This window comes from Lolium perenne, chromosome 3 (assembly GCF_019359855.2).
Source record: "Lolium perenne isolate Kyuss_39 chromosome 3, Kyuss_2.0, whole genome shotgun sequence".
In the NCBI taxonomy this organism is placed as follows: Eukaryota; Viridiplantae; Streptophyta; class Magnoliopsida; order Poales; family Poaceae; genus Lolium; species Lolium perenne.
This window is the reverse complement of record NC_067246.2, coordinates 261,697,086-261,769,174: the sequence shown is the minus strand read 5'-3', so window position 1 is coordinate 261,769,174 and position 72,089 is coordinate 261,697,086. Positions and strand designations below refer to the sequence as shown.

Below are 72,089 nucleotides of genomic sequence, written 5' to 3'. Positions count from 1 at the left end.
GCTTGATTACCAAGTGTAATCCTTGCAATTTGCAAGTTCCAGGGCACTGAGATGCTGTCCCTTGTGCTCAATATCATGTGTAAGCTTGATTGAGCATTACTGCTGGTTAACTGCATGATTCAGTGATGAGCACCAAGTGCTTTACTTATTTATCTTGATCTAGGGTTCATCCTGCCTTGGATGTGCTTCTGGATACAATTATTGAATTGTCTATTTGGTTGCCTGTGAAGCACTTGTTGATTATCTGTGGCCAATTAAATGCTTGGCTTATGCTCTGTTGCTTAGTGATGCTCTAGCATGCTCTAGCATGCTATGGTAGGCTCTGGTGTTCATGTGCTCATTAACTGTTGGTCAGTATATGATGTAATTGTTGTCTGTGCCATGCTGTTACTTGATTCTATGTATGTGTGTGGCACAGATTAGTGCAAGTGCTTGCTCAAGCATCTGCTGACACTTGTAGTGATCCATTGGATCATTAGCATGGTTCTGTTTTATGATTTACTTGTTAATCTCAATTATCTATGTTGCTTTAATTAATTCAGTGGATAATTGATGTGAACTATACAGTGATGATCATCACAGTTGGTTGGATTAGGCTAGATGGATGCCCACAGTGATTGGGAACCCTAGCCCTCATTTGAACCCAACCAGGGTGATGATATATGTATTTGGCTTGTTGGTGTGATTGATCTAGGGTTTGAGGTGACCCTGGCAGTAGGCTTGTGCTGCCCTAGGGTAGCTCCCCTATTTGTTGGCTGGCTGTGATTTGGTGGATCTCTCACTGGAAGTAACCATGTTGGTTTTCCAGTACCTTTACTGTTGACAACAAAAATAGACAGGATCTGTCTAATATCTGATGGCTTGCTTGGCTTTAGGTGCTGGATGATTTTGGAATGGCTAGTTAGGGCTTAATCCAGGTTGGATTTCTCTGGTATGTCATCTTGTTGACATGCCAATGTTCCCCTTGGAAATCTCCCACTGTCTGTTCTCTAGTTTGCTTGCACCAAAAGGCTTAGTAGCCAGATGATGATGCAAACAGGGTTTCATACCCACTTTGCTTTTGTGATGCAAGTGTATGCTTATTTATGAGCAAAACAGAGTTTTGCTCAGGTTGATCTTGTTTATACCTCACTCCATCTCCTAGATGATTTGTTGATGTAGAGGTTTTGCTTCTGTGATGAGCTTGTGGTTGGTTTACTTGCCCTGCTCCTCCTGGTGATCTTGATTTGGTTTCAGTGGTGAGGTTGAACAGATTGAACAGCACTGGCTGTTCTTCTTGTTCTAGCTGTTCTTGGTGTTCTTGGTGACTTACCACTGCTGCCTGTCGATGGATGAAGCAAATGGCTAGGGTTTGGCTCTGAAAAGGTTATATATGGTGCTCACTTGCTCTCCTTGGTCGACAGCTCTTGCTTGTCACTTTGGTGACTCACTGTGTGTGTGTGCTGCATGCACACAGCCCTGTGAGCAGGCTGTGTGTGTGTGTAGGCATGTGCTGTGCACCTGGGCCTGGAACTTGGCTGTGGCATGGATCAGCTCGGCCACTTTGGTCCTATCTGATCATTCCCTATTATCATTTGATTTCTAACCTGCCAAGTGGCTATGCCACTTGGCATAACTTCTTTTTGTTGTGATTTTGTGCAGGGAATCAAGAGTGTAATCAAGTGAAGATGAAGATCATCAGATTCAATCATCTTATGAAACTAGACTTGTAATTTAGGATAGGTCATTATTTGTAATCTTCTTTTTCTTATTTGAGCAATTCTTGTAATTTGTTGTATTATTCATTTCTTTTCTCTTATGAATAATGTAATGACAATGTAAATTGTGTGATGATCAATAAAGCTCAAGGTTTTTCTCTAATGAGCTTTACTTTACTTTAATTGCTCATATTATTTATTATTTATAATTTACTTAATGAATTTCCTCACAATTGAATTATTTAGGGTAATTATTTAATGTTTGAATTTGAAATTCAAATTCATCATGGGTTTGAATTCAACCATGTCACTTTAGTTAGAATTCAATCATGCAAACTCTCCCCTCTCTTCTCAAAACCCTAAACTAGTGAAGTGAGATACAAGTTTGTCGCACTCTCGAAACCCTAACCCTGTAAGGTGTCGAGAGAGAAACTTGTCCCCCTTCGATGCAGTTTTTGTTTAAAAGCGCGAAATTTCCCCAGAATTTACTATGCAATGCACATCCCTTTCTAAAATCTACCCCTCGATCGTCTCTAAACCTGGGACATTACAGCCTTTCCCCCTTAAAGAAAACTTCGTCCCGAAGTTGTGGTTGTAATACCTGAACAGCTCGGGGTATGTTTTCCTCAGGTCTTCCTCTTTTTCCCAGGTGGCTTCCCTCTCGGGATGATGCTTCCATTGTATCTTGCAATACTTGATCGCTTTATTTCTGAGTTGTTTCCAGCTCTCCTCGAGAATCTTGGCTGGCTTCTCGATGTATGTCAAGTCTGGTTGTAACTCGAGCTCATCATGTGATATTGGTTCATCTGGGGTCTTTAAGCATTTCCGAAGTTGTGACACATGGAAAACATTGTGAACTTGAGCTAACCTTCCCGGTAGATCCAATTCAAAGGCTAAACCTCGGTTCTAACTCAATATCTTGAAAGGTCCTATATATCTAGGACTGAGTTTTCCTTTTACTCCAAACCTCTGGAGTCCATTCATCGGGCTTACCTTAAGATAAACCATGTCTCCAACTCGTGGTTCCCATGTCCTTCTCTTCTGATCGGCATAACTCTTTTGCCGACTTTGAGCTATCTTGAGCCTGTCTCTGATAATGTCAATGATTTGTTGTTTTTCCTTGACATAATCAGGATTGAACTCCTTGCTTGCTCCGGCTTCATACCAACATATCGGTGATCTACACTTCCTTCCATACAGAGCTTCAAATGGTGCCATCTTGATGCTGCTTTGATAACTATTGTTATATGAAAACTCTGCTAGTGGTAAGTGTTCTTCCCATGATCCTCCGAAGTCTAGGGCACAAGCCCTAAGCATATCCTCTAGGATCTGGTTAGTTCTTTCGGTTTGTCCACCGGTCTGTGGATGGTAAGCAGTACTATAGTCCAACTTAGATCCTAAAGCTTCGTGAAGTTGCTTCCAGAATGCTGATGTGAACACGGATCCTCGATCCGACACTATCTTCTTAGGCACTCCATGCTTACTCACGATCTCTTTGATGTAAAGATCGATGAGTTTCTCCCCTTTATCCTGCTGGTTTACCGCTAAGAAGTGGGCGCTCTTCGTCAACCGGTCCACGATTACCCATATCATGTCCTTCTTTTTATTGGTCATGGGTAGTCCGGTGATGAAATCCATCCCTATTTCCTCCCATTTCCATTCTGGAATAGGTAAAGGTTGTAACTTCCCTGCCGGACTCTGGTGTTCAGCCTTCACTCGCTGGCAGGTATGGCATTCTGCCACATATTGTGCTATCTCTCTCTTCATATTATTCCACCAGAATAGTTCCTTTAGATCCATGTACATCTTTGTACTTCCCGGATGTATGGAATATGGTGTTTGATGAGCTTCCCGGAGCATTACTTCCTTAATTTCAGCAATATCCGGAACGCAAATTCTTTTCTGGAACCATAAAGATCCAGATTCTCCTCGGTGAAATTCTGATGGTCTTCCCTCATCTATTCTTCTCATCTCTTCTACAATGAATGGATCGTCCAACTGACCCATCATTATCTCATTCTTCAGGTTGACATTAAGCTCATCGGCTACTTGCAACGCCGATAATCCTTCATGGGCTTCTTTCTCCCAAAGTTGTATTTGGGCTTGGCTTATTTCCTTCCTCAACTCCGGTGATATTTCTTGTTCCACTCCTCCGGTACTCTTCCTACTCAGGGCATCTGCTACAACATTAGCCTTCCTTGGTGTGTAATTGATTGTCAGATCATAATCCTTGATCAATTCTAGCCATCTTTTCTGCCTCATGTTGAGTTCCTTCTGAGTGAAGAAGTATTTGAGGCTTTTATGGTCTGTATAGAGCTCACACTTCGCTCCATAGAGAAAATGTCTCCAAGTTTTGAGTGCAAAAACGACAGCTGCTAATTCCAAGTCATGTGTTGGATAATTCACTTCATGAGGTCTGAGTTGCCTCGATCCATAAGATATCACTTTCCGATCTTGCATGAGTACGCAACCCAATCCATGCTTGGATGCGTCACAGTACACGGTGTAGTCCTTGCCAACTTCAGGAACCGCTAACACCGGTGCCGTGGTGAGTTTCTCTTTTAGAGTTTGAAAGCTCTTCTCACACTCCTCGGACCACACGAATGGTGTGTTCTTCCTTAACAGCTTTGTCATTGGTCCTGCTATCTTAGAGAATCCTTCAATGAATCTCCGATAGTATCCTGCCATTCCTAGGAATCCTCGGATTTCCTTGACAGTCTTGGGTGCTTCCCATTCTAGAACTGCTGCTACCTTACTCGGGTTAACAGCTATTCCATCTTTACTAATAACATGACCAAGAAATTCTACTTGATCTAGCCAAAATTCACACTTACTAAGTTTGGCATAAAGTTGATGTTCTCTTAGTGTTTGCAACACTAACCTCAAATGTTCAGCATGTTCGGACTTGTTCTTGGAATATATCAAGATATCATCGATAAATACGATGACAAACTTGTCTAGATATGGCATGAATATCTTATTCATGAGATTCATGAATATTGCTGGGGCATTGGTCAATCCAAAAGGTACTACAAGGTATTCATGATGTCCATACCTTGAGACAAAGGCAGTTTTCGGAATGTCTTCCTTCTTGATCTTTATCTGGTGATAACCGGATCTTAGATCAATCTTGGAAAAGACTCCCGCGCCTCTCACTTGATCAAATAGATCTTGTATTCTTGGAAGTGGATACTTGTTCTTGATTGTGACGTTATTCAGATTCCTGTAGTCTCCGCACATCCTTCTTCCTCCATCTCTTTTATCCACGAAGATCACAGGTGATCCCCATGGTGAAACACTCTCCTGAATGAATCCCTTTTGTTCCAAGTCATCCAGTTGCTCCTTAAGTTCTTTCAACTCCTTGGGCCCCATCTTGTATGGTGCCTTAGCAATCGGAGCTGTTCCTGGGATTAGGTCGATAGTGAATTCTATCTCCCTATCTGGTGGCATACCAGGTAATTCCGCAGGAAACACATCCTGGAATTCATTTACTACAGGTATATCTTCTAACTTCACCTCCTTCATACTGTTAAGCTGTAGCTCAACTTCAATCTGTGTATGTTTGTTGCCTTGGTAGATCATTCTACTTCCATCGGGACTTTTCAATGATACTGTCTTGCTTACACAGTCGATCAATGCTCCATTAGCTTCTAACCAGTTCATACCAAGAATGACATCAATGTCCTTCATCGGTAAAATGAATAGGTCTGCGTCAAACGCGCACTTATTGATCATAATGACTTGTTTTTGTTTGGCATGGGTTACTACTATCGTTCCCCCCGCAGAAAGTATGGTTATGGGTGTATCTAACTTAGTGCAACTAATCCCATGTTTGATGATGAATTGTTGCGATATGAATGATGTAGTTGCACCAGTATCAAAAAGTACTTTGCCAGGATGAGTGAGTATCTGGAGCGTACCTATCACCGCCTGGTCAGAGTTGACCACCTCCTCCAGACTGGTACAGTTCAGCTTGCCGAAGGGCTTCTTATTCTTCCAGTTGCCTCCGGTGTTTCCTCCTCGACTTCCACCTCCTGACTGACCTCTTCCGGTATTTCTCTTGGGGCAGTCCTTCAGCATGTGCCCCTCCTGGCGACAACCAAAGCATATAATCTTTGGCTTCTTACAGTCTTTGGCCAAATGCCCTGTGAATCCACAGCTTCTGCAAATTATTTGATTTGCAGTCTGGAACGCTTGGTTCTTCCTACTACCGTAGTAGTTGCTGTTTTTGTTGTTGTTGTTGTTGTATCTGGGCTTGAAACTCAAGCTGGTATTAGGCTTGTTACTAACAAACCTCTTAGGCTCAAACTTGGCCTTTTTCCTCTTCTCCTCCTGTAATTGCTTGAAATCGTCTTCTAGAGTGATGGCTGCATCCACCAACTCTTGAAACTCCGTCGCTCTCATCATACGGAGCTGTACCTTGAACTGGGGACTTAACCCCCTCAGAAATCTCTTTTTCTTCTTGTCCTCGGTGTTGACTTCCTCAACAGCGTACCGGGACAGTTTAGAGAACTCCCTGACATAGGTCAGGATTGCCTTGTCCTTCTGCTCGAGACTCTCAAATTCTCGACGCTTCAGCTCCACAATACTTTCAGGGGCATTGGATTCCCTGAACTTCCTCGTGAATTCCTCCCAGGTAAATACCTTTCCAGCCGGGTAAACGGCTACAATATTATCCCACCATGATGCGGCAGGTCGACATAGCAGATGGGTAGCATAACGAACCTTCTCTTGGTCGTTACATCCAACGGTGTTGAGCTTGCGCTCTGTATCCATCAGCCAATCTTCCGCGTCCATTGGCTCGGGCGCGTATGCGAAAGATATCGGCTTGGTGTTTTGGAAGTCCGCTAATGTGACTCCCGGGTTCTCAGGTCTCTCCACCCTGTTTTGCTACAACAAATCCTGGAAGAATTTGTTCTGCTGTTCCAGTGTTACACGCTGTCGCTCCTCTACCAGCTGCATGTACTGGATAAAGTTTTGCTGCATCATGGGTGGTGGTGGTGGTGGAAACTGATCTCTGGCTGCACCCTCAGCCTCTTCCTTTTCTTTTGCTTCGCGCTCCATGCGCTGCGCTTCAGTCTCGTTTCCTAACGTTCCCGACATAATCCCCCTAGTTCTGCAACACAAGATGATACTCATAATTACTCCATGCGCAAGTTTTCTAAGCTCAACTTTGTGCACAGAACTAGTCACGCAATGGAAATCAAGAAGCAAATCCAAATCATACAAAACATATACCCAGTATATACATACTTAAGTGGTCTTATTACAATACTCAGGTCGATGTGAGTATGCAAACTCACTTATTAAAGTATATGTACAAATTTATACAAATATTACAAACTATAATACACGTGGTACTTGTGTATTATAGTCACGCCTCCCTTGGTGGACTCTAGTCGATCTTCACTCCCGGTACATCCCAGGCTTCCATCCGGTCGAACGTGTCGTCCTCCTGATAGACCCTGGAACATAAGGTCTCCCCGTTGGCTTGTAATCCGAATCAGATGATGATCCTAAGGAGAAATCAGTGTTCACAAACTGATCGTTGAGTGCATCATAGTCCACCCATCGGGTGTACTCCCCTGTAGCCCCACCATATGGGTTACCAAAACTCATACCCGACTCAACTTGTGTCGGATATCCTCCGTCCACTCCTTCGTTACTAGGATAGCTCTGGTTCTGGGTTGTTGCGTCATCATAATACACAGAAGTACTATGAGTTCCAGTATCATCTCCCCAACGCCAACCCCTGGAATTCTCGATAGGAGTCTCGGAACGCTGGTTGTTTCCGGATTCCTCTCCGCCTTCGTATCCCCCATAGGAACTACCCAGGTAGTACCCAGGTGTAGCAGGTGTGGGTTCACATGCAAGTGGATCATTACTGATGTAGTCACCAGCTGAATAAACTGGTGTATGCACCACATTCTCCATAGGTTCTTTTCCCCTACTCTCCTCCTTGGGTTCAGTAAATTCCTCAAGCATCGTATCAATTGCTCCTATCAGATGATGGTTTAACTGAAAGAGTAATGATATGAAGTTACGGCTATTATCCATATATTTTGCCGCTGCTATGGGTTTGCGTTTGGCATATTTGTAGTGGTTGAGCATGGGATCTTCTTCCTCCTGATTATGAGGAATATGGGAGAACTCGGAATCCATAAGCTCCTTCGTCTTATGTTCCCGTATGTCGGTTATGGCTCTCATAACAGCTATATGGTAAGCTGTATTGGTTGTCCTAGCTTCCCCAGCTGGCATGACTACGCTCATTCCCAAAGATTCGGGAAATCGCAGTCCTACCCTGCACTTGGCCAATACAGGACCATCATAGAACATGTACTTCTTTACTGGAATCTGGGGATCGCACCCAAATTCCAGTAACATGGCTCATAGGATATCAGCAAGTCCTCCTTGGTATTCGCTCAACGTGGAATCCATAACTTTCACGTTTCTTCCCGGTCATGAACTTGCCATGTTGGCTGTAGAAATAGAAAGATTATAAGATTAGTAATAATGCATCATAATAGAGATAATAAAGAATTATCGCACTAAAACATATGATTGTTGTATTCTCAATTGAATATACACCATATTTTTAGAGAATTCTTTATTAGTCCTATTTGACTCCTAACGTTTGGTCCCATTTACTAGGTTCCAACCTAAGGTCAAAGCTTTTGCTCTGATACCAACTGTGGTGACCCTGCATACCACTGCATGTTGTAGTATGCCAGTCGTTGATATAACATTCACGAAGTACCATTCCGCAAATGTTACATCCCTCAGAGTAGTACAACAGAACATAGCAGGTCCATAACTCATTCACATATTATTACAAGTAACATACACATATCGTCTCGGAGCTCCTCTTGGGTCCTAAGAGGATCACTCCTGGGTTCGAGGCGAACCCAACTTAAATTACAATACAAGAGTCTCATTAAACTAAACATTTATTTCATCGAGCAGCTAAATACTACGAGTTCGGGCTGCTCGGTTACTACTACTCATCAGATATCTCTAGGCTTGTTCTCCTCCGGAAGCCTCCCCGGATCCGTAGACTATGAGATAGTCTACGCCTTCAACTCCTCCTGAGAGGTCTGGTTCCTCGTAGCCGATGATCTCGGCTCCATCATTGCTGTCGTAGTTCTCCTCCAGACGATTCAGACAATCTAAGCATGGGATTTAAGAGTGGTATGAGTACGAGCATACTCAACAAGTTCATTATAGATAAGAGGTGTTTAATGCACTAACTACGATATTAGACCAGAAAGTCTAATACCAATGCAAGTTTTGTTAAACATTTCTTCAAGAGATTGCTTTTATTTCAAAGAGCTATGTCCGTCAGCCTTCACCGGTTTACTAGAACTTCATGGAGCTCCTTTCCGGCCGCGTTCGCAGTTCCTCAATCCCGGAACAGGGAGTGACAGGTCACGATTCTTTACACTCTGCAGAGGTGTGTTGCTTTACCCATAAGAGATCTTAACCTTGGTGCCAACCGGGCAGCTTTCCCGTCCACACTTCCTTAGGTGTGAGGCCCGGTATAAGGTCTAGCCAATCATGTTCCTCCGCTACCTCGAACACCCACCCTTTGTTGCATGCGCCGACCCTGGGTCCACGTCGGTCCCATTATTCCCGTAATTTCAGGGTGGACCCCGACCACGACAACAGTGCTGGGCTCTACCATACACTCCTACGCCGGTGGCTGCAACCCATCATAGATCGCAATACCGTGGGGACTTAAGGCTTCCCCAGCCTACCGCTTGTTCTTCGAACGACAAGTGTCTACGGACTGTGCCGTGGGGACTTAAGGCTTCCCCAGCCTACCGCTTGCCACCGACAGATACAAGTGTCTACGGTAAAGCGCATCCGTTGATGAACGAGAGGTGGAAACACTTTTGACTACTCCGTCCCACTCCGGATCTTATGGTTAACACGGGTATTACGGCACAAGAATCACTGGCGACATTTGTTGTTTAATCCTAGATGGATATAAACCCGTGCAATGGAACCTCCACCATATCAACACAATCCATGGTTCCATTGCCCACCACATAGTCATATTCATAGTTATGAAAGTAGTGGTTTTGATTTTTGTGCAATAGTGATAACCATAATACTTTGCAAGTAATTTGATAAAAATACTCAAATGACATGAGCAAGTGATGAACTTGCCTGAACACTGCAAAATTTTGCAGTTGGAAGGTGTGGACTGACCCTTGTCCTCTGTCTCTGAAAAATAGCATCATTGTCCGATAAGGGCAATGGTTAAAGAAGCAGTTATGCATGATTCCATTTTTAGGGTTTGTTCCCCCCTTCCGGTGTTGTTATTATTTCATGTAAGAGGTTAATACTAAGAATAATTTGAGGATACTTGATTTAAAGTAAAATATAACCTTGAAATGTTGTCAAGGTGTTTTTTTTAAAGTCCCAATACATTAATGGACTTATTTTCATTAAAAAGAATTAGGTGTGTGATTTAAATGATTATTTAAATCATCAAAATAGGACTTATTCTTAATTGTCTTCAAAAATTCTCTTTGATGTTTTATTGAAATAGAGAATTTTATGCTGATCTATTTTCATATTTTTAATTATTTTTTTAGAGCTTTTATCAATTTTCTATTGAATTTCCAAATTTCTGGTTTTTTAATGAAATTTGGAAAAGACTGATTTGCCCCTGGGCCCACCTGTCAGTGGAGCCCAGTGGGTTGGGCTAGACCAGCTCGGGTCCAACCGACCCGAGCGGTCGGTCGCTCACTCCCTCACCTCGCGCCGCTCGTCCTAACCCTAATCCCCTCCGCTCTCACTGGCGACCTGCGTCGCCCGCACCGTCGCCGGCCGATTCCGGCGGTCTCTGGCCGCCATGGCCTACGCCATGGGGCGCAATCGAACCGCCAGACGACGGTGATTCGTTCTCTCCGCGTCGATTTGGAGCTGACGCCGTCCCTCGCTCGCCATTGTCCCTCGCCGCCATGCCTAGGGTTCGAGATCCGCTTGATCCCGTGGTTCCCCAAGCCCCGGGCGAGATGGTGCTGTAGCCGCCACGATGGGGTGGTGCTGTGGCGCCGCCATGGCCTGGCTTGGCCTGGCGCCACCGCGCCCTGGCGTGTGCCGCCGTGGCCGCCATGGTGGTTGGCCTGCTCGACCCTGGTACGTCCTCCACCTCTTCTTCTCCCCTGTGTGCCTGTTCTTCTTCCTCTCTCAGTAGCTCTAGCCAATGCTTTCCTCCCAATGGAGGGCCTGCCGTCTTTATTCTTTGCTGCTCTGTTCTTTGACTTCTTGTGTGGCGTGTGCTGCTGCTGCTAGAGCTACTGCTATGAATCCTAGCTACGGTGCTGCTCTATTCTGCCTATTAGCTGGGCTTAATTCTTGTTATCTTGATTGTGCACAGTTCTGTGCATGTTCCCGAGTCATATGCTTGCTGAATCTTGCATATCTGGCTTGGAACCTTCCCTGTGCCTCTGTTCTATTTACTATTCTGGCTAGAAATTCATGTGTATTCAATTTGACTGCCCTGGCTTGATTACCAAGTGTAATCCTTGCAATTTGCAAGTTCCAGGGCACTGAGATGCTGTCCCTTGTGCTCAATATCATGTGTAAGCTTGATTGAGTATTACTGCTGGTTAACTGCATGATTCAGTGATGAGCACCAAGTGCTTTACTTATTTATCTTGATCTAGGGTTCATCCTGCCTTGGATGTGCTTCTGGATACAATTATTGAATTATCTATTTGGTTGCCTGTGAAGCACTTGTTGATTATCTGTGGCCAATTAAATGCTTGGCTTATGCTCTGTTGCTTAGTGATGCTCTAGCATGCTCTAGCATGCTATGGTAGGCTCTGGTGTTCATGTGCTCATTAACTGTTGGTCAGTATATGATGTAATTGTTGTCTGTGCCATGCTGTTACTTGATTCTATGTATGTGTGTGGCACAGATTAGTGCAAGTGCTTGCTCAAGCATCTGCTGACACTTGTAGTGATCCATTGGATCATTAGCATGGTTCTGTTTTATGATTTACTTGTTAATCTCAATTATCTATGTTGCTTTAATTAATTCAGTGGATAATTGATGTGAACTATACAGTGATGATCATCACAGTTGGTTGGATTAGGCTAGATGGATGCCCACAGTGATTGGGAACCCTAGACCTCATTTCAACCCAACCAGGGTGATGATATATGTATTTGGCTTGTTGGTGTGATTGATCTAGGGTTTGAGGTGACCCTGGCAGTAGGCTTGTGCTGCCCTAGGGTAGCTCCCCTATTTGTTGGCTGGCTGTGATTTGGTGGATCTCTCACTGGAAGTAACCATGTTGGTTTTCCAGTACCTTTACTGTTGACAACAAAAATAGACAGGATCTGTCTAATATCTGATGGCTTGCTTGGCTTTAGGTGCTGGATGATTTTGGAATGGCTAGTTAGGGGTTAATCCAGGTTGGATTTCTCTGGTATGTCATCTTGTTGACATGCCAATGTTCCCCTTGGAAATCTCCCACTGTCTGTTCTCTAGTTTGCTTGCACCAAAAGGCTTAGTAGCCAGATGATGATGCAAACAGGGTTTCATACCCACTTTGCTTTTGTGATGCAAGTGTATGCTTATTTATGAGCAAAACAGAGTTTTGCTCAGGTTGATCTTGTTTATACCTCACTCCAGCTCCTAGATGATTTGTTGATGTAGAGGTTTTGCTTCTGTGATGAGCTTGTGGTTGGTTTACTTGCCCTGCTCCTCCTGGTGATCTTGATTTGGTTTTTCAGTGGTGAGGTTGAACAGATTGAACAGCACTGGCTGTTCTTCTTGTTCTAGCTGTTCTTGGTGTTCTTGGTGACTTACCACTGCTGCCTGTCGATGGATGAAGCAAATGGCTAGGGTTTGGCTCTGAAAAGGTTATATATGGTGCTCACTTGCTCTCCTTGGTCGACAGCTCTTGCTTGTCACTTTGGTGACTCACTGTGTGTGTGTGCTGCATGCACACAGCCCTGTGAGCAGGCTGTGTGTGTGTGTGTAGGCATGTCTTTGTGCACTGGGCCTGGAACTTGGCTGTGGCATGGATCAGCTCGGCCACTTTGGTCCTATCTGATCATTCCCTATTATCATTTGATTTCTAACCTGCCAAGTGGCTATGGCACTTGGCATAACTTCTTTTTGTTGTGATTTTGTGCAGGGAATCAAGAGTGTAATCAAGTGAAGATGAAGATCATCAGATTCAATCATCTTATGAAACTAGACTTGTAATTTAGGATAGGTCATTATTTGTAATCTTCTTTTTCTTATTTGAGCAATTCTTGTAATTTGTTGTATTATTCATTTCTTTTCTCTTATGAATAATGTAATGACAATGTAAATTGTGTGATGATCAATAAAGCTCAAGGTTTTTCTCTAATGAGCTTTACTTTACTTTAATTGCTCATATTATTTATTATTTATAATTTACTTAATGAATTTCCTCACAATTGAATTATTTAGGGTAATTATTTAATGTTTGAATTTGAAATTCAAATTCATCATGGGTTTGAATTCAACCATGTCACTTTAGTTAGAATTCAATCATGCAAACTCTCCCCTCTCTTCTCAAAACCCTAAACTAGTGAAGTGAGATACAAGTTTGTCGCACTCTCGAAACCCTAACCCTGTATGGTGTCGAAAGAGAAACTTGTCCCCCTTCGATGCAGTTTTTGTTTAAAAGCGCGAAATTTCCCCAGAATTTACTATGCAATGCACATCCCTTTCTAAAATCTACCCCTCGATCGTCTCTAAACCTGGGACATTACAGGATATGAGGGCGGAGAGGAATCCGGAAACAATCAGCGTTCCGAGACTCCTATAGAAAATTCCACGGGTTGGCGTTGGGGATCTGATACTGGAACTCATAGTACTTCTGTGTATTATGATGGGGAGATGAATGATGACGCCACAACCCAGAACCAGAATTATCCCAGTAATGAAGGAGTTGATGGAGGGTATCCGACACAGGTTGGGTCGGGTACGAGTGTTGGAAACATTTATGGTGGAGATACAGGGGAGTACACCCGATGGGTGGACTATGATGCACTTAACGATCAGTTTGTGAACACTGATTTCTCCCTAGGATCATCATCTGATTCGGACTACCAGCCAACGGGGAGACCTTATGTTCCAGGGTCTATCAGGAGGACGACACGTTCGACCGGATGGAAGCCTGGGATGTACCGGGAGTGAAGATCGACTAGAGTCCACCAAGGGAGGCGAGGCTATAATACACAAGTATCACGTGTATTATAGTATGTAATATTTGTATAAATTTGTACATATACTTTAATAAGTGAGTTTGCATACTAACATCGACTTGAGTATTGTACTAAGACCACTTAAGTATGTATATACATGGTATATGTTTTGTATGATTTGGATTTGCTTCTTGATTTCCATTGCGTGACTAGTTCTGTGCACAAAGTTGAGCTCAGAAAACTTGCGCATGGAGTAATTATGAGTATCATCTTGTGTTGCAGAACTAGGGGGTTATGTCGGGAGCGTTAGGAGAGGAGACCGAAGCGCAGCGCATGGAGCGCGAAGCAAAACAAAAGGAAGAGGCTGAGGGAGCAGCCAGAGATCAGTTTCCACCACCACCACCACCCATGACGCAGTAGAATTTTTTACAGTACATGCAGCTGGTGGAGGAAAGACAACGTGTAATGTTGGAGCAGCAGAACAAATTCTTCCAAGAATTGCTGCAACAGAACAGGGTGGAGAGAACCGAGAATCCGGGAGTCACCTTAGCAGACTTCCAAAACACCAAGCCTATATCTTTCGCATACGCGCCCGAGCCAATGGACGCGGAAGATTGGGTTATGGATACTGAGCGAAAGCTCAATACCGTTGGATGTAACGACCAAGAGAAGGTTCGCTATGCTACCCATCTGCTGTGTGGACCTGCCGAATCATGGTGGGACAATATCGTAGCCGTTTATCCGGCTGGAAAGGTATTTACCTGGGAGGAGTTCGCAAGGAAGTTCAGGGAACCCAATGTCCCTGAAAGTATTGTGGAACTGAAGCGTCAAGAGTTTGAAAGTCTCGAGCAGAAAGACAAGGCCATCCTGACTTATGTCAGGGAATTTTCAAAGCTGTCCCGGTATGCGGTTGAAGAAGTCAACACCGAGGACAAGAACAAGAGGTTTCTGAGGGGGTTAAGTCCCCAGTTCAAAGTACAGCTCCGTATGATGAGGGCAACAGAGTTCCAAGAGTTGGTGGATGCAACCATCACTCTGGAGGATGATTTTAAGCAACTGCAGGAGGAAAAGAGGAAGAAGGCCAAGTTTGAGCCTAAAAGATTTTCCAATAACAAGCCCAACACCAGCTTGAATTTCAAGCCAAGATACAACAACAACAACAACAACAACAACAACAGCAACTACTACGGTAGCAGGAAGAACCAAGCGTTTCAAACTGCTAACCAAATAGTTTGTCGCATCTGCGGGTTTAAAGGACATGCTTCAAAGGATTGTCGTAAACCCAGAATCATTTGCTTCGGGTGTCGTCAGGAGGGACACATGATGAAGGATTGCCCCAATAAGAAGAATGGAGGAGGTCAGTCTGGAGGAGGAGGAAGCCGAGGAGGAAACAATGGAGGAAACTGGAAGAATAAGAAGCCCTTCGGCAAGCTGAACTGCACTAGTCTGGAGGAGGTGGTCAACTCCGATCAGGCGGTGATAGGTACGCTCCAGATACTCACTCATCCTGGCAAAGTACTTTTTGATACTGGTGCAACTACATCATTCATTTCTCAACAATTCATCACCAAACATGGGATTAGTTGCACTAAGTTAGATACACCCATAACCATACTTTCTGCGGGGGGAACGATAGTAGTAACCCATGCCAAACAAAAACAAGTCATCATGATCAATAAGTGCGTGTTTGACGCGGACCTGTTCATTTTACCGATGAAGGACATTGATGTCATTCTTGGTATGAACTGGTTGGAAGCTAATGGAGCATTGATCGACTGTGTGAACAAGACGGTATCTTTGAAAAGCCCCGATGGAAGTAGAATGATTTACCAAGGCGACAAACATACACAGATTGAAGTGGAGCTACAGCTGAACAGCATGAAGGAAGTGAAATTGGAAGATATACCTGTAGTGAATGAATTCCAGGATGTGTTTCCTGCGGAATTACCTGGTATGCCACCAGATAGGGAGATAGAATTCACTATCGACCTAATTCCAGGAACAGCTCCGATTGCTAAGGCACCATATAAGATGGGGCCCAAGGAGTTGAAAGAACTTAAGGAGCAACTGGATGACTTAGAACAAAAGGGATTCATACAAGAGAGTGTTTCACCATGGGGATCACCTGTGATCTTCGTGGATAAAAGAGATGGAGGAAGAAGGATGTTCGGAGACTACAGGAATCTGAACAACGTCACAATCAAGAACAAGTATCCACTTCCAAGAATACAAGATCTATTTGATCAAGTTAGAGGCGCGGGAGTCTTTTCCAAGATTGACCTAAGATCCGGTTATCACCAGATAAAGATCAAGAAGGAAGACGTTCCGAAAACTGCCTTTGTCTCAAGGTATGGACATCATGAATACCTTGTAGTGCCTTTTGGATTAACCAATGCCCCAGCAATATTCATGAATCTCATGAATAAGATTTTCATGCCATATCTAGACAAGTTTGTCATCGTATTCATCGATGATATCTTGATATATTCCAAGAACAAGGCCGAACATGCTGAACATTTGAGGTTAGTGTTGCAAACACTAAGGAACATCAACTCTATGCCAAATTTAGCAAGTGTGAATTTTGGCTAGATCAAGTGGAATTCCTTGGTCATGTTATTAGTAAAGAGGGAATAGCTGTTAACCCGAGTAAGGTAGCAGCAGTTCTAGAATGGGAAGCACCCAAGACTGTCAAGGAGATCCGAGGATTCCTAGGAATGGCAGGATATTATCGGAGATTCATTGAAGGATTCTCCAAGATAGCAGGACCCATGACGAAACTGTTAAGAAAGAACACACCTTTCGTGTGGTCAGAGGAGTGTGAGAAGAGTTTTCAAACTCTAAAAGAGAAACTCACCACGGCACCGGTGTTAGCAGTTCCGGAAGTTGGCAAGGATTACACCGTGTACTGTGACGCATCCAAGCATGGATTGGGTTGCGTACTCATGCAAGATCGGAAAGTGATATCTTATGGATCGAGGCAACTCAGACCTCATGAAGTAAACTATCCAACACATGACTTGGAATTAGCAGCAGTCGTATTTGCACTCAAAACTTGGAGACATTTTCTCTATGGAGCCAAGTGTGAGCTCTATACAGATCATAAGAGTCTCAAATATTTCTTCACTCAGAAGGAACTCAACATGAGGCAGAAGAGATGGCTAGAATTGATCAAGGATTATGATTTAACCATCAATTATACTCCAGGAAAGGCCAATGTTGTAGCAGATGCCTTGAGTAGGAAGAGCACCGGAGGAGTGGAACAAGAAATCTCACCGGAGTTGAGAAAGGAAATAAGTCAAGCCCAAATACAACTTTGGGAGAAGGAAGCCCATGAAGGATTATCGGCGTTGCAAGTAGCCGATGAGTTAAATGTTAACCTGAAGAATGAGATCATGATGGGTCAGCTGGACGATCCATTCATCGTGGAGGAGATGAGAAGAATAGATGAGGGAAGACCATCAGAATTTCACCGAGGAGAATCTGGATCATTATGGTTCCAGAAAAGAATTTGTGTTCCGGATATTGCTGAAATTAAGGAAGTAATACTCCGGGAAGCCCATCAAACACCATACTCCATTCATCCGGGTAGTATAAAGATGTACATGGACCTAAAGGAGTTATTCTGGTGGAATAATATGAAGATAGAGATAGCACAATATGTGGCGGAATGCCATACCTGTCAGAGAGTGAAGGCTGAACACCAGAGTCCGGCAGGAAAGTTACAACCTTTACCTATTCCAGAATGGAAATGGGAGGAAATAGGGATGGATTTCATCACCGGACTACCCATGACTAATAAAAAGAAGGACATGATATGGGTAATCGTGGACCGGTTGACGAAGAGTGCACACTTTTTAGCGGTAAATCAGCAGGACAAAGGAGAGAAACTCATCGATCTTTACATCAAAGAGATCGTGAGTAAGCATGGAGTGCCCAAGAAGATAGTGTCGGATCGAGGATCCGTGTTCACATCAGCATTCTGGAAGCAACTACACGAAGCTTTAGGATCCAAGTTGGACTATAGTACCACCTATCATCCCCAGACAGGTGGACAAACCGAGAGAACCAACCAGATCTTAGAGGATATGCTCAGGGCTTGTGCCCTAGATTTCGTAGGATCATGGGAGGAGCACTTGCCACTAGCAGAGTTTTCATACAATAATAGCTATCAAAGCAGCATCAAGATGGCACCGTTTGAAGCTTTGTATGGAAGGAAGTGTAGATCACCGATATGTTGGTATGAAGCCGGAGCAAGCAAAGAGTTCAACCCTGGTTATGTCAAGGAAAAGCAACAAATAATTGACATTATCAGAGATAGGTTGAAAATAGCCCAAAGTCGGCAAAAGAGTTACGCCGATCAGAAGAGGAGAACATGGGAGCCACGAGTTGGAGACATGGTATATCTTAAGGTAAGCCCGATGAAAGGACTCCAGAGGTTTGGAGTAAAAGGAAAGCTCAGTCCTAGATACATCGGACCTTTCAAGATTTTGAGTCAAAACCGAGGGTTAGCCTTCGAATTGGAACTACCGGGAAGGTTATCTCAGGTTCACAACGTATTTCATGTGTCGCAACTCAGAAAATGCTTGAAGACCCCAGATGAACCGATTATCACATGAAGAGCTTGAGTTACAACCAGATTTGACATACATCGAGAAGCCAGCAAAGATTCTCGAGGAAAACTGGAAACAACTCAGGAATCGAGCGATAAAGTACTGCAAGATACAATGGAAGCACCATCCCGAGAGGGAGGCCACCTGGGAAAAGGAGGAAGACCTCAGGAAAACATACCCCGAACTTTTCAGGTATTACAACCACAACTTCGGGACGAAGTTTTCTTTAAGGGGGAAAGGCTGTAATATCCCAGGTTTAGAGACGATTGAGGGGTAGATTTTAGAAAGGGATATGCATTGCATTGTAATTTACGGGGAAATTTCGCGCTTTTAAAACAAAACTGCATCGAAGGGGGACATGTTTCTCTCTCGACACCTTACAGGGTTAGGGTTTCGAGAGTGCGATGAACTTGTTCCTACTTATTTAGATTAGGGTTTTGAGAAGAGAGAAGTGATATTACATTGAAATATTAAGTTGCATGATTGAGTTATAGGTTAAGAAGTTTGAATGAATTCAAACCATATTTGAATTTGAATTTCAAATTCAAACATTAAATAATCATCACATAATTCAAATTCAAGATAATTTCACAAACAATTATCATTAAGCAAGCACATGAGTTATACATCAATTAAATTAAGCTCATTGAGAGAAACTTGAGCTTTATTGATCATCACACAATTTACATTGTCATTACAATATTCATAAAGAAAATAAATGAATAATACAACACATTACAAGAATTGCTTAAATAGAAAAAGAAAAAGAAAATTACAAGTAAGAAAAATATATCCTAAGCTACAAGTTAATCTTGAGCTTGAAGATCTTCATCTTGATCAATTTCATGATCCCTGCATACAAACCACACAAATAGAACATTGTGCCAAGTGGCAATGCCAATTGGCAGGTTAGCAAAAATATTGAATCAGGAGAGGATATAATCAAGACTGCCGATCTGATCCACTCTCACAGCCAAGTGCAGAGCATCAGCAGACACACACACACCCTGCTCACATGGCTGTGTGCATGCAGCACACACACACAGTGAGTCACCAAAGGGAAAGGTGGAGCTGTCGACCAGGGAAACAAAGGCCAACCATATAAAACCCTCTCCAATAGTAAACCTAGCTCAGTCATCGACCAAGCATCTTTACCGGGTAAGTCACCAGAAAGCAAAAGCACTAGAACAGGAAGAGCAGCACTACTGTTCTATCTGTCCAAATTCACCACAGAATCAAACCAAGATCACAAGCACAAGGAGGAGCAAGGCAAGCACCAATTCATTGCTGAAGCAATCCTCTACACCAACACACTATTTCTAGGAGCTGGAGTGAGGTATACATATGATCATGAACAGACCAAATGGTTCTGTTCATATATTGCACAGGCATGATCTCCAGCACACCAAAAGGGTAGATACCCTATGTTTGTGTCATCATATGGCTATCTAGTCATTTGGTTCAAGCAAACATAGAGAACAGCCAGTAGAGATCATCCAGGGAACATTGGTTGTGTCCACACAGGGACACAACCAGAGAAATCCAACATGGATTCAAAACCCTGGCTAGCTACTAGGTTCACTTGACAACCTAGAGCTAGTTAAGCCATCAGACATGATAGACTATCATGTGTCTATCTAGGTTTGTCAACATCAAAAGAATCTGGCAACCAAATATGGTCAGGCCAGTAAGCAACAATCCACCACAGCAAGTCCCTGAGAAGGGGGAGCTACCATGACAGCACCAAGTGGCTGTCAAGGCCACCTCAACCCACAGCCCACACTTCCAGCCAGCACATCATCACCCAAGGGGGGTTCAGTAAGAGCTAGGGTACCCAACAGATGTTGGCATCCCTCTAGCTCAATCAATTTAACTGTAAGATGATCACAACAGCCAGCAGTTCACATCATTTATCCTCTTGGTCAAGCAAAACAACACAGATAAATGAATATACAAGAAGTCAATACACCAGAGCTTGGCAAATGATCCAGAGGATCACTGCAAGCATCAGATGATGCTTGAGCCAGCAACAGCACACACAGGCTAAGCCTGTATGTAGCATAAACAGCACTGGATGAGCACCAGAGTGAACCACAGTGAGGCACATACAACATAGAGCAGTTTCTACAAGCAACTGGTGATCATATGACCACCAGAAGCATGCAAGAGCATGCTACAGTATGCTAAACATCAATTATAGCACCAACACATGTCAGACAAGTGAATTAGCCACAGAACAGGAACAATGGCAAAGCAGATAATCATAAAGATGACATATAATTATATGCAGAAGCACACCATCAAGGGATGGTGTTGTTTAGCCCACAGGCATGCTCAAGGGAGCATGTCTATGAATTGTAGCACACTGAATCGCACCAAAAGGCACTGGCTCTTGCAAACTTGCAAGGATTGCATACTGCAATCAAGTCAGGGCAATACATATGAATACACTTGAGTAATTGGCAAGAATAGCATCAAGAACAGAGGCACAGAGAAGCACAAGCACAAACACAAGTGTGGATACAGTAGCATCGAGGATAGCAGCGAGAAGCCTAGCAGCATGCGCACAGCAACAGCAAGCATCGCAACAGCAAGCACAGCAACAGCAGCTAGTAGAGCAATAGCAGCAGCACGAGATGGTCTCTCCATGAAGGGGAGTAGCCGCATCTCAAGCTAGGAGGAGAAGAAATAGAACACAAAGGAGAAGAAGGAGTGGCGAACTTACCGTGGTCGAGCAGATAGGCACGACCATGGCGGCCATGGCGGCACACGCCAGAGCGCGGCGGTGCCAAGCCAAGCCAGGCCATGGCGGCACCACGGCACCACCCGCACCACGGCGGCGAAGCCAGGGCGGAGTCCAAGCACCAGGAGCGCCAGGAACGGCGGGATCGAGCAGATCCCGTAACCCTAGCACCAGAAGGGGTCGAGGCCGAGAGCAGCAGGTCGCCCGCGTCAGATCGACGCGGATAGGATTGACCGCCGTCGTGGGGCGCGTCGATTGCGCACCATGGCGGGGGCCAGGTCCGGCGAATCTCGCCGGAATCGAGCGGCGACGGCGGAGGCGACGCGAGTCGCCAGAGCGGGCTAGGGTTAGGGTTCGGTCGCGCGTGAGAGGGAGAGAGAGAAGTGGGGCTGGTCGAGCCGGACCAGGCTGGTCGGTTCGACCTAACCCACTGGGTTGCACCGACAGGTGGGCCTAGGGGCATTTTTGCCATTTCACAATTCAATTAAATTACATAAACTTTGGTAAATCACAATAAATATTTAAATAACTCTAAAAAAATTAAAAATATGAAAATTGATCAGCATAAAATTCTCTACCTGAATAAAATATCAAAGGGAATTTTTGAAGACAACTAAGAATAAGTCTTAATTTGATGATTTAAATAATCATTTAAATCACTCATATTATTTTCAATAATGAAAATTAGTTCAATAATACCTTTGGACTATAAAAACACCTTGACAATATCTCAAGGTTGTATTTACCCTAAATCCAGTATCTCCAAGTTGTTCTTAGTATTAACCTCTCACATGAAATTACAACGACATCGGAAGGGGGGAACAAACCCTAAAAAATGGAATCATGCATAATTTCTTCTTTAACCATTGCCCTTATCGGACAATGATGCTATTTTTCAGAGAAAGAGAACAAGGGTCAGTCCACACCTTCAAACTGCAAAACTTTGCAGTGTTCAGGCAAGTTCATCACTTGCTCATGTCATTTGAGTATTTCTATCAAATTACTTGCAAAGTACTATGATTATCACTATTGCATAAAAACCAAAACCACTACTTTCATAACTATGAATATGACTATGTGGTGGGCAATGGAACCATGGATTGTGTTGATATGGTGGAGGTTCCATTGCAAGGGTTTATATTCGTGTTAACCATAAGATCTGAAATGGGACAGACTAGTCAATCGTATTTCCACCTCTTGTACATCAACGGATGCGCTTACCGTAGCAGTTGTATCTTGCGGAGAAACTTGTGGGTGGGGAACCCATTCTAAGTCCCCACGGTTATGTTGTGCATACCGTAGCGGTTGCGGCTTGCGGAACTACTTGAGGGTGTGGATCCCACTCTAATTCCCCACGGTAATGTGGTCTATGATGGGTTGCAGCTACCGGCGAAGGAGTTTGGTTCGATCCCAGACTGTTGTCGTGGTCGGGGTCCGTCCTTAAATGGTGTAAGTGGACCGACGAGGACGCAGGGTCGGGGTTTGCAACAAAGGGTGGGTGTGCGAGGTAGCGGAGGAATATGATTGGCTATGACCTTATACCGGGCCTCACACCGAAGGAAGTGTGGACGGGAAAGCTGCCCGGTTGGCACCAAGGATAAGATCTCTTATGGGTAAAGCAACACACCTCTGCAGAGTGTAAAGAACTGTGACCTGTCACTCCCTGTTCCGGGATATGGAACTGCGAACGCGGCCGGAAAGGAGCTCCATGAAGTTCTAGTAAACAGGTGAAGGCTGACGGACATAGCTCTTTGGAATAAAAGCAATCTCTTGAAGAAATGTTTATCAAAACTTGCATTGGTATTAGACTTTCTGGTCTAATATCGTAGCTAGAGCATTAAACACCTCTTATCTATAATGAACTTGTTGAGTACGCTCGTACTCATACCACTCTTAAATCCCATGCTTAGATTGTCTGAATCATCTGGAGGAGGACTACGGCAACAATGAAGGAGCCGAGATCATCGGCTATGAAGAACCAGACCTCTCGGGAGGTATCGAAGGCATAGACTATCTCATCGTCTACAGCTCCGGGGAGGCTTCCGGAGGAGATCAAGCCTAGAGACATCTAGTAGTAGTAGTAACCGAGCAGCCCGAACCCTTAGTATTTAGCTGCTCGAGGAAATAAATGTATAACTTAATGAGACTCTTATATTGTAAGCTAAGTTGGGTTCGCCTCGAACCCAGGAGTATTCCTCTTAGGACCCAAGAGGAGCTCCGAGACGACTTGTGTATGATGTTTGTAATAATAAATGAATGAGTTATGGACCTGCTATGTTCTGTTGTACTACTCTGCGGGATGTAATATTTGCGGAATGGTACTTCGTGAATGTTATATCAACGACTGGCATACTACAACATGCAGTGGTATGCAGGGTCACCACAACTATGAACTTGTGTTTGTTCGTTGATCGATAGATCAACTATTCGTGTAATAAGGATCATGTGATTCCAAATTTGTAAGACTTATGGTTTGTAATGAATGATGACTGTGATACTTAACTATTATGCCTCGCAACAACAATATTCCTGGGATTGCGATGTATGATATAATAGGCATCCGGACTTAAAAATCCGGGTGTTGACACCGACCATTGCCGGACGACGCGCGCCCAGGGTGACCAGCGGATGCCGATGACGTCGCAGCAGTGCACACGCGGATGCCACTGACCACGCGCTGCCTCGCCAGCTCGAGCACGCCCCAGACCCCGCTCCTGCACGTTGAGCATCGCCACCATCCCTGCAACCCGCCAGGCATGCTCCGTGGCTCGCGCAAGCCTGGCCGCCGTCGACATCGTCGACATCGTCGCCCGTGCCGCCAGGACTCGCCATTGCCAGCGCACGCCAGGCCGTCCCCCACCTAGCTAGCAAGCACGCTAGCACCGCCTTGAGGTCGCCAACCTCGCCCTGCCGTCGCCTACCCCTATCCCTCGCCGGAATCGCCGCGCCGCTGTCGCCCTCGCCGCAGACTCACGGCCACCTCGCACCCTATAAATAGAGCCTCTCCCGCGCCTCCTTCTTCACATCAAACTCGCTCCCCTCCTCTCTCTGAACCTCCTCCGCTCCTCTCCACTACGCATTGCCGCCGCTAGCCATCCAATTTCTCGCCGGAGACCCGCAAGCAGCCGCAGATCAATCCATCGCTATAGGCCACCTCAAGCTCCGCCGTCGGTACCAGTGCACTCGCCGTCGATGACAACCTCGCCCTGCCTCGTCGCCGACCCTCGCCAGAGCCCCAGCTCACCGCCGACCCCCTACCTCCGCCGTGCCAGCCCCTCCCTCTCATCGACGACGACGATGAAGCTCCACCTCTCGATCATCTTCTAATCGCACGGCTCAGAGTAAAAGGTACCTTTTCGGTAAGCCTCAGTCGCTGACGCGCGGGCCCCTCTGTCAGCTGGCCCACAGCGTTAGTTGGGCTGGCCCCTGGCTTTTTAAATCTTTCGGCCCATCTATTTCCCGCTGATGACCCACAAGTATAGGGGATCGCAGTAGTCTTCGAGGGAAGTAAAATCCAAATTTATTGATTCGACACAAGGGGAGGTAAAGAATACTTATAAGCCTTAACAACTGAGTTGTCAATTCAGCTGCACCTGGAAAAGCACTAGTAACAGGGGTGATGTGAAAGCAACAGTAATATGAGAGCAATAGTAATAGTAACACAGCAGCGGTAATAGTAACACAGAGGCAATGGCACCAGAAAATAGTTGATACTACTTCCAATGACATGTAGAACGAGTATATAATGATGAGAGATGGACCGGGGTTCCCAGCGATCTACACTAGTGGCAACTCTCCAATAACAAGTAACAAGTGTTGGGTGAACAAATTACAGTTGGGCAATTCACAGGATTGATAAAGCATTAAGAAAGAACATCAATTCATTAATTATGTAGGCATGTTTTCCAATTATAGTCGTACGTGCTCGCAATGAGAAACTTGCACAACATCTTTTGTCCTACCAGCCGGTGGCAGCCGGGCCTCAAGGGAATCTACTGGATATTAAGGTACTCCTTTTAATAGAGCACCGGAGCAAAGCATTAACACTCCGTGAAAACATGTGTCCCTCACATCACCGCCATCCCCTCCGGTTGTCCCGATTCTTGTCACTTCGGGGCCATTGGTTCCGGACAGCGACATGTGCATACAACTTGTAGATACAATCTAAGCAATAAGTATAGAGCTTAAATCTAAGATCATGCCACTCGGGCCCTAGTGATAAGCATTAAGCATAACAAGATTGCAGCAACAATAACTTCACAAACTTTATAGATAGACTAATCATAATCTATCATCCATCGGATCCCAACAAACACAACACCGATTACATCAGATGGATCTCAATCATGTAAGGCAGCTCATGAGATCATTGTATTGAAGTACATAGGGGAGAGTATACCAACTAGCTACTGCTAGAACCCGTAGTCCATGGGGGAACTACTCACGGAGCATGATGGAGGCGGTGGCGTCGATGGAGATGGCTTCCGGGGGCACTTCCCCGTCCCAGCAGGGTGCCGGAACAGAGAGTTCTGTCCCCCGAATTGGAGTTTCGCGATGGCGGCGGCGCCCTTGGAGTCTTTCTGGAGTTTCGTCAATTGGTACTGTGTTTTTAGGTCGAAAGGGGTTATATAGGTGAAGAGGCGGCGCAGGAGGGTCGACAGGGTGGCCTCCCCATAGGGGGGCGCGGCCAGGGTCTAGCCCGCGTGGCCCACCCTTCTGGTGGCCCCCTGGCTCTCCTCCGACTCTCCTTCGGTGTTTTGGAGCCTTCCGGGAAAAATAAGATCTTTGGCGTTGATTTCGTCCAATTCCGAGAATATTGCCCGAACAGCCTTTCTGGAACCAAAAACAGCAGAAAACAGGAACTGGCACTGTGGCATCTTGTCAATAGGTTAGTTCCGGAAAATGCATAAAAACATTATAAAGTGCAAGCAAAACATGTAAGTATTGTCATAAAACAAGCATGGAACGACAGAAATTATGGATACGTTGGAGACGTATCAGCATCCCCAAGCTTAGTTCCTGCTCGTCCCGAGCAGGTAAATGATAAAAAGAATAATTTCTGTAGTGACATGCTACTTACATAACCTTGATCATACTATTACAAAGCATATGAAATGAATGAAGTGACTCAAGGCAATGATCTATAGTTGCTAACAAATAGATAACATATAGCAAAACTTTTCATGAAGAGTACTTTCAAGACAAGCATCAAAAGTCTTGCATAAGAGTTAACTCATAAAGCAATAGATTCAAAGTAAAAGCATCGAAGCAACACAAAGGAAGATATAAGTTTCAGCGGTTGCTTTCAACTTTCAACATGCATATCTCATGGATAATTGTCAACATAAAGTAATATGATGAATGCAAATATGCAAGTATGTAAGAATCAATGCACAGTTAACACAAGTGTTTGCTTCTAAGATGGAAGGAAGTAGGTAAACTGACTCAACATAAAGTAAAAGAAAGGCCCTTCGCAGAGGGAAGCATTGATTGCTATATTTGTGCTAGAGTTTTGGTTTTGAAAACATAAAGAGAACATAAAAGTAAAATTTTGAGAGGTGTTTGTTGTTGTCAACGAATGGTAGTGGGCACTCTAACCCCCTCGCTAGACAAACCTTCAAAGAGCGGCTCCCATGAATTATTTTTATTTTTGGGTGGCACTCCTTCCAACCTTTCTTTCACAAACCATGGCTAACCGAATCTTCGGGTGCCTGCCAACAATCTCATACCATGAAGGAGTGCCTTTTTTTAGTTTTATTATGATGACACTCCTCCCCACCTTTGCTTTCTCAAGCCATGGCTAACCGAATCCTTCGAGTGCCGTCCAACAATCACATACCATGGAGGAGTGTCTATTTAGATTAATTAATTTGGGACTGGGAATCCCATTGCCAGCTCTTTTTGCAAAATTATTGGATAAGCGGATGAAGCCACTAGTCCATTGGTGAAAGTTGCCCAACAAGATTGAAATATAAAACACCACATACTTCCTCATGAGCTATAAAACATTGACACAAATTGAGAAGCATTTTGAATTGTTTAAAGGTAGCACTCAAGCAATTTACTTTGGAATGGCAGGAAATACCACATAGTAGGTAGGTATGGTGGACACAAATGGCATAGGTTTTGGCTCAAGGTTTTGGATGCACGAGAAGCATTTCCTCTCAGTACAAGGCTTTGGGCTAGCAAGGTTATTTGAAGCAAACACAAGTATGAACCGGTATAGCAAAACTTACATAAGAACATATTGCAAGCATTATAATACTCTACACTGTCTTCCTTGTTGCTCAAACACTTTTACCAGAAAATATCTAGACCTTAAGAGAGACCAATCATGCAAACCAATTTAAACAAGCTCTACGGTAGTTCTCCACTAATAGGTTTAAACTACATGAAAAAACTTAATCATGATCTACTTGAGAGCTCAAAACAATTGCCAAGTGTCAAATTATCCAAGACATTATGAGGCATTTTCTGTTTCCAACCAAATAACCATAAGTGTTGTAGCTTCCAACTTTTATCATTGAACATTAAAAGTAAAACGAAGAACAATTGTTCATATGAAAAAGCGGAGCGTGTCTCTCTCCCACACAAGGATTGCTAGGATCCGATCTTATTCAAACAAAAACAAAAATAAAAGCACACAAACGCTCCAAGTAAAGCACATATGATGTGACCGAATAAAAATATAGTTTCAATAGAAGAAACCTGATAAGTTGATGAAGAAGGGGATGCCTTGGGCATCCCCAAGCTTAGACGCTTGAGTCTTCTTGAAATATGCAGGGATGAACCACGTGGGCATCCCCAAGCTTAGACTTTTCACTCTTCTTGATCATATATCATCCTCCTCTCTTGACCCTTGAAAACTTCCTTCACACCAAACTTCTCATAAACTTCATTAGAGGGGTTAGTACTCAAAAAACTTGAATCCACCTTGGTCCTGTAGTGACACATTGCAAGTACTCAATAAAACATTAGCTACAGCTCTCCACGTCTAGAAAGCCTTGCTTAAAGTCCACAAGAGACAATGCAAAAAACAGAGACAGAATCTGCCAAAACAGAACAGCCAGTAAAGACGAATTTTAAAGAAATACTTCCGTTGCTCAAATCAGAAAACTCAAAACTAATGAAAGTTGCGTACATATCTGAGGAACACGCACGTAAACTGGAATATTTTTCTGAGTTATCTACAGAGAAAACAGACCAGATTCGTGACAGATAGAAATCTGTTTCTGCGCAGAAATCCAAATCTAGTATCAACCTTCGATTAGAGGCTTCACTTGGCACGACAAAACACAAAACTAAGATAAGGAGAGGTTGCTACAGTAGTAAACAACTTCCAAGACACAAATATAAAACAAAGTACTGTAGCAAAATAAACACATGGGTTATCTCCCAAGAAGTGCTTTCTTCATAGCCATTAAGATGGGCTCAGCAGTTTTAATGATGTTCGCATAAGAAATAAGAATTGAGGCAAAAGAGAGCATCAAAAAGCAAATTCAAAACACATTTAAGTCTCACCCACTTCCTATGCATAGGAATCTTGTGCACAAATAAATTCATGAAGAACAAAGTGACAAGCATAAGAAGATAAAACAAGAGTAACTTCAAAATTTTAAGCACATAGAGAGGTGTTTTAGTACCATGCAAATTTCTACAACCATATTTTCCTCTCTCATAATAATTTTCAGTAGCTTCATGAATAAACTCAACAATATAACTATCACATAAAGCATGCTTCTCATGATCCATAAGCACATAATTTTTATCAATATCAAAAATAATGGGATCAAAACTTTCAAACCCGCTTTTATCAATAATATAACATGATGATTGATCAATCTCAAGAGATATGGGACTCATAGATAAAGTCAATAACTCTCCAATCCCATTTTCATTAGTAGTACAATTAATATTATCAAGTAACATAGGACCATCATCTAGAGCCTTATCATAAATATTTGCTACGCAAAACTCTTTAGTACCATGCATTTCGACATCAGGCACAAACAAAGCATTATCATAAGATTTATCAAAGTAGCATGGATTATCATAGATAACAGTAGCATAATTATTTTCACAAGTTTTACTCATAGGGACTATTTCAAGAGAATCCACAGGAACATAACATTCAACCTCTTTCGGTAAGCATGGAGGACAATCAAATAGTGTAAGAGATAAAGAGTTATTCTCATTAGAAGGTTGGCATGGGTAGCTAATCCATTCTTCCTCCTTTTGTTCATCACTCTCCTCTTCTTTTTCATCCAATGAGCTTTCAGGTTCATCGGTTTCTTCTTCCACAGGTTCCTGCAAATTGTGAGTGCATTCTTGTGCATTAATGAGTCTCTCTTTATAATCAATGATATAAGGATTACCACTGTAGCGTTCTATGCAAGAATTAAGGATACAAGAGACATAATCTTTAAGGTCCTTACAAGCAACACAAGTTTCATAATTCTCAACCATGAAGGATTCTATCTCGGAGGCTCCCATAAATAAGACAAATTGTTCTACCTCTTCGAACCCATAATGAATATAGCAATTCCAATTATAGTTCTTAATTAAAAATTCCTCACTAAAGCCACATTGAAATTTAAGATGTTTAGTATCCTGTTGAGAGCAACAGTTTATATCATGGCGTTTAAGCAAGATTTTAGCCATTGTATTCAATTTTTCTATCATAGCACTCATTACTTTACCAGTTCTTGATTCTCTATAATTATTATAACATTCTATAAGCTCCAAGTAGGTTGTTGGTTCTCCCATAACAGCAGTTTTTAATTTTTAGGTTTTTCAAATTTTTATGGGTTTTTGGGTATAAAATAAAACAAGACAAAAAGAGTCCCTGTATCTTACGCTTTTAGGAGATGACCAGCAGGACGCCTACGACAACTAAGCGTCTTCCAACGTCAAGCGTTGGACTGTGGACTAGAGAGTCCTTGTATCTTACGCTTCCGCTATGATGAACTATGAACTTGTGTTTGTTCGTTGATCGATAGATCAACTATTCGTGTAATATGGATCATGTGATTCCAAATTTGTAAGACTTATGGTTTGTAATGAATGATGACTGTGATACTTAACTATTATGCCTCGCAACAACAATATTCCTGGGATTGCGATGTATGACATAATAGGCATCCGGACTTAAAAATCCGGGTGTTGACACCGACCATTGCCGGACGACCGCCCCAGGGTGACCAGCGGATGCCGATGACGTCACAGCAGTGCACGCGCGGACGCCACTGACCACGCGCTGCCTCGCCAGCTCGAGCACGCCCCAGACCCCGCTCCTGCACGTTGAGCATGGCCACCATCCCTGCAACCCACCAGGCACGCTCCGTGGCTCGCGCAAGCCTGGCCGCCGTCGACATCGTCGCCATTTCCTCCGCGCCCGTGCCGCCAGGACTCGCCATCGCCAGCGCACGCCAGGCCGTCCCCCACCTAGCTAGCAAGCACGCTAGCACCACCTTGAGGTCGCCAACCTCGCCCTGCCGTCGCCTACCCCTATCCCTCGCCGGAATCGCCGCGCCGCTGTCGCCCTCGCCGCAGACTCACGGCCACCTCGCACCCTATAAATAGAGCCTCTCCCGCGCCTCCTTCTTCACATCAAACTCGCTCCCCTCCTCTCTCTGAACCTCCTCCGCTCCTCTCCACTACGCATTGCTGCCGCTAGCCATCCAATTTCTCGCCGGAGACCCGCAAGCTGCCGCAGATCAATCCATCGCTATAGGCCACCTCAAGCTCCGCCGTCGGTACCAGTGCACTCGCCGTCGATGACAACCTCGCCCTGCCTCGTCGCCGACCCTCGCCGGAGCCCCAGCTCACCGCCGACCCCCTACCTCCGCCGTGCCAGCCCCTCCCTCTCGTCGACGACGACGACGAAGCTCCACCTCTCGATCATCTTCTAATCGCACGGCTCAGAGTAAAAGGTACCGTTTCGGTAAGCCTCAGTCGCTGACGCGCGGGCCCCTCTGTCAGCTGGCCCACAGCGTTAGTTGGGCTGGCCCCCTGGCTTTTTAAATCTTTCGGCCCATCTATTTCCCACTGATGACCCACAAGTATAGGGGATCGCAGCAGTCTTCGAGGGAAGTAAAACCCAAATTTATTGATTCGACACAAGGGGAGGTAAATAATACTTATAAGCCTTAACAACTGAGTTGTCAATTCAGCTGCACCTGGAAAAGCACTAGTAACAGGGGTGATGTGAAAGCAACAGTAATATGAGAGCAATAGTAATAGTAACACAGCAGCGGTAATAGTAACACAGAGGCAATGGCACCAGAAAATAGTTGATACTACTTCCAATGACATGTAGAACGAGTATATAATGATGAGAGATGGACCGGGGTTCCCAGCGATCTACACTAGTGGCAACTCTCCAATAACAAGTAACAAGTGTTGGGTGAACAAATTACAGTTGGGCAATTCACAGGATTGATAAAGCATTAAGAAAGAACATCAATTCATTAATTATGTAGGCATGTTTTCCAATTATAGTCGTACGTGCTCGCAATGAGAAACTTGCACAACATCTTTTGTCCTACCAGCCGGTGGCAGCCGGGCCTCAAGGGAATCTACTGGATATTAAGGTACTCCTTTTAATAGAGCACCGGAGCAAAGCATTAACACTCCGTGAAAACATGTGTCCCTCACATCACCGCCATCCCCTCCGGTTGTCCCGATTCTTGTCACTTCGGGGCCATTGGTTCCGGACAGCGACATGTGCATACAACTTGTAGATATAATCTAAGCAATAAGTATAGAGCTTAAATCTAAGATCATGCCACTCGGGCCCTCGTGAAAAGCATTAAGCATAACAAGATTGCAGCAACAATAACTTCACAAACTTTATAGATAGACTAATCATAATGTATCATCCATCGGATCCCAACAAACACAACACCGATTACATCAGATGGATCTCAATCATGTAAGGCAGCTCATGAGATCATTGTATTGAAGTACATAGGGGAGAGTATACCAACTAGCTACTGCTAGAACCCGTAGTCCATGGGGGAACTACTCACGGAGCATGATGGAGGCGGTGGCGTCGATGGAGATGGCTTCCGGGGGCACTTCCCCGTCCCGGCAGGGTGCGGAACAGAGAGTTCTGTCCCCCGAATTGGAGTTTCGCGATGGCGGCGGCGCCCCTGGAGTCTTTCTGGAGTTTCGTCAATTGGTACTGTGTTTTTAGGTCGAAAGGGGTTATATAGGCGAAGAGGCGACGCAGGAGGGTCGACAGGGTGGCCTCCCCATAGGGGGGCGCGGCCAGGGTCTGGCCCGCGCGGCCCACCCTTCTGGTGGCCCCCTGGCTCTCCTCCGACTCTCCTTCGGTGTTCTGGAGCCTTCCGGGAAAAATAAGATCTTTGGCGTTGATTTCGTCCAATTCCGAGAATATTGCCCGAACAGCCTTTCTGGAACCAAAAACAGCAGAACACAGGAACTGGCACTGGCATCTTGTCAATAGGTTAGTTCTGGAAAACGCATAAAAACATTATAAAGTGCAAGCAAAAATGTAAGTATTGTCATAAAACAAGCATGGAACGACAGAAATTATGGATACGTTGGAGACGTATCACCCGCCTAGCCCATTTAGCAAATTTCAAATTAAATTGTTTCAGAGAATTCAAATACTGGTCCTGTGCTAGAATTTAAATAGTTTCAAATCTACCTAACCAAATTTGATGAATTTTACATTGTTGGAAAGCTTATGAAATGCTTGATCCAACACCACTGGTCCCACTTTGAAATCTTTGGTAGAATTAATGTGACAAAAAGAACAAGTCAGAGACTTTACAACTTCAAATAATTCTTAAAAATCAACCAAAATTGATATTAAGTTGATTTAAACTCTCATAGCTCACATTTCACTTACACTAATTGTTTATGCAAAAATATGGCAGGGTTACTTTAAGTGATCATGGCCCAAATTAAATAGAGGACTATATGGCTATTTTAGTTAGTTGATATTGTCCAAAACTATTATGCAAATCATATGAAGTGTTTCACTTCATTTAAATCTTGTCCCAAGTACTTTCATATGAAATTTGAACCCCTGGTCAAACACTCTCACATGAAATACTTGGTGATTTTAAATCATAATAAGCATTGTTAAATAGTATGAGGTATTCTACCTCATTTAAATCATTTTCTCAAATGATGAGGATGAATGGTTGACTTAGGTCAACATGATTTCATGTATGATTGTTTGAGAAGTTAAATCTTAAGAAGATTCAATGAGAGGAAATTATTCCTCAAGAACTAAATGGAAACTATCATTTACATATGTAATGAGAGGAAATTATTTCTCTAACACTAAGTAAGAAAACCCTAGAATAATTTTAAGTAGCAATGCTAAGTGATGATGCTAGATCATTTGGAGTGAGCCATTAAGGCTAATTAAGGTTACTTAAGTATTGTTTGGTGATTGTATCCTCGTATTCGTGTATAGACGCTAGTACCGGAGAATACCAGGAAGAGGAAGGATTCTACCCAGAAGAAGAGAACTTTGGCCACCTCAAAAACCAAGGCAATCTAACACCTTTGCAAGCTCTATGGTTGCAAGCTAATATTCTTGCAAAGTGCAAAGCCCTTTGGGGCAAGGCACCATTAGTCTTACCTTACATACCACAATCCTATCCCAAGTTTTTACCTTCCAAGTTTTTACTTGTTTATTTAAAGAGTTACTTTTATAGTTAACTTTGGTCTAAGTCAAGAAGATTACTAGAGTAGCAAAGTTAGTCTCAAGCTAGCCAATCAAGATAGCACCCCTCATGATTAGTGCTAGTGCTAAATACTAAAACTTGACTACTCTAGATGGGAACATGTGACTTGAAATGAATTTGAAACCTTGGAATGATGAGTCATTCCATTGAATGATTTTTGAAGGTGAATATGACTTGGAGAAGATGGTGATTTTTGATTAAAACTGATATTGGTTTGAATGCGATACCTTTCCAATTTTGAGTACCCCCACAATACCTGATTATGGGTAGGGCTTAACTGGAAATTTATGCATCTTAGTATGGGTTCCCTCTGAACACACATCATAGGGGTTATGTCGAGGCTGCCTCCGTTGTTGAGAAATGATGTGAATTGAGGTGAATTGCACGGCCAAGCCCTGTGCAGTTCCCAGATTGACAGTTGGTCTTCACTGGGAGGCCAAGCTCATGGGGAGAGGTGCTCATACTAGGGTTTGTAAGTGAAAGGTTATGGTTGATGATCCGCGTAGTGTGTTACGATGATTCGGGGTTATCCCGATGGATGAAATCAAATGTTGTGGCACAAGTGTGCAACCTCTGCAGAGTGTAAACCTATTCGAATAGCCGTGTCCACGATTACGGACGGTTGGAAAGGCCATACAGTTTCCGGTATCAAATTCTTGAAAATGTTGGTGAAATGAATGGTAAACTGGTGACCTGTTTTGAATTACAACAAATGTTGTGGGAATGACACTAATGTTCCCACTTGAGTTAGTTAGCACTTGAATAAGTCTTTTCTCAAATACTTGTGAACTAAAATTCGCTTTATGCAAATTAAACTAGAGCTTAGTACCCCCTTACTAGAACTGTTAGTGCTTACATTAGTATTAGTTTGCGAGTACTTTAAAGTACTCACGGCTGTGTCCCTAGCTATTCAAATGGACAGACTATGAAGAGGAGCAGAACTATCAAGATGACGGCAACCAAGAAGTCTACGACAACTAGGGAATCTTCTGACGTCAGACGTTGGCCTGTGGACTAGAGAGTACCTTCTATTTACGCTTCTGCTATGAACTTTGTGTCCGTTGATCAATAGATCAACTATTTATGTAATATTGGATCATGTGATCTCTATTTGTAAGACGACTATGGTATGTAATGAATGATGACTTATGATATTCAACTGTTATGTCTCGCAACAACAATATTCCTGGGATTGCGATGTATGACATGACAGGCATCTGGACTTAAAAATCCGGGTGTTGACACTGCTAGAGCTCGCGCTACGCATCCCGGCGACTGGAGTTGATGACGGCGACTGGAGGAGGCGCGACGCCGGAGAGCGACCTAGGGTTCTTGCCAGCGTGGGGAATTGGGGGCAGTGTGGGAAATTTGCAAAGAGTTACTCATTTGCAAATAAGCCACTGCTTAAATCCTTTGTGAACAAATGCCGCCACAACGAGGAGTGACCGACCTGCTCCATTCGACAAGTTCGTGGACCGAACAACTCTGCCACGTGGGCCCACGACTGCCAGCTCAGCTCGTACACACGCTCTACATGCAGGAGTGACCGTAGAAAACATTTTTTTGCGTATCCAATTATCGCCACAGCGTATTTCCGATGTACAGTGACTAATCTGGTCCGACGTGACAAGTTAATGTACTAATGATGTATATAACTCTTTTCAAACACTAGTGGAAAACGGGGCTATAGGCCCGGTTCATTTGGGTCTTTAGTCCCGGTTTCCAAACCGGGACCAATTAGGCGGGACTAAAGGTCCCCCCCTTTAGTCCCGGTTGTAAAACAAACCGGGACTAAAGGTCCCGCCACGTGGGCTGCTGGCGCGCGTCGAGGAAAAAACCCTTTAGTCCCGGTTTGTAACACGAACCGGGACTAAAGGTTATTTCGTTATTTTTTTTATCTATTTGGTTCCCAATTATTTTTCGCTCCTCTTTTTTTTCCTATTTTTTCAGAATTTCTAGTATTTCAGTTATTTAACTAGTTTAGTTTCTAACTCCACTTAATCTCTAACTACCCTTAATCTCTAGTCAAATTACTTACTCGTGGTCCAACTTCCCGCTCGGTCACCCATCCTTCCACTACTCCAGCACTAGCACGCTTAACTTCCAAGTTCCTTTCCCATCCCGCTTCCAAGTGCTTCGCGCGCATGTTGTGATACTAGTATCATATCAATCCTATTAACATGTTGGTCGATGTCACACTTACTTATTATTCGAATTCCAAATAATTATTTTAATAAACAAAACTAATAACGTACATGTTGTGGTAATGGTATTATAATTATAATTTTTAAATTTGTATTATAATTGTTTTTTTAATTTATTATTTTTTAATATTTTTTTGCCAAACTTGAAAATTTGAAAATCTAAAAAATTGGCTAACTTTATGGTTAAGTAATAGTAATCTTTATGCATGATGTAATTATTATTTTTAAAAAATTTAAAAAATAAAATTCCGAATTTATGGCAAAAACTAAAATCTTCCTGCTTTCATATTTTCATTTGGAATTTTGAGAATCTAAAAATTGGCTAACCGGGTAAACCCTGGTGAATTCGGATGTAACTTTTTCTCAGGATTTTTTTGATATATTATACGTTTTTTTCCGACGTCGTATGCAAAAGTTATTGCGGTTTTACCATTTTTTTACCTTTTTTGCAAAAAAAGTGAAAATTCGAATTTCTTAATTTCTCCGAATAGTAGGTTGCATAACATACAAGAATCTGAAAAGATTTTATTTTTTGAATTTTGTATCATTTTCTTTTCTATTTTACAGTGCTAAAAAAGGCGATCCACGGGGGGGGGGGGGGGGGGGGGGGGAGGTGCAAGGGGAGGCAAAAAACCCTTTAGTCCCCCTTCGTGTTACGAACCGGGACTAAAGGGTAGACCTTTAGTCCCGGTTGGTAATACGAAGGGGGACTAAAGGGTTTTGCCCCATAGACCACCCTTTAGTCCCGGTTCGTAATACGAAGGGGGACTAAAGGGTCCAAACGAACCGGGACTAAAGGGTTTTCATGATGAACCGGGACCAATACCCCCTATTGGTCCCGGTTTGGTTCGAAACGGGGACTAAAGGGTGGGACGAAAGGCCTCTTTTCCACTAGTGAAAGAGAGAAGATAGGTACCCTGTAGCAAACAAGCGGGCGGAGCTACACATGGGAAAAATCGTGCATGGCCTGTCGAGGGTTTGTGGAAAGGCCTATGTATTAGTAGTCCAGCTTGCTATGAATACTGGGCTAGGATCACTTCTTTCAGCCCGGCCTGCCCATGTAATTCTGTGTAGCTCCGCTAAATGGACATCAATTGGGCCGAGGTGTTGGAGAATTGGTAGAACAAGCAAATGCGTCGTGATTTCTGCACCACTAGAGCAAAATAAGCTTGTGTGAGTTGTCTCCACGAGCATCTTAGCACTAGATTTCAAGTTTATATGCTTGTGATCAACTAAGAGTCCAAGACTTCTGACGTTACTATTTGTACTCCATCCTTTTCAAAATAGATATATCGGATTTATCTAAATTTAAACATATCTACATTCTTTTTGAGATAAAGGGAGTAGTATGTTTGGACGTTCTATGTTTGATCACTCCGCAATGCCTGATCTTCCTGACTAGTTACCTTGGATGGTGAAAAGCCAAATACAATATCCAAATTGACATTGTCTTATATAATGATCATAATGACATCATGGCTCTAAGCTGATCACCAACCAGTACTATTAAATTATCCTTTTTGCTAGTTCTAGGTCAACGAAGAATTAAGTTAGTTATAGATGGACTATAGAACCGTTAGATTTGCACCATGATGCGTGTATATGAGAATTGCACATGGATGTGCAATTGTATATGGATGTGTAATTAAGCATCATTTTACCTACATGCACATAAATTACACAAAAAATTAGGTTATGTTATCTGACCGAGAATTAAGTTAGCTCTATGTCAATGGAGAACTAGTTGTGTCTTTTAATAATTACTAGCAAAAGTGCCCGTGCGTTGCACCGGGTGAAACAAATAATCAAGCGCTGAAAAAAGATTATCAATGTTCACTTCTTCTCTTTGTCACCATTGACGCTGGTCACGTTTTCTCCTGCACTGACTTGTAATACCACAAACTGGTTATATTGGTGTGCCCCATTCAGAAATTTATTAAGATATGAATTCAAGCGAATTTATAATTAGTACACACATAATATTTTGCTAATGGCTCCAAAATTTAGTAAAAAAACATCTATACAACTCAAAATTTACATGAATGTATGCCTTGTGTGTAGCTCCGGGTTAGCTGATATGGGACACAATGATAAAGTGTTAATTTATCGTACATTTACTTTGTTGGTCTTTTTTTGTACAATTATTTTTAAGTATATCGCTATAACAATTCGGTTAATACCCTAATTAGATTTGGTTGCGATTGTATTTTTACATCATTATGAAGTCATCCCATCATTGCATTGCATGTTTTTTACATGCTTTTCCAATTCCTAATAAAATTTTCAATCCTATTTTGTTATACTGGGTTTTATAAACCCCCCTTCCCTTTTTCTTATCTTAAATAAAACTAAAATAATAATATTGTTTTGGATATTTGAAACACTTTTAAAATCTGTCACAAAATTTTGCAGAAACCGAAAATATATGTTCTTTTCTTTTTCCTCAAACCCATTTTGCTTTCCTCCTTTTGTTTTTCTATAAATCAGTGGAAAAAAGAAAGAAAAAACTCAAAGAAAAGGGGACTGCTGTACACCGACCTGGTCGGTGTGTACGGGCCACCGCACACCCCACCGACCAGGCCGGTTGGTTGGGCCGCGGCCCATTAGTAGTAGGTACGTTTTTTTTTGCTGTTTCTTTTTTGTTAATATTTTTCTTTTTTAATATCTAACTTTTAAAAAATATATTTCGGAGGAATTTTTTTCAAAATCTGTTCAGATTCAAAATTTTGGAAATTTTAAAAATGTTCAGATTTTGATTTAAATTTTTTTCGAAATTTGAATATTTTTCGAATTTGAACATTTTTCCAAATTTGAACGCTTTATATATTTGAACGCTTTTATAATTTTAATATTTTTGTATTTGAACATTTTTTAAATTTGAACGGATTTCAAATTTGAACAATTTTTGTATTTGAACATTTTTCAAATTTGAACGGATTTAGATTTGAACATTTTTTGTATTTAAACGGTTTTAAAATTTGAACGTTTTTAAAATTTGAACATTTTTTAAATTTTGAACAGTTTTCAATTTTGAAATTTTTCTGAATTTGAAATATTTTCAAATTTGAACAAAAATAAATATAAACAAAAAAGGAACAAAACAAAAAAAGAAACAAAAAGGAACAGAAAATAAAAAAGAAAAGGAAAAGAAAAAAAAGAAAGAGAAACAGAAAACAGAAAAAAGAGGCGAACTGGGCCGACCAGGCCGGCCCATACCGCGCGCGGGGGGTGTGCGGCGCGCGGTAGGGACCGACCTGGTCGGTGTATAGGATTTGCCTCAAGAAAACGCCCCAGCTACTACTCCAAACCAGTCCGGCCCAAGGGTCAAGGCCCAAGTCGGCATTTGTCTCTGCCCAACCCTAGCTTTAGGAATGGAACCGCATGTAAGAATGTGAGATCCCCTTGTCGCTATATTCCCTTTCTCAGCGCCGCCACTCTCACTCACGAGCGTCTCTCCTCCCACTAATCCTCTGCTCCTCACAAACGCGGCGACCTGCTGGCGGTCGTGCTCCACTTCGACGTCTTGGCCGGCACTCGGCCTCGCCGCCAAGCAAGCTGCTTTTCTTGTGGGTGTTCTGCTACTGCGCCCCTGGCTTTGCTTGGCCATTGTACAGAGACACGCCTGACCACATAGTGACATAGGCAAACCGCTCGCGCCCTCGCGCACCTCTTCCTCATGAGATGCACGCCGCCAGCTTCTCCTCTGCGTGCGCGTCGCCAAGCCTGTCTCCTCCATATTAGAGGAAGGCCCGGATCAGACACCTATCCGGTCGAACTCGCCTTCCTCGACCGTAGGCGCCGAGATTTCCAGTAATTCGTCTGATCCTTCCCTTTCGCTCTTCTGAGCCTCTCTCTCTTTTCCCAAATTGGTCTGATGCTTCCTTCCGCTCTCTCATGCCATTTAGAGGGCAAGTTCAATCTTTAATCCACCTCTGTACGCTAACAGCGTGCAATTTCTGTGCTCCCATATTTGATTTGATGCTGCTGTTCCGAATCAGCTTGTTACAACTTAGAAAACGTACGCATATAAACCGATGGAAGTCGGTATATGCTAGCGAGGTGGTACTATTGACAGGAAGAGAATACATGTGCCTGATCCAGCGTTGCGATATGATGCGGCCCAGCGGTGGCGGCCCTGTTCCGAGCGACAAAGATTGCGGAGCCCATACGATGTAGCTTCTTTATTATTCTGGAAGCAACAAAGGATGCGGCGACCGTGAACATGATTAAAATTAGCGAACCGGTACCATGGCAAAGCTGCATTATGTATTTTGGTGGGAGGGCAAAACGGTCCAATAAAAAGCGTTGACGAAACTTTTTGGCAGAAACCTTAGCTCCTTTATTATTAGGTATAGATAAGACCTGTTGGTTGATTTAGCCGACTGGTGTACATGGTATACCATTACACACCGTTTTCCTTTCTAAGATCACACTCTTAATTTAGAAACCTACTTAATTAGCCATAGATAGCAAAGCGGAGAGGAAATGAATCAGTCCTCTCCGGATGATATTTCCTTTTGTTCCATTGTCAGCCCATTCCCACCAAGGGCGCAAGTTTATTCCATTGGAAAAGAAGAAAAGAAACAAGGAAAAGGGAGTCTCCTCTTCCTTCGTCGTCGCAGCCTCGTTCGGCCAGTGCTATCAGAGGGGAACCTTAGGAAAGCACTTGCCATTGTTGTGGAGGTGGAGGCTACGGCAGCAGCAGCAAGAACAGTGCCACTTTCCACTGTTTTGTGATGCTGATGCATGCATCCTAAAGAAAAAGAAGCACTGAAAAGCATCAGCTCCGGCCATTTTCCATTCTCCTTTTTTGGACGAGGTCCTGTGTTGTGTTTCCTCCCATGAGAGCGACGCTGACGCATGCGCTTGTTTGGCTCCTTGTAGGAAGCGACTAGCTTAGCTATATATTAGTCAGCTCACTCAGGATATGTTCACTTGGAGATTCTATATGCGGGGGCACCTCCAGCGGCGCGACGCATTTTAGTGTCCGCCACCGTCCGTTTGCCTCGCGCTGCGAACGCTAAAATGACCGTTTTTGTCCGCGCGTCCGTTTGCGTCTGGGGTCTACTCCAGCGGGGCGACGCATTATTTTTTTTCTTTTTTCCCTCTTCTCAAGTAAACATAGTTTCAAATATTACATTTAGCAGCGGGGCGAGGCATCGTCGCCATTAACGTGGCGCAGAGTGCCGAAACGACGCAGCGGTGCAGTCGCTGGCGCGTTTGAGAAGACGCATCGACGCAGGGTCGCTGCCAGGCGGGCCCGACGAAACATCCGTCAGACGGGAGCGGACGTTTCCGGACATCCGCAGAGACGCATATTTGGGCCAGGTTTGCGTCTCCGCGGACGGCCCGGTCACTTTGCGTCGCCCCGCTGGAAGTGGTGCTAGACGCATTTCCGGTCACGGCAGACGAAAACGATCGCTGAGCGTCCGTTTACGTCGCGCCGCTGGAGATGCCCTGAGGCAGATAGAAAGATACGGAATGTGAGAATAAAGTTGTTGTTCTGTGGACTGTGGCCAACAAATTGAAGGTCATCTCAGTTCTCTTGAACTCCGTAGTGAGTGTTATATGTGGAGAAACGTTGGTGCACGACAACGTATATTACCATGCATGCAGGCTCGAATCAGGAAGCTATTTCTGGTCAATATTCAATGCTACTCACTCTCCGTGTAAAACGTTTTGGCAAGTTCGAGAGCAAAGGAGTAGGTAATTAATTTTTTCGACAAAGAAAATATAATAATATTGCATAAATACCAATTACACTTAGTCTCTGCAACAACAAAATGTAGCAAAAGACAATGAGAATGCACACGGCCTAAAAAAACAAAAAAAAGGGAAAAACAAAAACCCCGCTTGAGTGATCAACTTCCTCTCAACAGCAGCCCACAAACCATCACCAAAGACAACACTAGGAATACAAAACGAGATCCAAAAGCGACGACTCCAAGAAGAAACACTGCAAAAGAGTTGTCTTCGCCCTTTATAACATCTTAGGTTTTCACCATGGAAAAATGTGAGCTCTCAAAGCAGTATATTCAGCAAGACCATTGGCAGGAACAATCAATGAAGGTCAGACCGTAGGCTCCCACTTGCCACCGTTGTTCCTAAAAATTATCAAATACCATACTCACAGGTACCGTGTCTAGAGTGGGCGAGAAAGCCCCACAAGCCAAACCTGAGCACCACCCTGTGAAGCAAAGTCTCCGTCGCCTCCAAGCTCCATCCGCCATTACTGGTCATCCAATCTTAGCCAACAAGACCTTCTCCACCGATGTCTACCGACATGACCCATAGTTTTAACAAACTGCGGTGCTCCGCGATGCGCCCTCATGAATCCACGTAGGCTGATATGGATGCGCACGGCCGGGTTGTATCCGATCCATATATCCGGGACGTTGTGCCAATCCGTGAAGACCTCCGACAGTAGATCCGGAAAATGGCGGCAGCTAGATCGAGGAGGACCGACCAGACAGATCGTTGTTGTGATGCAAGAAAGGAACTAGGACCGCCGCCTTTATTAGGAAGATCGGTAGGGCCCCACGTCGGTGCCCGTCGGTGCCTAATGACAGGCCAGAGATCTCAGCGGCATCACCACCATGCAACATGCTGAGATGATGAGCTGAGCCGCACTGATCCCCTCAATCCAGCGGTCGTGCCACCCTCACGGCAACAACGACCGTGAAGTTGCCTAGGAAGTCCGGGGCCGCCGCTCGAGCCGCCGCGAAGCTCCGTTCGGAGATAGTGCCGTCCTTTGGTGGCGGCGATTGGTTGGGGGGGGGGGGGGGCAAGAGGGCAAGGGACTATATCAACTAAGGGTGTTTCCAGCTTGTCTGTTTGGGCATCGTTTTTCTAGTTTGTTATGGATTTTGTCATGGCCTCCTTCCCCGGAGTCCTTGCCGTCAGGAATGGAGCTAGAGCAGAACAAATCCGGGTGCAATGCTTCCAGAGCTGCAAGCGGCGCACCGGCTATCAGGCAGATTGGAGTCTGACTAGTACAAACTATGTAAATGAAGAATGATGACATCTAGGCATCTAGCTAGTATAATTTGTACTAGTCGTTAAGATTTGTGGGATAAGTGGGATCCCGCCTTTTCAACCCTAACTGCTCCGGCCTAACCTGGATATGTATACAAATTTAAGCCACATAGATGGAGTAATCAGTGTCTAGAGGGCTGCACACATTTATTTCTTTTCTTCCCGAATGTATGTGCACCCTGCTAGCTTCAAGTAGCTCGCCCCCTGCTTGTCATTGCCAACTACCAGCAGCCAAGCATGCAAAACCGGGGGAGGCCAGACCAAACTGTCAACTGGTTAATGAACTAGTAGGTTTCTGCTTTACATGGAACTGATTCAGCTTATGATACACTTCGTTGGGCAATAATGTGGAGATTGATCAACTAGCTTAGTGCTTATAAAGATGAAGTCGACATGAACTTTGCCATCATGCAATGGGTGTAGTTTTTTTCGAAAAAGGGATATGACCCCAGCCTCTGCATCGTGATGATGCACACGACTTTTATTAATAAATTTAACACAAAGTAGTATTTAATATAAAATTCACAGATCACTCATAGTTGAAACAAAAATCAACCAGTGAAACATCAACGCTTGAGAACTAGGCCAACTAAGCATGACTAGTGTGACACCAACCAGCCTAGAACAAGATATCCTGAGCGACCATCCGGAGATGGTTGCATCCAGTATCTATAAACACTCGCTAGTCCTGAGGAAGAAGTAACACCAGTCAATGGGTGTAGTACCAGCAATTTGTTTGTATCAGGCTGTAAAATTCAGTAACCGACCTATCACACTTTATAAGATGATACTACCTCCATGCCAAGGCTTAAGGCCTATATTTTTTTTCATAAAGTCAAACTATGTCAAGTTTGACCAAGTTTTTATCAAAAATCATTAAAATGTGAAATAGAAAATTAATATTATTAGATAGATAATGAAATATATTTTCATGTGCTATCTTCGAAATATCATATTTGTTCATAGATTATTCTGAAAATTTGGTCAAACTTTACTTGCTTTGACTTTTCCAGAAAAGTATAAGCCTTAAGCCTTGGGATGTAGGTAGTATTAACAAGTGAATTGCATCGAAAAGTGCCCCCATCACTTCTGAAAGTAAATGTATTAGGCATATGTTATCTGGCCAAGTTCAAGAGTTGGTTAAAGTTGACAAAGAAACTGTTACACACATTAGAGAAACTCGGAAAAATAATGCACAAACAAAGTTTGCCTTGGGGTGTCTAGCTTCCAATGAAGTTGATAGCATGGTCCCATTAAGCATGGAGGTTGATTATGATAATCCAGCATCTTCAACTAGGTCTTCTTTCCCTAGACTTTGGCCTATTTTCCTGGCTTATAACCACATATTAGAAAATAATCCCAACATAACATAATCTAGCAACCGCAAACTGAGGCTAAGAATATTTATGATTGTTTAACTAGATCAGAGTTAAGCTAAAGTTCGTTCATGTCCTCAAACCGTTGGATCTGCGTCGACGTGATTCATAAAGTTTGTTCATGTCCTCAAACCGTTGGATCTGCGTTCACTAGTGGAAAATGGGGCATCCATCTAAGCCATTGGTACCGGTTCCCTTACGAACCGGTGCCAATGGGGCAATCTGCACCGGTTCGGGGGCTCAGGCGGGCGAGGAGCAATGGCACCGGTTCGTGAGGGGCTTTCGTACCGGTTCGTGTTAGGAACCGGTACGAAAGGTCTTCGGCCATTTGTCAGACGCGTGGTGGGGCTCGGGTAGGACCTTTGGTACCGGTTTTTAACACGAACCGGTACCAAAGGGTGCCCCCTATATTATCATCAAGTCTCGAGCCCGTCCCCTGGCCGGCTCTTCTCTTCATCTCATTTTTCTCTTCTTCCTCTCACACACAAAATTTTTGCACCTCTCACACTCCAATAAATCTCTATTTTTTCTCCACCATTTTAACAAGATTAACGGCATGCATCTATCCAAGGGTTAGCAATATCATCCTTTCTTCCGGCGTTCCTAATTTAGCTCATTTCTTTGGTAGTTTAACTCGTACTATTTTTCTAGTGCTAGCAAGGTGTTTGATGAAATGCCTAAGTTAGGGATTTTACTTTTTTTATAATCAATTTGAGCTGAAATTATGGTATATTTTGTAGGTTTTAATTAGTATCATCCCCGTCCTCACCGCCGTCGATCGCTAGCGTCGTCCCCTAGCCGGCACCGTACAACCTCGGTGAGCCTCTTCTTTTTTATAAAAAAAACTTAGTTTTATGTGATGAACTTGAATATTAATTAAGTTGGTCACTCATATATCCATGATGTTGTGTACTTAATGATTTTTGATATACATATAAAATGCAGATGAGTCGACAATGGATGTACGGTGACCGGGTCCATCCCGAGTTCATTACTGGCATGCATTATTTTCTCAACGTGGCTGAGGCAAACAGGCAGTCGAATGGTTTCATGTATTGTCCATGTAGTTCCTGTAAGAATATGAAGGATTACTCTACCTCGAAGACCCTTCACGTCCACCTGCTTTGGAGAATGGTTTCATGCCCAGCTATAATTGTTGGACCAAGCACGGAGAAAGAGGGGTTATATTGGAAGACAACGAAGAAGAAGAGGATAGTGACAACTATCCCTTATTCAACGAAGACGGTGGTAGTAGAATAGGGGAAGACGAAGGCTGAAGAAGAGCCCATTTTCGATGAGCCGATTTTTGATGACCCGGATGACGATTTGGGTCGGGCCATTCTTGATGCGAAGATGAACTGCGGAAATGAAAAGGAGAGGTTGAAGTTGGAGAAAATGTTAGAGGATCACAACAAACTGTTGTACCCAAATTGCGAAAATGGTCGAGAAAAAGCTGGGTACCACGCTGGAATTGTTGCGATGGAAGGCGAGAGAATGGTACTTGACAAGGGATTTGAAAAGTTGCTGAAAATAATAAAGAAGATGCTTCCAGGGGAGAACGTGTTGCCCTCTAGCACGTACGAAGCAAAGAAGGTTGTCTGCCCTCTAGGATTAGAGGTGCGAAGATACATGCATGCATCAATGACCGCATCCTCTACCGCGGGAGTACGAGAATTTGAATGCATGCCCGGTATGTAGTGCATTGAGGTATAAGATCAGGCGAGATGACCCTGGCGATGTTGAGGGTGAGTCCACCCCCGGGAAGAGGGTTCTGCGAAGGTGATGTGGTATGCTCCTATAATACCACGGTTGAAACGTTTGTTCCGGAGAACAAAGAGCATGCCAAGTTGTTGCGATGGCACAAAGAGGACCGTAAGAAAGATGTGATGCTTGAGACACCCCGTGACGGGTCGCGAGTGGAGAAAAATCGACAGAGAGTTCAAGTCATTTTCAGATGACGCAAGGAACTTAAGATTTGGTCTAAGTACGAGATGGCTTTAATCCTTTCGGGAGCGAGCTCCGATCCATAGCACCTGGCCGGTGACTCTATGTATCTATAACCTTCCTCCTTGGGTGTGCATGAAGCGGAAGTTCATTATGATGCCATTGATCATCCAGGGCCCGAAGCAACCCGGCAACGACATTGATGTGTACACTGAGGCCAATGGTTGAAGAACTTTTAGAGTTGTGGCGTGACGAAGGTGTACCTGTGTGGGATGAGCACGAACAAAAGGAATTTAACCTACGAGCGTTGTTATTTGTAACCATCAATGATTGGCCTGCTCTTGGTAACATTTCAGGGCAATCAAACAAGGGATACAATGCATGCACACACTGTTTAGGTGAGACTGATAGTATTTATTTGGGAAACAAGAATGTGTACCAGGGCATCGTCGATTTCTTCCAAAACAACATCACGTAAGAAAGAGAGGAAAGCATTTCGGAGGTGAGGCGGATAACCGAACCAAGCCTACCCGCCCTAATGGGGAAGTTATATATGATATGGTCAAGGATTTAGAAGTGATCTTTGGAAAGGGTCCGGCGGACAATCTGTTCGCATGATGTTGACGGACACGTACCCATGTGGAAGAAGAAGTCGATATTTTGGGAGCTACCCTCTTGGAAATTCTTAGAGGTTCACTCTGCAATCGACGTGATGCACGTGACGAAAAATCTTTGCGTGAACCTGCTAAACTTCTTGGGCGTGTATGGGAAGACAAAAGATACACCGGATGCACGGCAGGACCAGCAAAGTATCCACGAAGGAAACAACCTGAATCCAGAGAAGTATCAAGGTCCTGCCAGCTATGCTCTTACCAAAGAGGAGAAGGAGATCTTTTTTGAAGTCCTGAGTAGCATCAAGGTCCCGTCTGGCTTCTCGTCGAATATAAAGGGAATAATAAACATGTCGGAGAAAAGTTTCAAAACCTAAAGTCTCATGACTGCCACGTGATTATGACACAATTACTTCCGGTTGCATTGAGGGGGCTTCCTGTCGGAAAATGTTCGAGTACCCATTGTGAAGCTATGTGCGTTCCTCAATGCAATTTCTCGTAAGGTGATCAATCCACTTACTCTACAAAATTTCTGAAGGATGTTGTCCTATGTTTAGTCAGGTTCGAGTTGGTGTTCACACGATGCTTCTTCAATATTATTTCACATCTCTTTGTTTTCCTGGTCGATGAGATTGGAGTTCTCGGTCTGTATTTCTACACAACATGTTCCCCTTTGAGAGATTCATGGGAGTCTTAAAGAAGTACGTTCATAACCGTGCTAGGCCAGAAGGAAGCATCTCCAAGGGCTATGGAACAGAGGAGGTCATTGAGTTTTGTGTTGACTTTATTCCTGACCTTAAGCCGATCGGTGTTCCTGAATCGCGCTATGAGGGGAGACTGCGTGGAAAAGGCACGCTAGGAAAGAAATCAGCAACGTGTATGGACGGACATTCTTTCACTCAAGCACACTACACAGTTCTACTTAATTCCATCTTGGTGGCTCCGTACAAAGAGGAACACAAGGAGATCTTACGCTCTAAATACCGGAGCAACGTGAAGATTGGATTGATGGAGAACACATGAAGACTTTCGGCGGTTGGTTGCAAACACGTCTCATGAATGTCACCGATGACGAGCAGCTGTACTTGTTGGCCAAGCAACCATCTTCTACTATATCGACTTTTCAAGGGTACGAGATTAATGGGAACACATTTTACACTTTGGCCCAAGACAAAAAGAGCACCAACCAAAACAGTGGTGTCCGCTTTGATGCAGAAGATGGCAATGGGAACAAGGTCACATATTATGGGTACATAGAGGAGATATGGGAACTTGACTATGGACCTAATTTCAAGGTCCCTTTGTTCCGGTGTAAATGGTTCAACTTTGAAAGACGGGGTACAGGTAGACCCGCGATGCGGAATGACTACGGTGGATTTCAAGAATCTTGGGTACGACACCGAACCATTCGTCCTAGCCGGTGAAGTGGCTCAGGTTTTATGTGAAGGATATGTCTAGCAAACCGAAAAAAAGAAAAGAAAGGCAAGAGGACACATCATACGATGAGCCAAAGCGGCACATAGTTCTTTCAGGAAAAAGAAACATCGTGGGAGTAGAGGACAAGACAGACATGTCAGAAGATTATAATAAGTTTGACGATATTCCACCCTTCAAGGTAAAAATTGACCCAAGCATCATCTTAAACAATGAAGATTGTCCATGGTTGCGTCGCGATAAGAAGAAAGGGAAACGAGCGAAGAAAACTCGGAAGACTAGCTAGCTACATATAGGGATCATAACTTGTGTATCTCAATATGGAAATCACTTTTGTGTAATGATGGTACTGTATGTAAGATATTAACAATGGAGATGGTTGGCTTGTTTTACTAGTTAAGTCACGGGCTTGTATGTAAGATATTAATATAGGGCATGTGCACCAAGGGCATATTCGAGAAGTTCCGCCACGGGAGATTTCCCACCGACAGGGCGTCGTGCGCTACATACTTTATCTCATCGAGCAGAGCGTTCTTATCCTGCCGACAGCTTTAGTACCGGTTGCACCCACCAACCGGTACTAAAGGTTACCCACGCGTCCTTATCCCACCGACAGAGCGTCGTGCGCTACATACTTTATCTCATCGAGCAGGGCGTCCTTATCCTGCCGACAGCTTTAGTACCGGTTGCACCCACCAACCGGTACTAAAGGTTTGCCTCGATCTGTCTTCCCGCCTATTTTCTTCCCGCGCTTTCCACCGGTTCCCGCCTCTGTCTTCCCGCCATTTTTTCACTATATATATGTAGGCTTGGCCACCATTTACATATCACATCTAGACTCATATCTGCAAACCTCATCATTCTCTCCCATGGCTTCCATCGCATCTCTAACCCCCCGGGAGGCGGAGGCGCTTTGCGCCTCGAACTACCCCTGCCCGCCGGGCTACCGCGTCCCGACCGGCTGGTTGCTAAGCGTCGGAGGCGTACCGGTCCCTCCAGTCCCTCTAGGTGTGGCGCGCGAGATGGCCATCACGAACCACTACTACTTCGAGCTCACGCCGGGCAGCGGAGGAATCCCCGGTGGCATCCCGACTACAGCCCGACTTGGGAAAGCTTCTTCATCAATCGGCGTGAGAGGGCGCTGCCGAGCACGAGGAGGGCGGCCCGCCTCCTCCGAACTTCAACGAGGCCGGCCGTCGGCTGTGGTGGCGCGGCCGGACTCTCCGAGGCGTCATGGCCTACCGTGGCCCCCGCCTGCGCTACCCTCGGTCCCAGCCCACGCGTGCTCACCCGCCGACGTTCGAGTACCGCGACCCCGATGCCGGCGACGATGATGACGGCGACTACGACGACTACGGTGGCGAGTACTACGAGGTCTAGGCAGGAGTATGACTGAATGACTCCCCAGTAGAATTTGGTCATGTATCTTTAATTTTCAGTTAAGCTATGTACTTTTAATTCGAGTTCAATCGTAATAAAATTTCATTCCCGCCCTTTCTTTCCCGCCTTTTTTCTCCCACGCGCGGCGTCGTGGCGGGAAAGTTTCCCGCGCGACGTCGTACGTGGCGGGAAACTTTCCCGCGCGGACGGCGTCATGGCGGGAGTAAAGAAAAGAAATAGAAAAGAAACGAGAAAAAGAAAAGAAAAGGAAAAAATAAATATAAAATAAAAGAAAAGGAAACAGGAAAAGAAAAGAAAAGAAAAAGAAAAGAAAAAGAAAAGCAATAGAAAAAATAAAAGCAATAGAAAAGAAAAGAAAAAATAAAAGCAATAGAAAATATAAATAGAAAAGAAAATAAAAGAAAATAATAAATTGAAAAGAAAAGAAAAGAAAAGAAACGAGAGAAGAAAAAATAAACGAGAAGAAAAAGAAACAAAGAAAAGAAAAGAAAACAGAAAAAGAAAAAAGAAAAACAAAAAAAAACCTTTGGCACCGGTTGGTGCCACCAACGTACGAAAGGCCTTTCGTGCGGTTGGTGGCACCAACCGGTATAAAACGTTCCCGAGCATTTTGACTTAGCCGCGCGGCCAAATCTCCCCAAATCCCCCAAAATCTTCACGATCTTTGCCGCGCGCGCTCGCGTCGTCCACGCCGTCGAGCACCACGACGTCGCCGCCGTCGAGCACCACGCCGTCGAACTCGCGCCGTCGCCGTTGCCATCGTCCGCGCGCTCGCCGTCGTCCACGCCGTCGAGCACCGCGCCGTCGAACTCCTCTCTCTCTCGCGCGCGCGGCGGCGGTGCGTACGTCCTCCACGCCGGCCGCCGCACCATGGCGCCGTCGGCGTCCCTCTCCCCTTGTCCTGCCCTCGCCCGCGCGCTGCACGCTGCCTCGGCTGCTGCTCCGTCTGGGTCGGCGTCTCGGCGTGCGCTCCCGGCCTCCGCCTCGGCGCCGGCCAGGTCACGCCCGCGGGGTGTTCGACCCAATGCCGAGCCGCGCGTGCGCGGTGGTGGAGGCCGTGCGCCGGGGAGATCGAGGGAGGCCGTGCTCCGTCTGGGTCCGCGTCGGCACCCCGTCGGCGGTCGAGCTGGTAGACGAGGTCGTGGGGATGCGGAGCGGCACGAGCTTGCCGCCGGAGAAGAGCTGGTCGGCGGGGAGAATGGTGGACACCGCGGAGCACCCGGCGAGGAAGAACTCGAAGTCGGCGCTGGCCTTGCCCGGTCCCGCTCCCGCGGCCATGGACGCGTCCCTCCGCCGCCGGCGTCGTCGAGGCTGAAGGAGACGCCGTTGAGTTTGAAGAGTTAAAAGGGGCAGCGAATATTAGAGTACCTATTTTCCTAAGTCAATGTAAAAGAAAAGAGTAGTATGTGTTCTCGAAAAAATAAATATTTTTTGACAAACATGCATTAGTATTAATTCCGGAGAAAACAATCGATGAACAACGAAACATTTTTTAGAAATATAGAGTGGTGGAAGAACACATGCAAATGTGGGCCATTTGAAAATAAAATTGAGGAGTTACTGATGAAGTGCGGTAGGGGCGGACGCGGCCGACGAGCGCGTTCTGGATGTGGAGGCTGCGCACCCGCACGCCGGAGCACGAGTCGATGGTCACCGCCGTCGTAGATTTAGGGAAAGAAAATTTAGGACCACCGTAGTAGATTAAGAGAAAGAAGAGCGAGAGGAGGAACACCGAGTCCATGGAGGAACACCGAGTCCATGGAGGAACGCCGAGTCCGTGGGTTAGGGTTAGGGTTATTGCTTTCTTCATTTCAATTGTTATCCATCTAGCAATCTGTTATATGATCATGACAAGATGAATGAAATATAATTGCTTTCTTAATTTTGTAGTGACATTGAGCTATGGCGGACGGCACCTTCGTCCGAGATGAGGAGGGGGAAGAAGCGGTGCAGAAATTGATATATGAGAGTGCCCGTGGGGCTGATGGAGATGAAACAGATTTTGCCGACTTTCTGAATGATTTCGGCGAGGGACTTGAGTCCGAACAAGTTAGAAGAGACAACGAAGTTTCCATAACAAACTCCGCCGAGGTGTATATTTATGTATCAAGTCTATGTTCATATCACTAGATGCATTCATTTATTTGTATTTCACTTATTAACGAATAATTTTTCTATTAGCCTTCTGGAACATCGAGCAAGTCTGTTAAAACAAAACGAGGCCCGACGCGAGTTCTAAAGGGCGAGGGTAGGTTAGCCCTCACGGCATTTAAGGATAATGGTGAACCGGTGCATCCCAAAGATCACTGCACCAAATTTACAAGTCAAGCTGGAGTTCTTGTTAGGGACCATGTACCGATCAGCATTCGAGAGTGGCATAAGCCGAAGAAAGCGGACAATGAAGCTAGTTATGTCAACGACGCGATGAAAAAGTTTCTTTGGGAAACTCTGCTGACACGCTTCAGCCTACCGGAAGACATGACGGAAGGCCAGAAGAATAAAGTCAAGGAATGGACTCTCAAGAAGATGGCCATACAATTCCAGACTTGGAAGAAAAATTTATGGGACAAATATAAGAATGAAGATCCAGTATTCGATGATAATCTAGTGAAGATAAAGGATCACTGGCAAGAATTTAAGAGGTATAAGCAATCGTCTACTTTTGTGTCTCGATCGGTCACAAATAAGAAAAATGCTGCAAAGAAGACAATTTGGCATCATATGGGGTCAGGTGGCTACAAGACTGCCATTCCGAGGTGGATAGCGTATGAAAATGAACTGATGGCTGCAGGAATCACTCCACAGACATGGGACTGGCCCGAACGGTCCAAGTTCTGGTTGTTCGCGCATGGGGCAGGGTTGGACCCAAAGACAGGGCTGATCGTTGCGGAGGGAAAATGGAAGGAAAAGATTGAGCAAATCGTACCGAAGCTTGTAGCTGCAATTGAACAGGTTCGAAAGGGAGAGTACATTCCCGATAGAGAGAATGACGAGCTGACACTCGCTCTGGGGAATCCTGAACACGTTGGACGGGTACGAGCTCGCCCAGGTCTCACCATGAAGGAAGCGTTCCCAGAGTCCGCTGACACTTATAGAAGCCGTTCGCGGAAGAAGAAGAAGGATGCCGACATTGTAACGGAATTGTTAACTAGGGTGGAGGCGCTTGAGAAAAATCAGAGGCCACGACCAGCCGATGTTCCTCTACGGGATCCTCAAGCCGATGCCGCCCCATCTCAGCGAAGAAGCGATGTGGGTTCCACGCATCTTGACGGATGTGGAGGAAGCTACCCGTGGATTATGTCACGGAGAAGACAGATTGCGAGCTCTATATGTTATTCAGAACCGCGTCTGTTAAGGTGGCGGTCGGTTATGTTTACCCAAGTGAAGAAGGAGCAACGCACCACCATATGCCCATTCCACCTGGCTGTGTTCGTGTCGGGGTGGATGAAGTTGTTCCGGCTTTTGAATCAGTGGAGCTTGATATTCCTAGAGGTGACGATGAGAGGACACTTGCCGATGTCAAGCACGGTTTCGCCCTATGGCCGAAGAAGTACGTCGTCCTTCTGCAAAGGCCACCGACTCCTCATAGCAGTCCACATGAGCATCAAAGGCCTTCGACTCCTCCTCCTAGCAGTCCACATGAGCAGCAAAGTCCATACCTACCTGAGAGGGACCCCGACATGAGTCCACCACCTCGAGATCCTCCGCGTAAGACGGCGCACAGTAAGCGGAATGGTACGCCGCCTAAGAAGAGATCTAGAAAGGAGAAACCACTTGCCGCCTATTGAGAAGTTACCTTGGGAAAAAACTCCCGAGGAAAACCAGGAAGCCGTTGAGTCCCGGCGGAGGGCCTTTTTGCTAAGAAAGAGCCAGAGATACCTTTTGAGAAGACACTAGATCCGGTGAAGGTTTATCGTACGGTCGAGAATCTGTATAACCACTGAACCATCGCCGCCATCTGACTATAGGCGTTCTATTGAAAGGTCGTACGACCAAATGATGGAGGCGAAAAACCCCACTACCAGCTCGGGTATCAGGGAGATAAAAGGGATACACCAAGTCTACCAGCTCGGAGAACAACCCGTTAAATCGGTCCCCCCTCTAAAGGTGTTTGACGAGAAGGCCGTTCAAAGTTCTCGACAAATCTCAACCGATTACGCCATGGCTAAGGTAGTATATCAATATGTTCAAGGGAAAGATTTGGTCGAGAATCTCAGCAAGCTACCAACAAGTATGCGTAACTTGCATACGTGGTACGGTGTTGCCGCAAAGGGAGGGATGGAGACTATCATGGTGCGAGTTAAGGAAGAGCACTACTTCCAAGAATACTCTGTGAGCGTTGACTTCTCCGAGCTTTTCCGGTTATACAATCTTCGGGCCCTCGACAAATCTATCGTCAGTTGCTATTGTCTGTAAGTGATTTATTTATATAATTTGAGAAGTCTTTAGCTCAGCTCCTTGATTATCTGCAAATTATAATCTTTTGTGCGCTATGTTATGCAGATTGAAGATGCTCGAATGCAAAAGGGATGAAATCAAGGACATTGGGTTCATTGACCCGGACACAATGCATGTCAAGACCATAGAAGAACCCCTCTATAACAGGGATACACCGGAGACTTTGCTAAGGTTTTTGAAGCGACAACGTGACAAAAAGACAATACTTTGGCCTTACAACTTCCAGTGAGTGTTACTCTCTTATAACACATTCTATTTTGCTCACTTATATATATGACACTACATATTTAAACGTGCGCAGGTTTCACTTTATTCTTATCGTCATTAAAATGTACGAAGGAGAAGTTGAAGTCTTTGACTCACTAACCAAAGAGCCTATACAATACAAGTCTTGTTTTCTTATGCTCAAAAGGTAATTCAAATTCTTATCGGTTTTTTTGTTAGTTTCCTGATATCAACCGATTGATAACTCTTTTGTGCATTTTCTTTTGTCGGGCAGCGTATGGGAAACTTTCATCAAGGAAGATCAGTCCCATGATTGGAAACCGAAGCTGATATGGCGTGCGAACAAAGTAAGTAGTACTACCTAGGTCCACACACCTTTATCATACTTCATTATTGTTTGACTGAATTATATTCTTGTACGAAATGCGCAAAACAACCACCGGGGACTAATCTATGTGGATACTACGTTTGCGAGTACATCCACAGAATTGTCAGCGAGAGAGCGAATAATGAAAGAAATAGAGAGGTACGAAAATAATATTCACAAATTTATTTTCTTACCATAAGTTGTGCTGAGTTTCAGTAATAATTGTTTGATTTGTGATTTGATATAACACACATAGCTCATGTATTCATCTTATTCTTTTACAGTTGAGAAGAAAGCGGGAGAAGATCGGAATCGAGGAGCGCTTCAAAGCAATCGGCGATGAATTGGCGGGATTTTTCCTTCGGGAAGTCATACCACCATCCGGAGAGTACCACTATGCATAAAGATCTTCTCCAGCTCCTCGATTGCTTTGTGTGTATATATAGTTTGACTCGGAGTGTACCACTATGGTACATGTGTGTAATAGATCGATCTTCATGCTTGTACTATGGTGCATCGACTTGATTTGCATCGGAGAGTACTACTTATGCAATTACATGTGTGTTATATTATATGCACCAACTTTATATGCATCACCTTGATCTTCATGTACTACGTAAACCCAAACGCATTTCCGGTGCATCGACGCGATATGAAACGCTCCGATACCCCTAAACCCCTACAGAAACCCTAAACCCTGAATTCTCTGCCGCGGCAGAGATTCTCGAATTTTTCCTGCCGAGGCAGCCTACCTTTGCCACCGGTTTGTAGTACAAACCGGTACGAAAGGTCCATCGACGTGCGCTCTCCTGGGCGCCCACGTGGAGGGCCATCTATACCGGTTCGTAAGGAACCGGTAGGAAAGGGGGGGGGCCTTTTGCACCGGATATTTTATACCGGTTGCTAAACCGGTGCAAATGGCCCTCTGGAACCGGTATTGATCAGCGTTTTTCCACTAGTGTTGATGTGCTTCATATTAGTCAGGGAGTTGCAAGTGAGTTTGGTTTACAGTCGATTTTTTTTCCAGTTGCGATTAGTTGCACTTGAGAAAAAAGAGATGGAAATTAATTTAAAACTCCGTCAAGAACTTGGCCATTGGATAATGCACCTTTACAAAGAAAATATATATTAATATCAGGAAGATATCAATTACGTTCAGCCTTTGCAACAACGTAATGTCAAGACCTAGCAGAGGCATTATGGATGTACACAGCCAAAGTACAGAAAAAATAATATAAAATAAAACTAGCAGCAGTGGGCAATACTGCCAAAAATTACGAATCACCAGGCCCATAGTCGCCACGTGCACAGTTTAGACTGGACATCACCACGCAACCGAATCCTTGTTCGCACAACATGTTGTCAGGTATCTTCTTCTTCTGATCCATTGCTTACACCTGAAGGTGCTGGTGTGCACGGTCCTGACGTGAATATTCTCATGTAGCCAGGGAAAACCACGACGAAGCAAATCACACTGTCGGCTATCTTCTTCATCCCCCACTTCTATCGTCACTTAGTGGTTTTGAACTCAACATAAACCATTGAGACATTTCTCTGGCTGAAAAATATACATGAGTTGCAGCTGAGACTTTTTCAATCTCATATGGGTTAAAACTACTGTCAACTGAGCATGATAAAATTTAGTAGCCCTCGTAAACCCGAGGAAACGATATGTACAATTGAGACCTTTGATATTTTCTTGATTTATGATTGATGTTACGGAATCGACACTAAGCACCAGCTAGCCAGATATTCTAGCATGCAAGTCCGGTGCTAGAAATTCAGCTTCTGCGACAAGTACCCCAACAAACGTTTGTGGATTCTTGGTTCCATCGCATCAATCAGTCACGAGATGTTACGCACAAGTCCCGTCAGGCCATTATGTAGCCCATTGAGATCTCGCAAAGTTGAGGATCATTTCTCGCGTAAGACATATAGAATCATAAAATGGTTGTTTTTTGTCGGGACTTGCCACGGTGTAGAGTGGTGCACTTGCTAGTGGGATCTGAATCCAAGTCCATGAGCCATGCATATCAGTCGATTGATCTGGCTGACGCCGTACTTGCCTAGAGACGTTGAAAGAGACATTATTGTTCAATGAGTGGAATGCTGTTCTGTACTGCTTACCTTTTTTTTTCTTTTTTTTTTCTTTGAGAGGGCTGTATTGCTTACTAATATAAGCAGTAAACTTATACGACGTTTGTTTGATTCAAACATATCAAGTACGTGTTTACCCGGCTGCATGCAGGTTTTTTTCTTCTTCACGAAATTAGCAAGATCTGTGCTTTTGTACTAGAGTTGAGCAGAGAACAAAAGGGGCATCTATAGCTCATTCGAGTGATAATTAGCTTATTTCTCACTCAAGTAACGTCACTTGTCTTCTGTCGCTTGGCAATAATTGACGGTTGCATATTTGGCGTTTGTGATCTCCTGCAAGTCTGGTTTGTGGCTCAAAGTTTTCCTCTTGCTAGTGTTAGGGTGAGAGGTCAGATGTTATTGGATGCAATTTCCTTTTTCTCTTTTATTGCTAGAGTTTGTATTTTTCGATAAAGAAAATATATTAATATTAAAAGATATCAATTACATCCAGCCTCCGCAACAACGCAACACCCTAATAGCAGTATGAATGCACACAACCAAAAAAGATAAAAGAAAACTAAGAAAGAAATGTCCCGCTATAGTATCACAGGCCTAGCAATAGTAATACATCCACCTCCCTTGACAACACCTAAAATACAGACTCTCTAAAAGCGACGCCTCCAAGAAGGAAACAGTGCACCAGTGCAAAAATTATTTGATAGAGTTTGTATATATAGAGACAACTTAGTTTCTTTAATGGAAATTCTTGGAAATCCTATCCTTTTCAAAGAAAAGTGTAACTGTTAAAAACTGAGTTCCAACCCACATTAATCCATATGTTACTGGAAATATTTGAGTTGCACCTCATGTGCAATCCATGTGCAATCGAAAAAACTGAGTTGCAACTCATATACAATCTATGTGTAACTAGGAAAATCCGAGTTGCAACTCTTGTGCAACTCATATGTAATTGGAAAATATCAATTGCAACCAACGTACAACTCACCACGAATCATGATGCAAATTCCGGCGGTGGTAGAAAAGAATTAGCTCTAAATTAATTCTCACTCGAACGAGAGTGTCTCGTGAGAAAACGATATATACTACATTCATTAATCATGCCAAAGACAAATATTTATCTCGAAATTAAGTTAGGATCACAAAAACACTCAAAATTCTCGTACATGCGATAGACACACGAACACGACATCCCCCCCCCCCCGGAAAAAAAAAGCAGAAGAAAAATACAAGGCGTACTCGAGTACTAGTCGATCGTTGGTCGAGGAAATTACACAAAGATCGGGACAAAAATAAAAGGCACGGAGCAAAATTATTCCACTCTTCCCTGCATGCCGCTCAAGAAGGCTCTAAAGCATGCAACGTCAGTGAGGCGACGTTTCAGACGCGCGCGTGCATGCACACGCAGTTAGCACTTGGAAACAGTTGGAACCTGTGGCAGCGTCGATCGATCAGACACTAGCTCCGTGTCCGTTGGAGGATGACCGGACTGACCCGTTGTCTTTCTCGCACTCCGGATCGTGTCCCTGTACTGCTGCGTCGACCTCCTTGGCGTCCCCGTTAGAGCTGGGGGCCATGGCCATGGGCAGCGCCTCACGCAGCGCCGCCGACTCCTCCTGGGTCTCCTTGTGTTTTCCCCAGAGCACGGAGTAGAGGCCGATGACGATGAGGACCGAGCCGAGGACGCCTCCGAGGAATATCTTCTCGGCGAGGATGAAGGAGCCCATCACGGCCACCACGATCATCATCAGCGGGCTGAACGCCGACGCGAACACCGGCCCCGTCTTCTGGATCACCAGGCCTTGCACGTAGTACGCTATGCTCGACGTCACGATGCCCTGCACATCATGCAAACATACATTAGATCGATCACTTTGAGTGCGAGATTTCACGATGAGGAGTAGTAGATCAGAGTTGCTACTCACGGCGTATGCGGCGGCGAGGAGGTTCATGTCGAAGCCGATGGTCCAGACGGAGGGGCGGTGCTCCATGGCGAAGGTGACGACAATGGCCTGGAGGGTGCCGACGAAGCAGATGAGCGTGGTGAGGGAAAGCGGCGCGGAGTACTGCTTCAGGGTGTGCGCCTGCAGGATGAAGAGCGATGCCCAGGCGAGGGTGGCGATGATGACGAAGAGGGAGCCCAGGAACCACTCCCTGCCCGTGGGGTCGACGGCGGCCACCGGGGCCTCGCCGCCGTGGCCGTGAGCGTGTCCCGTCAATCCCATCTGCATCAGCGGGCCCTTGTAGAGCGTCATCAGCATCGCGCCGGCCACCGTCACCACCGTCCCGGCCACCTTCGCCTGGCACCTCACCTTCCTCAGGTCCACCTTCTCCATCCTGTTTATTCGTAGGGCACCAAGCAATGTCAAATCTTTGGTCTAAAACCGATCACAGCTGACGTCTTGTCCAAATTTTCAGAAGAGATGTACTATACCTGAAGATACAGGCCATCACGAAGGTCATGGCAGGAAGGATGTTGCTCATGGCGCATGCGAAGGTCGGGCCAGTGTACTTGAGGCCGACGTAGTAGAAGTTCTGATCAATCACTGGCCTGTAATATTGAAGGGCATACATCAGGTTAGTTACACGTACGTTGGTATTTCAGGAAAGCTGAAAATTTTGGCGTACTCGCTAGAAGTAAAATACATCTGGCAGACACCTTTTCTTGACAAAAGAGTCTTAGTCTCTATATTGGGGTGCCCACTTATGTGTGTTTCCCCACATTCTTAAAGTACACAAGATGACAGGAGAACTAACCCGAGGAGTGCCAGTACGAAGATCTGGAGGAAGGACGACCACGTCATCTTCGGCCTCACCTTCCTGCCATTTTAAATCAAGTTCATCGTATCAGCTTCAGCCTAGTGAACCATGCAAATTACAACAACACAGACAAAACAAATGCACCGTTTCGTCCATGGATCTCTTGTGTGCAAATATATACCTCTCGAGAAGCAGGGCAAATGGCGCTATGGAGACGGTGGCGAAGGCGTGGCGGTAGACGACGAGCACGTAGTGGCTCATGCCGCCGTTGAGTGAGACCTTGGTGATCACGTTCATGCCGGCGTAGCCGAACTGCAGGCAGATCATGGCGATGTAAGGCTTGGCCTTCTCGAAGCCACCCATGGTGATGATATATATGTATGGTACTTCTAGCTAGCTGCAAAGCCAAGGGCTAGAATGTTCTAGCTAAGGTAGTGATTTGCTAGCTAGGGAACTCAAGGAGCAAGAGACAAAATTAAAGACCTTGAGTTGAAGGAAATGTGCAGGGCTGGCCGCCCTATTTATACCCACGTAGGGGCATTCTGGGCATTATATTTCTTCTGAGGTTCTGGGCATTATACATGCGCCAAGCCTTTTCTCTTCTCTTCCCAGCAAGGCAGCGAAGGCTGGCCCATTCGGTACCAGTGCGCAGACGTATGCCGACTCCCAGACCGAGTGGCTTCGCCGTTGGCATGGTGGGACTCATTAGTGAGCCTCTGCCATGTTCATCTGGTGATATCCAGCTGATGGGTTTCTCGAAGCAAATGAAGACCACCTGGTGAACAGAGAGATCTCAACAGCTTCCCTGGTTGGGCTAGTGCTGCAGCATCACACGTCATATGTCGCAAAACCATCAAATTTGGTCATATTTCACATGAGGACAAGCAAGCAGTGTTTCAGGTTGGAAGGCAAATGAATCATCAGTTGTCTCCCCAATGTCATAAAGAACAGTGCGCTGCAGCCCTTGATTTTGTACCTAAGCCGACATGCTTGTTTGATTGCCACCATTGTAATACCACCTAGTGGATTCTGCCAAACATACATTCATCATGCAGACTGCTGACTGGTGAAGGCTTACCGTCTTGGATAGATTTAGAAAAGGCGCTGTTGAGACTGGCTGTGAGGCGGGTGAAACATAACCTATAAACGGGAGCACCATTTCCAGGTGACTTACATAGTGTTTGATTATTGTAGTGCTCATGATAATGTAGCTTTTTAACCAGATTTTTCTATTTTATAGTTTAGCTGATTACATAAAATCTGTCTTTGTCTTTTTCCCCGTCGAAGACTAAAATAAGGGAAGCATAACAAAGTTAAATTTTATAGGCACTTGAGATTACCTCCCCTTTCTCTCTCTCTCTCTCTCTCTCTCTCTCTCTCTCTCTCTCTCTCTCCCTCTCCCTCTCTCCCTCTCCCTCTCCCTCTCTCCCTCTCTCCCTCTCTCCCTCTCTCCCTCCCTCTCTCTCCCTCTCTCCCTCTCTCCCTCTCTCCCTCTCTCCCTCTCTCTCTCTCTCTCTCTCTCTCTCTCTCTCTCTCTCTCTCTCTCTCTCTCTCTCTCTCTCTCTCTCTCCCTCTCTCACAGACAGATAACTACAATACTACCCAAAAATGTCTCTTTCTTTTTTTGTATGACAGACTCCAATTTCTTCAATGAAATTGGGGGCCGTGTGGCCCCTTTAATAAAAAAATACTACCCAAAAATTATTATTTACTGTTGCAAAAGTTCACTTTGCACCTTTAACTCTAAAGCACGATGTTTTCAGCCTTGAGTTGTTTACATTAACTTATCATCCCTATCCTAGTAAAATATCCAGTAACACACATAATTTTCAAACACCCTTGGAATGTAGGATATGATGGAGAGGAGGTAGCATAACATGCCTTTTCATGACCTAAACATGAATATAGAACTTTAATCATGATCACCCTCTGTTTTTATATATATAGCCACAAACTCACATTTTAGATACCAAGAAAATACAACCGAGTAATAAATAGAACAATTATTTATGTGGAAATAGTCTCGGAGTTTGGGCTAATTAAAAATATTGGATACGGTGGTCTTTCTCTATGGTTGTATGCAACTTTTAATTAATGAACACCATTCTAACAGGTAGAAATGTAATCAATTTTACTCATTAGTATTAGTGGCCTTACATATTGGTAAAGTATGTTTTTCATAGTGCCCTTACATATAAAGACAGGGGGTATTATTTACCATTTTAAATGCATTTTGCTTACTTTTTATTTTTTTATTTTTCCTTTAATTTTACCTACTACTAACATCCAAAGTGACGATGTGTATAATGATGGTAGACAAAAATTGTTTAAGCGAGTTTGAATATATCATAGGATATGTCGAAGGAGGTAAATTTAATGCTTCAATAATTTGTTGGAAATATGCCCTAGAGGCAATAATAATATTTTATTGTTATATTTAATTGTTCTTGATAAGTGTTTTCTATGCCAGAATTGTATTAAACGAAAACACTAATAGTTGTCTGGTTTCTAAATAACACTGTGTTCCCAGTAAGCCTTTACTAGACTAGTACATTGGTTAATGACGGTTAAGGTTACCTAACTATAGACATGTATTTCCAATTAACAACAAGATCATGTCATTTGTGGAGGATCTAACTAAGCAAATCAATTGGATTGAATCAATGTTTAAATTTCTATAGCTTTGTAATGTAACATATACCAAATTTTAGACCATGAGATATGTTAATCCCTAGTAATAGAAGAATACTTTGAGAGCATCAACCGTCACTTCGTAATTGGGTGATCATAAAGACGTTCTTGGGTATCTCAGAAAGTACTTGTTAGGTAGTATGTATCAAGAGTGGTATCGGGTGATACGTCTCAAACTTATCTATAATTCTTGATGCTCCATGTTTGTTTTACACCAATTTATATATATTTTGCTCATACTTCATTGCACTTATATACATTTTCTAGCACTAATCTATTAACAAGATGCCACAATGCCAGTTCCTGTTTTTTTTGCTGTTTTTTGTATTTCAAAAATTTTGTACAGGAAATATTCTCGGAATTGGAAGAAACAAAAGCCGAAGTCAGTATTTTACCGTAACGAAGACATAGTCCGAAGGGGGGGACGAAGAGGAGCCATAGGGGGTCCAAACGACCCCTTGGCGCGGCCAGGCCTGGGCCCGCGCCAAGGCATGGTGTGGCCCACCCTGGCCTCCACCGACATTGCCCCTCCGACTATTTATTCACGATCTCGGGAAAACCCTGAAACCCAAGCCTCCATCCACGAAAAGTTCCATCACGGCCGCCATTGCAGAACCCATCTCGGGGGGTTCTGAAACTCTTCCCGGCACCCTGCCGGAGGGAGAAATCATCGCCGGATGCATCTACATCGTCATGCCCGCCTCCGAAGTGATGCGTGAGTAGTCCATCCCTGGACTATGGGTCCATAGCAGTAGCTAGATGGTTGTCTTCTCCAATTTGTGCCTCTTGTATAGATCTTTTGAGCTACCCTACATGATTAAGATCATCCTTATGTAATACTACATGTTGTGTTTGCTGGGATCCGAGAATATTATATACTATGTTGTGGTCGATTATATATTCATGTCATATGTTATTTGTGATCTTGCATGCTCTCTGTTGCTAGTAGATACTCTGACCAAGTAGATGCTTGTGACTCAAAGAGGAGGTATTTATGCTCGATAGTAGGTTCATGCCTCTAGTTTTCTGGAAGAGTGGCAATAACTTCTAAGATTGTAGATGTGTTATTGCTACTAGGGAGAAAACAACAATGTTTTATCCGAGGGTAATTTTATTGTTTACTTTACACACATTGCTTAATGCTATAATCTGTTACTTGCAAATTAATACTGGAAGGGGTTCAGACGATAACCGGAAGGTGGATTATTAGTCATAGACGCAGTTGGATTACGGTCTATGTATTATGTTGTAATGCCCAAACGAATCTTATAGTAATCATCTTGTCATGTATGGTCGATATTCTGTCAATTGCCCAGCTGTAATTTGTTCACCCAGCATGCTATTTATCTTTATGGAGAGACACCTCTAGTGAACTGTGGTCCCCGGTCCTTTCATTTACACTGATAAACTCAACCACTGCAATCCTGCTCTTTTACTTACTGCAAAGCTCTATTCTCTTTAATTACTGCAAAGATCTCTTTCCAGTCGATACGTCTAATCCTTTGTGTTCAGAAAACCGGTGAGATTGACAACCTAACTGTAAGTTGGGGCAAAGTACTTTGGTTGTGTTGTGTGCAGGTTCCACGTTGTTGCTAACGCCAGTAGTGCGCCCTGCCACTAGTCAGCTAGCAACACCTTCAGAAGTCACGCCTTTCTCCTATTGGTCGATTAAACCATGGTTTTGTACCGAGGGAAACTTGCCGATGTGCTCATCACACCTTCCTCTTGGGGTTTCCCAGCCGCTTCCACAACAACCGCCACCAAGATTGTATGTCGCCATCACCGGAGCACCATCATTGGGTCATTTGTTTGAGGGATAGATATACTTAGGGCCCGCTAAGGTAAGACACATTCTATATCGCATGTAAGAACGTGACTAATGAGTTAGCCACGAGAAAATGTTGTATTACAATATGAGTAAATATTGCTTGCTATGAACGAGATTAAACTATGTATGGTTATAACGATGATCGAATTTCGGGCAAGTAAAATTATGGAGAGACAATGGGAATGGAATATGCGATTTTTTGAATCTTTGATCATGGTTCAACTGATAAAGATCTTCGTAGAATTTGTAGGAATCATCATGGCCATCCAGGTCCCATTATTAATTATTGATCGGAGAAGTGGTCTCGATCATGTCCACATATTCCCGAACGCGTAGGGTCGCACACTAAATGCTCAACATCGCTAGGATAGAAATGGGATATTAATTATGGTGAGCCTGAAGATTGTTCGGAGTATTGGATGGGATCCATGATATCACGAGGAGCTTTGAATGGTCCAGAGATTAAGAATCATATACGGGAAGGTCATTTTAGGGTTTCGTAAAAGTTTGGGATTTTTTCGGTATTGTATAGGGGGAGTTTTAGAAGGTTCCAAAAGGTCCAATATTGGGGCCCACTTTTCGAGAGGGGCCTTATGGGACAAAGAGGGTGTGGCCTGGCTATAATGTGTCAGCCGCACTAGGCCCATAAAGGCCCAGCCGACCAGCCTTGAGGGAAACCCTAAAAGGGGGCCATCAATCGTGGGGGGAGAGGACTCTTCCCTCTCCCCACTTGGTCGTTGCCCCTAGGGCTTAGAGGAGGGTCCACGGTGCCCACACTGCCCCTATAGCAGTAGAGACAGATGCAAGGGGCAGGGACTCTCACACTACAAGAAAAGTTCTAATAGACAACGTCCCAAAATCGTCCACTAAGGGCCATTTTTCGTCGCCTATGGGCCTAACCTGACGATATGGGTTCTGTTGTAGAAACTGCGTCAGGCAAAGTCCTACAACGTTTTTTTCGGTCCGTCGTGCTCGGGCGCCCTTCCGCCACGGAAAATCGGACCATTGCAGAAGTGTTTCCGGGAGCCCGTTGACTGCTGACGTCATGCAAACTGAAACGTGGCAGACGCCGTTAACTGGCAGTTAACGGCGTTAACCGGCTGAAACCCCGTGGTAGATGGTAGGCCCACACGAGGCCTGCCACGCCTTAAGCGGGCCGGCCCATTTAGTTTGCGGGCCGGGCCAGCTGACTTAGTTTGACCGGTCAACTATATAGCTGGACTGGTCCATTAGTTACGTGGGCTGTGTCTAACCTCTAAGGTTGACTAGTCAAAACTTAAATGGGCCGGCCCACTAAGCATGTGGGCCTGGCTGAATGCACTCGCTTGACCGGTCAACAGGCAAAAGGGCGGACCCACAAGACATGTGGGGCCCACTTTCCTGTTATCGGGCCGGCCTATTTAACAAGTGGGGTCCACCATAAATCAAGTGGGCTGGCCCAAGAAGTTATTGGGCCGGCCCAATTAGCATGTGGGTCCCACTTTCCTGTTATTGCGCCGGCCCATTTAGTACGTGGGGTCCTCCATAGATCGAATGGGCTGGCCCAACAAGCTAGTGGGTCGGGCCAAAAAACACAGGTGGGTCCCACTTTCCTTTTAAAGGGCCAGCCCATTTAGTATGTGGGGTCCACCATATAGCAAGTGGGCTGGCCCAACAAGATAGTGGGTCGGGCCAAAAAACACAGGTGGGTCCCACTTTCCTGTTAAAGGGCCGGCCCATTTAGTATGTGGGGTCCACCATATAGCAAGTGGGATGGCCCAACAAGATAGTGGGCCGGCCCAATAAGCAGGTGGGGCCCACTTTCGTGTAACCGGGCCGGCCCAGTTAGTAAGTGGGGTCCACCATAACGCAAGTGGGCTGGCCCAACAGGGTCGCGGGCAGGCCCAATAATAAAAGTAGGGCCCACTATCGTGTTAACGGCCCGGCCCAAGTAGCTTGTGGGACCCATCGGGTTGGCCCAATAAGGAGGTGGGTCCCACTTTCCTATTACCGGGCCGGCCCAGCTAGTAAGTGGGGTCCACTTAAAGCAATTTGACTAGTCAACTTGCATTAAATTTCATGAGCCTAAAATCTGATATCAATGATACACACAATTACATACACAAATAAAATAACTAGGAAAATTACAAGGCAATTAATGTGCCCAAATAAAAAAATTACATATAATCACGGAGGACCTCTATTAGAATCATCAATAACACGTTGACATTTGGCAATCATCTTGACTGAATCTTGTGTACTCTTTGTCAACATATTAGCTACAGATCTTAAAGCAGCAATACCATGTCTTTTATAAAGTACAGCCTTGAGATATTTACTGTTTGATGAAATGAATGGTCTAGGTTGATGGCTATGAGAGGATCTATTAGAAGAAAGATCAGAACTTTTTAAGGGCCTCTCTTCTGATGAAGATTGCTTCATCACAAATGCATTCTGATAATAATGCAAAAAGAGTTAAACGATGAACTATGCAAACATGTATTAAGCATTGTCGATATGAGATAGTCACAAGTACTAAGCACAGACGTACATTATATCGTTGCAAAGGCTCACCCCTGAATCTTTTTTGCCCTCTATCTTCTACTAAGGACTTCTTCATTACAACTGCATTCTAGTAATATTGCGAACATAGTTACAAAGTGAACTATTCAAACATTTATTATGCAATGTAGATATAAGATAATAACAAGTTGCATAAATAAGACAATGTATGGAACTTGTACTAAGCACAGACTTACATCATAATATTGCACAGGGTCGCAACAGATCCTTTTTTGGCAACTATCTTCTAATGATGACTGCTTCATTAAAACTGCATTATGGTAATATTGCAAACATAGTTACAACAATTAACTATTCAAACATGTATTACGCAATGTAGAGATCAGATAACAGCATGTAGCAGAAATAAGCACAAGATAAGATAAGATGCATGTACTAAGCACATACTGGCTCGCTGCAGGTCCTTCTCTTGCGTGCACTAGTCGTGGTCGACATGCCTGTCATTTTAGGTTCAGCCATCAAGTGAAATGCTAATCCTCCTGCTCCATTATCCTTAATCTGTATTTAGATATCACATTTAAGACCAAGTCAGCTGGTTTTAAATAACAAAAAACTTGAGCTACCAAATGAATAAACCATATTTACCATATATCAGATTGAAACCAACTAGATGTTGCTTTGCATGAGATACGAATTTCAGACATTCTGATTTAGAGTAGGGTAATGCCAAGGTTTTCCACATAAAGTAAACTGGCATTAAGAATGACCAAATGTCAGGTTCAAATCACCTTCGCAGTTGCTCCAAGACAAGCATATCAAATAGGCAGAAATATAGTAAAGCATGAATGGCATTGCTATGGAAGGGTTCCAAGTGTTAATATCTTGCATAAGGAACAATGCATATAGGTTATAGATAATAACGGAAGTAAACTGCCAAAATTACCAACCAGGAACTCAGATTCCAACCATCCCTAGCGTCCCCGCTGTTAACGTTGGATGTTCTAATAAGTGGTTCGCATGATCAATCCCTAGGAAAAATAACATTGACAAGTTAGTCTACGATAATACAAAGACCAGACATGCACGCAGCAATAACTATACAAGCTGTGCAACAGGAGCATTCATGGAAAAAATAGCTATAAGCTAAAGACGAGGTATAAGAGCAAGCAGATTGGAAATGCACATAGCATGATTATAAAAGCAGTGTGATAATAGAGGCACGAGAAAACAGCTAGCGGCTAGCGGTGAGCTAATGACGTGGTATAAGAACAACCGGATTGGAAATGCCCATAGCATGACTATAAAAGCAGTGCGACAATAGCATGCTATACAAAAACAGTTGGCAGCAAATGAATGGGTATAAGGCTATAAATATGTGGATGCACACAGGTGTCAGTAGAATGAACAGGATGGTAGCGACCGTATAATGCTTTTGTACTGTACAATATTTAAACGAACTTCATGCGAAGAAACACATCAAGAAAGTTAATGTCATATGAGATCTGCAAATAACTACACAAAACATGGATAAAGAAACATCGCGATCTAACGGGCCAACGTACTAACCAAGCTGCGGCGGGGTGGACGGGGGTGGCAAATTGCATTCCAGCGGCAGCGAACGTGGGAGACGATGAATCGACCCTGTTTCAGTAGAAGCGGGCGTTAGTGAAGCAGATCTGGTTGGCTGGCAAGGGATTCGGTGAAGTTGATACAGCCGCTGCGCCGAAGTAGTCGGTGGAATAGATCGGCTTCTGTGGAGGAGGGAGGCCGCGGTGAAGTAGATCCGGTTCCGTTGGAGAGGATCCGGTGCGTCGACAGGAAAGGCGTTGATTGCTACGCTGTGGATGAGGTCGGCGGTGAAGCAGATCCGTCGGTGGCGAGGTCGGCGGTGAAGCAGATCCGTCGGTGGCGAGGGCCGTGGTGAAGCAGATCTGTCGGTGGCGAGGGCGTCGGGGGAGCGGATCAGGTGGGTGGACAGCCAACACGATCAAGGCTACGCTGTGGAGGAGTATGTCAGAGGTGAAGCAGATCTAGTACTGTAGAGAGTCAGAGCTTTGGCGTGTGAGAGTATTTTTGAGCGAATGGGGCGAATGGTTGGTGGGTGGGTGTGGGCCTGTGGGGAGGGTTCGGGATCTAGGCAAGATATTTTATTGTTACCGAATGAGCCCTCCATGGTCGGTGGGTTGTAGCTTCCGGATCAGGGTTAAAAGGGTAAAACTGGTCAAGGGATTTTCGAATGGATGCGGCGGGATGATTTCGCGCGCGGCCGAAATTTTCAGTTTCAAGCTACGAGCAGAACGACAAAAATAATGTTCTTCCCCATGGAGCTCTCATTTCTTCCTCTTCTCTTCCTCTCTCGAGTCTCTCCCACTCCCCCGGCTCCTCTCCCCCTTCTCTCCGGTGGCCTCTCCGGCCAGAGACGAGGCCGACTACTCTCTGTATATCGTACACCCTCCGATCTAAATTAATTGATTCAACTTTCCTTAGACGTGTATGTATCTAGAGTAAAAACATGTGTGGATACATCCATATTTAGATAAGGAAAGTTGAGTCAGCTAATTTGGATCCGAGGGAGTTAGTGTTGTTGTAAGCTTAGATCCAGTGTTTCCCATGAGCAGAATGGCGCAATGCAGTCGGGGATCTCATCATCGATTTCAGATCTGGCCTATGGTGAATCTAGCGGATCAGATCTGGCGGATCTTGCCGGCCAAACCCCGATCTGGTTCCATCAAGGTGATGGCGCTAATGGTGAGGCTTGCTTTGGTCAGTGCTTCAGATCTGGCCAATGGGGAAGTCAAGCTGCTAACGTTCACAAGCTCGGGGCATACGACGGCGTCATCCGTCTTGCCCGTGAACATCTTGGCCTTTCAGCGGCCCTTCTCAGAGCCAATATGCCGTTGCTGAGGCCCTTCTCTCCTTCGTCCTGGCGACTACCGGTGACACCGTCCCAAGTGGTGCGTCCCCGGCGACGGAGTTGCTGGAAAGGATGCGGAGCAGAGATCTGATGTGCGGTCGAGAAGGACTCAATTGATTTTCTTCTATATGTTTTGGGGTCCTTTTTGTAAAGTTGCAGGTCCTATTAGTTATTGTCTAGTTCTTTTGGACCTCTATGTAATTTTTTGGACTAGTTTCCATTTGCACCGATAAACTTGAATTTTGAGAAGTTCACGGGAAAAAAATTCCTTTGCACATATGGCCTATCAAGTATGAACATTCTTGAGATTTAAACTATATGTAATGGCCAGCACTTGCGCAAGGGCTCGTCTAGTGTGTACTAGTTTCCAATAGCACCGATAAATTTGAATCTTGACAAGTTCTTGGAAGAAAAAATTGATTCACATATAGCCTATCATGTATGAACATTATTGAGATTCAAACTATACATAGATGGCCAACACGTGTGCAAGGGGGTCCTCTAATGTGCACTAGTTTCCATTAGCACTTATAAATTTGAATCTTGACAAGTTCTCAGAAAAAAATTGCTTCACACATATGCCCTATCATGTATGAACATTATTGGGATTCATATTATATATAGATGGCCAACACTTGTGCAAGGGTGTCCTCTAATGTGCACTAGTTTCCATTAGCACCGATAAATTTGAATCTTGACAAGTTCTCGGGAAAATTGCTTTACACATATGCCCTATCATGTATGAACATTATTGGGATTCAAACTATATATAGATGGCCAATACTTGCGCAACGGGGTCCTCTAGTGTGCAATAGTTTCCATTAGCACTGATAAGCTTGAATTTTGACAATATATTCAAGAGACTTGTTTCGCGATTGTTGGCCTATATCATGCATATATGAACATTTTTGCGATTCAAACTTTATATATGGCCAACACTTGCGAAAAGGGGGTGTCCTCTAATTAATGTGCACTAGCTAGATTCCATTAGCACTGATAAACTTGAATTTTGACAAGTTCTCGAAAAAACTTGCTTCACGATATAATATGGCATACCACATGTGTATAAACATTCTTCTGATTCAATATATAGATGGTGGCAAACACACTTGCGCAAGGGTCGGGGTCCTCTAATGTGTGCAATATATAGTAGTTTCGATTAGCATCGATAATGTTGTATTTAATTTTGAATGTTCTCAAAAAAACTTGCATATGGCCGATCATGTATGAACATTCATGGGATTCAAATTAAATGGCCAAGAATTGCGCATCAAGGGGGTCATCTATAAATATGTGCACTAGTGTACATTTAGCATAGGTAAACTTGAATATATATATATATATATATTTCGAAGAGTTCTCGAAAAAACTTGCTTCCCGATATATGGCCTATAGCAATATATACCATGCATGCATATATTTGTATATATATTTGAACATATTAATTCTTGGGGATTTCAATCACTCTCTCTCTCTCTCGATCTATCGTTGGTGGCCAGAACAACAGACATATGCAAGCACTTTATACGCAAAGGCGCGGGTGCCTCTAATAATTCATGTGTGTGCGCATATTTGAACATGTTCTTGGGGATTTCAATCTCTCTCTCTCGATCTATGTATCGTTGGTGGCAAAAAAACACACATATATACGCATGCACTTTATGCGCAAAGGTGCGGGTGCCTCTAATAATGTGTGTGCGCACTCGATCGATGATCCCTAAACCTTAAACCATAAAACCCTAAAACCCTAAACCCTAACACCCTAAACACTAAACCCTAAACCCTAGACCCTAAACACTAAACCCTAAACCCTAAACACTAAACCCTAAACCCTAAACCCTAAACACTAATCCTAACCCTAACCCTAACCCCTAGCTAACCCTAAACCCTAATTAAACCCTACATATATAGGCCAACGACACTTAATTGCGCGGGTGCCTCTAATAATGTGTGTGCGCACTCGATCGATGATCCCTAAACCTTAAACCATAAAACCCTAAACCCTAAACCCTAAACCATAAAACCCTAAAATCCTAATCCCTAATCCCTAAAAACCCTAAACACCCTAAACACTAAACCATAAACCCTAAACCCTAAACCCTAAACCCTAAACACTAAACCCTAAACCCTAAACATTAAACCCTAAACCCTAGACCCTAAACCCAAATTAACCCTAACCCTAACCCTAACCCCTAGATAGCTAACCGTAAACCCTAAACCCTAATTAAACTCTACATATATAGGCCAACGACACTTAATTGCG

The 72,089-nt window shown here is 44.2% G+C and overlaps 3 protein-coding genes and 1 long non-coding RNA gene across 4 annotated transcripts; 3 read left to right on the top strand and 1 right to left on the bottom strand.

Moving 5' to 3' along the window:
* The first annotated feature begins 44,762 nt into the window (after positions 1-44,762).
* Positions 44,763-53,339, top strand: LOC127339961 (uncharacterized). The gene is made up of 4 exons (XM_071827520.1): positions 44,763-45,411; positions 51,875-52,075; positions 52,166-53,233; positions 53,325-53,339. Exons 2-4 carry the CDS (start codon positions 51,887-51,889, stop codon positions 53,337-53,339), a joined length of 1,272 nt encoding a protein of 423 aa, XP_071683621.1. The 5' UTR covers positions 44,763-45,411; positions 51,875-51,886.
* Positions 53,340-53,947: 608 nt separating this feature from the next.
* LOC139838156 (uncharacterized) lies at positions 53,948-55,032 on the top strand. Its single transcript, XM_071827519.1, has 4 exons — positions 53,948-54,396; positions 54,488-54,667; positions 54,744-54,854; positions 54,942-55,032. The coding sequence occupies exons 1-4, from the start codon at positions 53,981-53,983 to the stop codon at positions 55,030-55,032; spliced, it is 798 nt and encodes a 265-aa protein (XP_071683620.1). The 5' UTR covers positions 53,948-53,980.
* A 56-nt stretch (positions 55,033-55,088) lies between these two features.
* Positions 55,089-55,627, top strand: LOC127338654 (uncharacterized). The gene is made up of 2 exons (XR_007874445.2): positions 55,089-55,193; positions 55,319-55,627. It is a non-coding gene; the product is annotated as an uncharacterized lncRNA (long non-coding RNA).
* A 2,722-nt stretch (positions 55,628-58,349) lies between these two features.
* LOC127344162 (WAT1-related protein At5g07050) lies at positions 58,350-60,380 on the bottom strand. The gene is made up of 5 exons (XM_051370382.2): positions 60,073-60,380; positions 59,889-59,951; positions 59,566-59,682; positions 59,057-59,468; positions 58,350-58,969 (listed from the first exon to the last, which is right to left on the bottom strand). The coding sequence occupies exons 1-5, from the start codon at positions 60,252-60,254 to the stop codon at positions 58,583-58,585; spliced, it is 1,161 nt and encodes a 386-aa protein (XP_051226342.1). The 5' UTR covers positions 60,255-60,380; the 3' UTR covers positions 58,350-58,582.
* Between the last annotated feature and the right edge of the window lie 11,709 nt (positions 60,381-72,089).

What these genes read in the sequence shown, in the direction of transcription:
- LOC127339961 (XM_071827520.1), top strand. Translation starts at nt 51,887, where the DNA reads ATGGCGGACGGCACCTTCGTCCGAGATGAGGAGGGGGAAGAAGCGGTG. An exon ending in CCATAACAAACTCCGCCGAG is followed by an intron (nt 52,076 to 52,165) that starts GTGTATATTTAT and finishes TTTTTCTATTAG; the next exon opens with CCTTCTGGAACATCGAGCAA.
- LOC139838156 (XM_071827519.1), top strand. Translation starts at nt 53,981, where the DNA reads ATGATGGAGGCGAAAAACCCCACTACCAGCTCGGGTATCAGGGAGATA. An exon ending in ATCGTCAGTTGCTATTGTCT is followed by an intron (nt 54,397 to 54,487) that starts GTAAGTGATTTA and finishes TATGTTATGCAG; the next exon opens with ATTGAAGATGCTCGAATGCA. An exon ending in CTTTGGCCTTACAACTTCCA is followed by an intron (nt 54,668 to 54,743) that starts GTGAGTGTTACT and finishes AAACGTGCGCAG; the next exon opens with GTTTCACTTTATTCTTATCG.
- LOC127344162 (XM_051370382.2), bottom strand. Translation starts at nt 60,254, where the DNA reads ATGGGTGGCTTCGAGAAGGCCAAGCCTTACATCGCCATGATCTGCCTG. An exon ending in TTCGTACTGGCACTCCTCGG is followed by an intron (nt 59,683 to 59,888) that starts GTTAGTTCTCCT and finishes TCAATATTACAG; the next exon opens with GCCAGTGATTGATCAGAACT. An exon ending in GTGATGGCCTGTATCTTCAG is followed by an intron (nt 59,469 to 59,565) that starts GTATAGTACATC and finishes ACGAATAAACAG; the next exon opens with GATGGAGAAGGTGGACCTGA.